Source organism: Mus pahari, chromosome 17, assembly GCF_900095145.1.
Source record: "Mus pahari chromosome 17, PAHARI_EIJ_v1.1, whole genome shotgun sequence".
NCBI classification, from domain to species: Eukaryota; Metazoa; Chordata; class Mammalia; order Rodentia; family Muridae; genus Mus; species Mus pahari.
Genome location: NC_034606.1, coordinates 50,653,276 through 50,724,482, shown reverse-complemented (window position 1 = coordinate 50,724,482; position 71,207 = coordinate 50,653,276). Strand labels below are relative to the sequence as shown.

The following is a 71,207-nucleotide window of genomic DNA, read 5'->3' as shown; positions in this document are numbered from 1 at the left end:
AAACCCCACTATTCCCAGAACAAAGGCGACCAGGACCAGGGACAGATGGGCCTCACCTGGGCCTCACACTCAGAAGCCAGACTTCTACATCCCCCAAAGTCCCAGGTATAGGGAGACAGGGCAACACTGATGATCAAGGGGGCTTGCCTGAAATGGGAAATGTCAAGTACTTCAGCTTCTGGAGTTCCTGCCTTGGTCTGCCTTGGGGCCTAACTTAGGGCACTGAGTGGCACCTGGCTCTGAGCCCAGGTGTGCATGCACCCAGGTGCCCTTCCTTCTGCTACTCGTGAGCCTCCTCCTGGAGGCTGGATCTCCACAGGACAGGCCACCACCCAGGGCTGGGCAGCTTGAGACTCTCCCTGGATGGCCACATACAGTGGAAGGGGTGGAGGCTGCAACTCCCCTGAGCAGCCACAGCTTCTCACTGGCGGGCTTCAGGGGGGTCCCCTTTGGTTTGAGGACAGGGCCTGCGACCTCTCAAGACTCTGTCCACTTGAGAGTTCTGCTGACATGGCTCCTGCTCTGTGGGAGCACAAGGGTACCAAATCTGCTTCCCCCTATACAGACTTTGTCAGAGCCTCCAGTTGCTCAGTACTACATGACTCCAAGAGAGGGCATGGAGGGCAGAACTGTAGACCTTAGAAAGGTCTTCCCGGGCTGGAGAGATGGCTCAGCGGTTAAGAGCACTGACTGCTCTTCTGTAGGTCCTGAGTTCAAATCCCAGCAACCACATGGTGGCTCACAGCCATCTGTAATGGGATTGGATGCCCTCTTCTGGTGTGTCTGAGGACAGCTACAGTGTACCCCTATACATAAAATAAATAATTTTCTAAAAGGAAGAAAGGAAGGAAGGAAGGAAGGAAGGAAGGAAGAATGCAGCCATCCCTTGCCTGTTCCAGGCTCCCAGCTGTTCTGCATTCTCCAATGGCTCGGAGCTCACTTCACCCATGACACAACCCCTTTAATTTACTTGCCCTTCTAGTTTGGTTTCTTGCCGTGATAAAGCACTGACTACAGATAACAGGATAAAGCTGGGGTTTGTCTTACAGGTTGGAGTCCATTATCAGGAAGAGCCAGGGCAGGAGCTCAAGGTGGGAATCTGGAAGCAGGAACTGAAGCAGACACCACGGGAGGATGTGCTAGCTTGCTCTTCCTGCAATCTTGTAGAATCCAGGCCCACCCACCCTGCCCAGGGAATGGCACCGCCCTCAGTGGGCTGGGCCTTCTCCCATCAATCATTAATCAAGGAAACGCCCCCACAAACTTGCCCACAGGCATTTTTCTCAAATGAGGTTCTCTCTTCCAAGATGACTCTATTTTATTATCACGTTGACAAAACAAAACAAACCAAACAAACAAACAAAAACCGAATAGGTTCTGAAAGCCAAGTGGTGGGACACGGTCCCTGGAGCTCTAGGGGATCATATACTAGGGACACAGGACAAATTGGAGTGGGCACGGGAGAGAGAGAGGAGGTGTTGCGGTAGCTGGATGTGGCTAGATAATAGCCTGGCCTGTGTGTCCCCTTAAAACCCTAGTAGCCTCAATAGATCAGGACAAGGTGATACCTACAAGCCCTGTGGGAACATACACAGACTACAGCATGGATAATATCCGTGCCTTGGAATGCCCCCTCCACCACCCCATTCCCGCCTGCCCCAGCTCCTGAGTAGCAAGCAGATTGCTTCACCAATCTCACCCCGGCCTCACCCTGGGCAGCAGGCCTCTTGTAGCCCACCTCCCAAAAGGCTTCTCGGAGTCGAACCCTCCTTCCTTCCTCCCCTTCTATGCCCTCTAGTTTGGAACCCCATCCCCCATGTGTCTCAAAAGCAGTGACCCCTGTTCCACCATGGGGCCATATGGGTTCCTAGGCTAGAGGGCTTTGCCAGTACCATTTGAAGAGTGAGCTCGGGGGCTGTTAGTCTGAGGGACTCAGCCATTGGTGGGCACCACCATTAGGGGAAACCTCCTACTGAGAATTCGCTTGCCTCTCTCATTGGCCCAGCTTCTGCGCAGGGGTGGCTAAGGCAGAGGGAGACAGGCCTCCTTTCCTTAGCAGAAACAAGCAGAGAGAGGATGGGAGGCCTGCCCTGGGAAGGATTTTGATGTCACTACACCTGGCCTACAATGGATGTTGGGTGTGGGGGGGTGCCTGGGGCTCTGAGCAGCTGTTGGCAGGCCTGCTGTGTCTGGGGCTCATAGGCATCGAGGGTAGAGCACTTGTCATGGCTCACCACAGCTTCCCTCAGCCCCCCCTAGAGGCCTGTAGACAAATCCCTCTCACCTGCTAAGGGCAGTGACACTGGCTGGGCCTTCAAGGCTACGGGGCTCCCCCAGGATTGCTTTCATCTCAGCATTGGTTTTGTTCATTTCCTGTACTTGGTTAACCCTCACCCACCCCCCTGCTCAGCACCCCCTACGCTCAGTGTTTCAGGACAGGGCCCCTGTCAACTCCACCCGACTTCACAACGGCTCCTCCTCATTCACTGGGCCTCCTCCCGACACCGGCCTGGCCTCCGTCCATTCCCATTTGCCATTCTCCTCCTGGAAGCTCGGTGGCTGTTCTCGTCACCATACCCACACAATCTCACCCCTTCCTCCTGGACCTAACACACTCCCCCGTCTCCCCCCTCCCCGACCTTCAACGCCATCATATCCACAGCCCTCCTCAATTTAGCTCAGCTGTAGGCCAGCCATTTGGGTCTAACACACACAGGGAAGAAAAGAGTGTTTCCCTTGAAGCTCTTGCCAAGACCCTGGACTCATGCCAAGCTGACCCAGGCAATGAACGGAAGTCAGAGCCAGGAGGGAGATGCTCAGGGTAGACTTGGTGAGTGAGGCCCAGCCGGGGAAGGAGAGAGGAGAGAAGGGATGGGTGGAAGGCAGGAGACACACCACTTTGGTTTCCAGAGACTGCGAGAGGGCAGTGCCTCCCCCGCATGCTGGCGGCAGTGTGGTCTTAGCTAGAGGCCTGACCAATGCCTAAAACCAGATGCTGGGGGGCCAGAAACTCAAAGGCAGGCCACTGCCTCATCCCAGTTCAAACCCAGGGCAGTCGCTTCTTTCCTGGGAAGCCAGACTAGTGAGCATTGGCCACTTTCCTCTTGCTAAAGAGGACAGCTGAGACAGACCAGATTCCTTAGTCCCTCCCTCAGTGCCTGTCCCCTTCACCGTCCCCAGTGGCTGGGAAGGCAAAGACAACGACAGATGTGGGTGGACAGACCTGGACTTCCGTACCCACTCTACCTAGCCTGGTGTGTAGCCTTGAGAAGGTTGCTCCAGCTCTGCTCCTCAGACTCCGTGACCAGGAAACCAGCTCAGGAAGGCGGCCTGTAGAGCTTATATTGACCGTGGGAAGCAGACCTAAAGGTATGTCACCTCCATTCCTGTGTTTACACCAATAGCCTGTGCCTCTGCTCCCACTCAACAGTGAGGCACCCTACAGAATAGAGCAACCTGGCTTTCCACCTAGGCTCACAGAAAGTGGGGGTTTTGGCTGGGTCCTGGCTGGGCAGGAAAAGGAGAGGCAGTCAGGGATGTGTATAATGAACTTGGGCATCTGGGAAGGTATATTGGGGGGGGGGGTGATTGGCAGTCCCTCCCTGCCCTTGTCCTGAGGTTTGGGCCTGAGTCAGAGACCCAACAGCGCTCTGCTCCCTGGGCTATCTCAGCTCTCTGGTTGTCCTGGGTTTGACCAGTGTGGGGTTTCTGCTGTCTCCACTTTGCCCCGTTCCAGAGAAGGACAGGGCTCAGAGAAATCGGCTGCATTCACCCAGCTGGCCCCAGGCATTTCTCCAGTGCCACAGCCCGTCTCAGCAGGTGATACCAGAGATACAGGCCTACCGAATGCCACAGGACAGGTGTGCAGGTGTGCATCGGGCAGAAGGTCATGTGCACAGCAATGCAAAGACCCACGGGTCAGCCATCACAGCTGCGGCCTCCCCTCAGCCACCTCCCTCCCTCGCCTCCGCCATCCTCATCTTCAGGTCTCCAAAGACGCAGGCACCTTCTCCGCATGTCGGTCGGTTCAGTCTGAGGATGGTCCGTTTCCTGCCAGGAGCCCCCTATAGGTTGGCTCCATGATGCCCGTTGGAGGGGTGGGTGTGCTACTACCTCACAAGGGGCAAGACATACCTGATGGGGGGGGCTGGTAAGCTGTGATCTGGGCTCCCTGCTCTCCCCTGGGATGCAGAAGGACTCTCAGGCAGCCTTTTACACAGCTGTGTCATACAAAGAACAGAGTGGAGACAGGTGGGGCAAGGCAGGCTCAGAGGCATACGGAAGTGCAGCTTGGGCTCCACGCAGGCCTTCCCTGACTTAGCCTTGAACCCAAGAATGGCAGAGGCCAGAAGATCCCTCCCTCCCTCCCTCCCTCCCTCCCTCCTTCCCTCCTTCCCGCCCCCCACCCCCATCACGACCTGAGTGGAGCGTGTGATCAGTTTGGTTGTTATAGTCTCCTGATGCCACATGGTGGCGCTGCTGGGAAGCACACCACCCAGTGGAGGTGGTGGGTGGATGGGTCAGGGGCTTGACTGGCGAGTCAGAAGGGCAGCTGTTTGTGAACACGCTGATGGCACTGAGGTTGCCTTCCCAGGGCTGCCTCCAGAAATATACCCCTGGGCTTAAGTGCTTGGCTTTCCTACAGCCTTCTGCGTGTGCACACACACACACATACCACACAAATCCCTCCTGGTACGTGTCTGGCGGGAGTGGTGTAGGCAGAGGTGTACAACCTCAGAGGGACTCCTGCTGGGTCACCCTGCACAGGATTGTGTGTCTTCCTTTTAGGAAACAGTGAACGTGGGCCTGTGTTCACTCTATGAAACATACTCTATATTAACACTGATTGTCATACTATATGTAGTATTCACTATATATTATATATCTGATATTTTTGTTCAATTTTCTATTTTATTTTTAAAGGAAGTAAGGTTGTTTAGGAACACTGACATCCTAGTGGGTCTCAGCTCCAAGCTGCTGGATGTAGTTCTGTGACTCCTGAGCGCCCCCCCCCCCAGCTACTGCTGGCTCTGCCCTACCCCCAGGAGACCCTCTATCTCTGGAAAATCATCTCAGGAGGAGTGAGGATGTGCAGATCTTGCTTCTGTAGGATTCGGTGAGGCTTCCGCATGCTGCCTGAGCTTCCAGCTGATGTGTGGAGCCCGGTTTCCACGTATTGGGGCCTCCCAAGGTCTAGCCTGCTCTCCTCACTGGTCTTGAACTAGCCTGTCCTCAAAGACACTTATGCACATCGTGATTACAGTCCCAGCCTGCCCAGAGGGGGTGTATCCTAGGACCTCCGGCCTGCACCATCTCCTTGGCTCCTGATTAACAACCCCAGGAGTCACTTCTTAGGTTAGCCAGCAGGTGGCAGCAGAGGGCCGGCCAGGGACCAGGACCTTCCCGGGTACTTTCCCTGAGGCACAATCTGGGGTGCCCTTGAATCCTGACGCCATCCTCTAAGTGGAACTGTTTTGCTTCCTCAATAGGTTGTGGAAGTGGGGAAGTGAGCACAGGGTCTCCCTGGGCTGAAACACCTCCCTGCCCCCAGAACTTCTACTCTACCGAATGCTGTGTAGTACCCACCCTGATTTCCCTACACCCCTATTTCTAGTGACAGTCAGTTGTCAGAGAAGAGCCAACAGAAGGTAGGGAGGGGCACAGGACAGGTCAGAGGTCATCTTCCAGGAAGCAACCCTGACTGCAGAGCACCTCAGAACTCTCGGAGGCCCCCACACTACCCCACTGGGTGGCTGCTGTGTGTCCTGTCCTGTGTTCCTAGTACTTGAACTCTGCAGAGCAGAGGCCATCTCGTAGGAGTGAGGAGGTGGGTGTGACTGGCCAGCATGTCAGCCTGCTTATACAGACACAGCTGGCTGTGGTAGCCAGAGGTCGGGCCTGTGTGAGGGTGAAGGGTGGGGGGCTGGGCTGTGCAGGAGAGTATGGAAGGGCTGTGTGATGGTTTGGTCCAGGGAGAGGCACTATTGGGAGGTGTGGCCTTGTAGGTGTCATTGTGGGTGTGGGTTTGAAGACCCTCACTCTAGCTCCTAGCCAGTCTTCTCCAGTTTGCCTTCGGAACAAGATGTAGAAATCTCAGCTCTCCCTACATCACGGCATTCTTTTGCCATGATGGTAATGGACTGAACCTCCGAACCTGTTAGCCAACCCCAATTAAATGTTGTCCTTACCTTGTAAGAGTTGCCTTGGTCATGGCATCTGCTCACAGCAGTAAAACCCTACCTAATTCAGCACAGGATGATGAGTGGGCAAAGCTCTGCACAGGGGAAGGGAAGGAAGGACCACTCCTCTAGGGCTGGAGGCATAGTAAGACAAGAGTCAACAGACTTAACCACCAACTAACCAACTACAGGTCAGAGAGAGGTGAAAAGGTGACAATTTATCATCCGCCATCGATGTCCAAAGGACAGCAGGGAGGAGACAATGGGGCAGGCCATGGAGTGTCTCTAGCTGCCAACTCCTATACAGCCATCAAGGCCCAGCTCAGATAGCCCCTACTTTGGGAAGCCAACCCTGTTGCTCAGATCCCTCTGGGCACTCTCAACCCTGGGGCTAGCACAGTATCAGATCTTTGAAAATGGCAGGCTAAGTTTGAGAGATCTGGTAGCTGAGGGTGGATATAGAGGGGGTTTAGGGGGGTTTGGTCTGCCTAGGTATGCCCATGGAGGTGTGTGGGTACACAGAGTTGAGGCAGATTGGGGTTCAGGATGGAAGCTGGGACTCAGGGGACTTATTATGAGAAGGCCAGGACACTGGGCCACGGTATCAACCCAGCTACGCCAATGCCCACAAGGGAGGCCTTTGGCATCTGGTCAGGTAAGGATGGGGCTTCATGTCCCTAAGCTAACACTAGCTGAGGACTGACCCTCACCCCACCACCACCACCTGAATGAAGGCTTGGGGCCCCCGGAAGAAGGGTAGATAACCATTTGGCCCAAGGTTAGAAAGCTATATTCACAGCCATCCCAATACTGTCCCAAGGGAGGCAGGCACGAAAGGACAAGAGGCCAGGCATTTCTCAGATCTGGTCAGGACCACAGGCTGAGGGACACTGAAGACTTGGAGTCACAGGGTCTGTTGCTCCACTGATGTGGAGGGGCTTGGGTGGCCAGGGCTTGGGCCACTAAGGGGCATATGGAAGATGAGGGGAGGGTACCGGTCACTACCTGGAGCAGCTCTTGCTGGCAATGTTTCAATGCATGCAAACATGCCAATGGCGTGGTTGGCATTCTCGTGACCTCTACGGCCAGTCTCCATATTTCCAGAATGACCAAAGACCAGTTGTAAATTCATGACAGAACATCCTTTATTTATACCCAGGTCCCACGTCACGGTCCCCACCCAATCTGTGGCTCCATGTAGCTTGCTGAGCGGGGGTGGGGGGCCTCCATGTGGCTGTGTCCCTGGGCGCCTCAGGGAAGGCAGTAGGTTGTATAGTTATCTTCGGAGGGGCAACATCACTGCCCTGAAACCACACAACCTACTACCTCACCCTGCGGTGTCCGTGTTCTGGAGGAGGCCCAGCCACTCCCCACCCACCCTGGCCACAGGCCACTAGAGCCATAGGGCACAGGGCGGGGTGGGGGAGGGGGAAGCAGAGACAGCAGCTCGGCGAGAAAGGCCTGTGCCCACCAGACAGATCGAGGAAGCCTCTGGTGTCTGAACCCACTGCCCCAGGGACAGGGGACAGTGGCCTACACGGTCCAGCGGCAGGCTGTGCTCACGGGTGTGCTAAGAATGGCTCCTTTTCAATTCCTTCTTGGAAGAGACGCTCTGCCTCTGTGTAGATGAAGAAGCTAACGCTTGCTCATCAGAGGTCTGACCCTGCGCTGGAAAGCTTGGGCAACTCTGGAACATAGTTGAAGGTCTAGTCCAGACCCTCTTTTCATGGAGACCTGTGAGCACAGGTCTGATATGGGGCCAGAGGCAGGAAGGCCCCTTCAGTGTGGGCCAGGGAGAGGAGGTGCCCTGGAAATGCTGTCTGTTTTCATCCCTATGCCCCAACCCCTATACAGATGAGTAATAGCCCAGAGAGGTCAAGGTCTGTCCAAGGTCTCCGTCAGTCTCTTTTTGCATGGCAGCTATCACCCCCTGTCCCTCCCTCAGTCTCCCCAGCCAGGACCGCCGTTGTATCCACTGCAGATATTGCGGCCAATTCAGGAAAGACAGTAGATTGTATAGTTACCGCAGAGCGGGGCAGAGCCCAAAACCATACAACCTACTACCTCACCCCAAAGGCCGTCAGTCAGTCTTGGCGTAGAGCTGGATGTCGCGGCTTCTTGAGGTCCCTCCTAGAGGAAGAAGGAGAGCTGGGGACATGGTGAGGCATCCCCCCCTCCCCCCCGGACACAGTCAGCTCGGTGTTAATAGAGGACTGGGATTCTCTCAAAGTGGGCTAGGGACATTTAAACAAAATCACGGAGAGAGTAAGGGGAGACGGGGAGAAGAGAGAGAAAAAGCACCGGGTGCTGAGCAGTTACTAAACAGGAGTGGCCACAATGGGGGATGGGTGTCATTTGTTAAAGGCCACCAAGGTCCAGGGAGCTTCCAGTGTCCACCTGGCTGAGGCCCAGCCTCTGTCCGCTCAACTCTAGCATAGTAGAACCATCAGAACTCCTGCCAAGCAATAGCCTTGGGCATGAACCCTCTTCCCCTTAGGCAGGAAGAGCCCTCCTGTGGGTTCTGGTCCTGTCCCTGCCTCTTCCCAGGGTGGCCTGAGCTGACCTTGCTGGGGGAGGCTCAAAGCAGTTTTTCCTTGTGGGATACACAGCCTAGCTCCCCATGGTGGCCAGCCGGGCGTAAGTGCAGACCCTGGCTGGACACTCGTGGCCAGTCTGTCCCTGCCGACTAGCACTTCCGGAGGCCAGCGGGGGCTCTGTGCTTGGCTCCGAGCTTGGGGCTCCCGGAGCCTTGGACTGAGCCCAGCCGTGGGGGACACCCGGGTAAGAACAGAAGGCCTGGCGTGGATCTTGCTGTGTGTTAGGTCAGATAAGGCCCACTCTGGGGTGGCAGTCGGCTATACATACCGTTCGCAGCCACGAGCTTGCTGGGGGGAGGCTTGGGCAAGTGTATTGTCAGCCCATCTTACAAATAAGGAAAGGCCCAGTAGCAGTGTGTGGGGGACATTCTTCTGCCTTGTAAGATGCTCCTGTGGTTATCAGCTCTCCAGTATCAACCGGAGACTCTACCGCAGGCCTCCGTCCACAGCCTTCCGAGGCAGGCACTGGGCTGGACTGAGCCATCACATCCTCCAGCTGTGAGACAGGGATCGCTAAAGAAACTGAGGCTCAGTCTCTGGTCTCTTAGAAGGGAAGGACCTGCTTCTTTCAGGCCTCAGACCGGTTTGCCCAGCATGCAGACGGAAGCCCTGTGCCCAGACCAAGGAAGCCAGGCAGCCTTTGCTCTCTGCATGAGCCCTAGCGTCTACTGCCACACCTCCCTTCCTCCCTGCCAAGGGGCAAGGGACAAGTCCAAAGCTCCTGGGTCAAAATGAAGCCATTAGGCCTAAGTCCACATTGTGGACCCAGATCTGGACTCTATGGGGCAGAGTAGCTTGGGAACAAGGTCCCAGAGCGCTGGTGTGGCCTGGCCCCAGAAGGAAATCTGAGCCACTGGGGTGCCATCCCCTGCCTTGAGCCTGGACCCTTTCACTAACAGGCAGGTCAAATATCCTCAAGGGTGGTCCCAGCAGAGCCAGCAAGGCAGGAAGAGGCGTGGGAAGAGAGTGGTGAAGGGCCCCTTTGGTGGTCCTATCTATGATGGGTGGACCAGGCGAGAAGACTGAGGGCTGTCCCACACTGCTTTGCCTCTCTGTAGACTTGTCTGGCCATGGTTAATCTTGTTAGTTCCCAGGCTGTGCCCGGATGTGGTGGAATAGCTAGAGACCACTTTGGCCATCTCCATCTGAGCTCCCCCCACCCACCCCCCAGGAGCACTTTGAAGGAGGAAAGAGGACAGACATCAACCCCAGATCTCTCAACACTTCGGGTTCTGCCCTTGGCTGTCAGGACACAGGTACATGAGCAGGACTGGCTGGAAGGTCGCGGCTGCCCCCTCTGACTCTGGGCACCATCATGCATTTCCGTGGGGTCCTTTTGGCTGACCCCTGGGCATTCTCAGCCACTCTACTTGGCAGCAGGAGGCCGGTGTATGCCCCTGCAGCAGCCCCAAAACGCCTGTTGTGCACTTGCTGAGCCTCCCTGAGTCTGGGCTTTATTTTAACAGAAGCCTTGCAGAGCCCAAGCTATGGTAGAAAAATGCCAGGACACAAGCATCCTAGTTCTAGCAAGGACAGTAGGGCCACTACCCCCTGTGCCTTAGCCCAACATGGGAACAGATGTGACTCTGTCTCCCTCATCTGGCCTTTCTCTAGGCAAGGCCTCCTGGCGGATCGGATCCTCCATTGATACCAGGCGGCCTGGGGGTAGCAGGATCACACTGAGGGACTGGGTGATGGCGCCCCGGGGTACAGAGAAAAGAGAGGGACTTCATGCTGAGGTCCCCAGAGGCCTCTCAGGGCTGGGTGACCTGTAGATAGTGTGTCCACTTGGAGCCGGTGATAAATGGAACTGCATCTCTGTTAAATCATGCCCAGCCTAAGTAGGCCGACACAGGCTCAAAGGTCACCATATCATACCATGGGAGATGTGTCATCTGAGGTAGATTGCTGGGGGGTGGGGCACAATACTGAGGGTAGGGGTTGGAGGGGGGGGAGCACAAGGCCTCCAGGTAAAGGCATCCAAGCTGAGGGTAGGTCCTGGAGCACTGACAGGGATGAGGTTCTGACCCTAGCCTTCCTCACTCTCAAGTCTCCCCGTGGCTCCCTCCTTTCCAGAGGAAGGACATTGGGGCCCTACTCACCACAGGGGAGCCGCTGGCATGCAGAACTTCCTGCTTGGTGCCACTTCCTGACCACCTTGGGGGTTGGAAACAAAAGCGACTGATCATCAGCTTCAGAAGGGAGAAAGTCTGGCCCCTGGTGGCCTCCCCTGGCCACTCCTTGATAGCCTATAGCACAATGACATTTTCATCCAGTCTGCCCTTTGCCTGGTGACACTTTGCATGCAAAGCCTTGGATGGAATGGCCTCTAAGCTCAGCCCTGTGCTGGGCATGCGGGTCAGAGACTATGCTCCAACTTCACCCATGGTGGGCAAGTATGTTTTTGTGGGTGGCCAATGGCCCGCCTGGCTGATGACTGGATGCTGTGGAGTCCAGAGAGGGGAGGAGGGAGGGAGAGAAGGCTGGCCGTGAGGGGTCAAGGCTCACATCTGCTGCATGCACACTGTTCTGTAGTAGTTAGGTTGCTCCCGGGAAGGAGAGTTAATCCCCTCTTGGAAGTCATCAGCGAGGTACAACTTCCCTAGGACATTAGGGCAAATGGGGCTTGAGCTCTCCCAAGAGCAGAGACCCGGAGAAAGGGCTTCCTGGACCACAGACTCGCACCATGAATCAAGTCACTATCCTACCTCCCTTGGGTCCAAAACATCATGGCAGAGCCAGCAGTAAGACGGAGGGAAGGCCAAGCAGGGCCATGGCAGCTGTGAGGGAGCAGCCTGGCCAGCTGAAGGGCTCTGGAGCTGAACCTCAGGGTACAGAATACAGAGACAAGGATCTGCCCACTTCTGCCCGTCAAGCCGGAGTGCTCTGTTGGAGGCCTTGTTAACCACCCCCCGCCCCCCAGCCTCAAGGATGGGAAGACGAGCCCATTGGCTACTGAGGGTCTGGTGAGGGGACACAAGGGTGGGAAAGACCCTTCCCTGACTACCAGCCTCGCCTGGGCTCCCAAGAGCTATCTGTCACGCTGACACCCTTTCTCAGATCCTTCCCACTGCGCCCACCAGCCCTGCCCCCAACCCACAAAGCCGCGAAATGCCCCGGGCAAGCCTCCTCTGTCCTCCTTGGCCATCTCCCAGGTCCTTCCCACCTCCTGGCTTTTGCCCTGGTCTGTCCCTCTGCCAGGAACCGCTGACCTGTTTTTCCTGTTTCTTTCCACAAGGCTCCTGCTCCTCAGGGGTGGGGGGGTTAGGGGGGTTCAGCCTGGCTCTGCTCTGGTGAGGCTGACCCACAGGTGCCTGCCTGTCTTAGGCCCGTTCCTCTCACAGTGCTTCTCCACACTCTGGTGGCAGGCATGGCTACCACGGTCTCTTCAGTTCCAGGGCGGCTCTACCCTACCTTGGGGGGGGGGGCTTACGCTGGTTCCACAAGACTTCAGGGAGGGTCACCCTTTCTGGATTTCTGGCCATCTCTAGAGCCATTTGTGAAGGAGAAAGAAAAGACCCAGTTTCGTATCTGGGGAGCATTCTGATGTGTCAAGCCCAACCTGCGAAACAGCCTGGCCTCGGGCCTGGGGCTTGGGACCCACAGAAATGACTCCTTTCTCAAGGGGTAACAAGGAAGGGGTCCTGAAACAGACCGCAGGGACCCAGTAGGGACCGGTTGGAGGAGGGCCAGTGGCGGGGCGGGGCGGGCAGGGAGTGAGCAGTTAGCAGACGCCCTGCCATCTGCCAGCCGTCACCTCTCAGTCCTGTCCCAGTCCTGCAGTGTCTGCCTGGGGGAGGAGCTGTCCAGGACAGGTGCGCCAAAGGCCTAGGCAGGCAGGTGGCCCTTTCAGGGCTGGGCGGATGTCTGGAGGGAGAGAGGCAGACAGACAGTGTCACCCTGAAGTCACCTCAGGCTTGGCTTGGGGCCACCAAGAGCCAGACCCCCCCCCACGGTAACCCCCCCCTCTCCTGATTAGGTTTCTCCCATAAAGCGGCCAGTGTCTCTGCTCAGTAGGCCGTGCCAACAGCAAGTCTGGGAACGGCGGGAGGGGGGTGGCATCCGGCTGGGCAGAAGGCGGATCTCCTTGTGAACACAGCCCATAAAGTTAAAAAGATGCATGCTCACTGGGTAGGCATGGGTCAGTGTGCCCGGGGGGCAGACCATGCCCACTGGGTACCATCTTGGATCGAGCTAGGACAGGCGTGTTAGGAGGTGAACAAGAATCCCACTCACTACACTCATCAAGACAAGTAATGCCTTTGTAAGAAGTTCAGAGAAATGATTAATGCAAAAGCCCCATAGACACTACAGAGATCGCATCTGAGTGATGATGACCTGGGCTTTGTGGGATCTCCCCTGACTTCAGACGAACGCTCTGGCAGGTGTGTGGCAGAGTGCCGGACAAGCTTGGGCACCCTCTTCCAAGCACGGACCAGTTACACAGGGTCACATCCAGAGCTGGGATCTAAATGCCTTGGACCTGGCTCTTCTTGCCTTACGCACCTCATGCTGGATCCGGACCTGCGCTCAGCTCTGTTTAGCTCAGGGTCTGTAGTGCTCTGGTGGCATGCCTACCCCTCGATCTAGGGCCCATAGCAAAACTCTGGAGAGCAAAAGGAAGATTCAAGGTCTCCCCTGGCTGAGGAGGCCCATAGCTGAGTCTAGTTCTCCCCATCTAGAAACGGGGTCTGAGGCAAAGTCAGTTGGCCATGGACCTTCTCTGGAGGGCTAGCGAGATAGACAGCTGTCTGATACGGACAGCAGCGGGAGCCATGAGGACATTGCTGGCTTATGCCTAGGACAAAACACAGTAGGGAAAGGCCACTGTGCAGGGTCCCCTGCCCCCTGGACTGAGCCTGAAGCTAGACATTTGGGCTATAGGTCACCAGCTCTGACCACGAAGCTATGTGTTCATCTGTAGATGTTCTCAGTCAAAGCCTTGTCTGGGCCATAGGAAGGTGAGTGGGAAATTGACTATACACATGACATCATGGGGACTCTGCCTGCTCTCTGACAGACCCCCACCCCCACCACCAATCGGCTCCCCCTAGGCCTCGCCCTTCCTTGGGAGCCATTTCCTATTCTAGGAAGCTTATATTCCAGGATCCCAGGAGGTTCCGTCCTAGCCCGGCACTTGGGAGGCATTGATCTGGGCCGGTCACTTGTGAACATTCTGCTGGGTTTCTGGAAGGGGGGCATGGCCTGAACAAGTGTCACTTCAGGGTGACAGAATTTTCTGCCTGGAAGCTGTGGGGGAAGAAGCCCGGGGCCAGCTTCCTAAATGAGACAGCTTGTCTCTCTACGTGGCTTCTTGCTACCCTGTTGGAGAGAGCACGGGGCCAGGCAGAAGTACAGTTATATAGCATCAAGTAACCCCCATGCTGCTCAAGAAGATTTTTACTTGGAACTATCTCCTCATTTTTTTAAAGGCCTCCCACGCCCCATCACAGGGGTAGCAGAGCCTTCCAGTCACTCCCGGCCTCCCAGGGCATGCCCCGAGTTGTCCTACCTCGAGAAGCTAGAATGTACTGTCAATATGGCAATGACCAAGGCAGCCGGCTGTTCTGTGGACCTGGACGGCATCCTTACAACAGCGCTCTGGGATGGACGCACGCTGCTTCTGATGTCTGGGAAGGCAGGGGAACAATGTGAGCTTGTGAACAGGCACAGGAAGCTCTTAGGGGCCTTACAGTGGATCCCTGCTGAGCTGAGATGCTGAACCAGGCAGGCACTACACAGCCAGTGGGGAGGTGGGGGTGGGGAGTGGGGGCCTGTGTTGGGGTAGTCAGAGCCTTGGTGGCCTGGTCCACGGCCCTGCGGTCTGGGAGTAAAGCAGCCTCGTCTAGCCAGCACCTGAACTGCTTCTTGGTATCACGGGCTACCCCGGCCGGGAGACTGGCATTCTATACCATGCTCAGCCAGGGAGGCCCAAAGTCCTTGGGCAGGCCAAGGGTCTGAGGGGCATTTGGGGGACCGAGGCTTTCCTCCCCAGGAAGACATTACTCAAATCTGTGCTTGTTGACGGCTCCACTCAGAAACCCAGTGCCACAATACAGACATTATTTCTAGGCCCATCCGTGCTGACCCCGCCCCTGCCAAAGACTCCCTCTCTAAAAGTACAGTGTAAGTGGCCGGCTTTCCAGATTGTGATGTTTGTTCTCTCTCTCTCTCTCTCTCTCTCTCTCTCTCTCTCTCTCTCTCTCTCTCTCTCTCTCTCTCTCTCTCTGTCTGTCTGTCTGTCTGTCTGCTTGGTGATAAAACCTCGAAGGGTAGCAAGGGATAAGTGGAGCTGGGTAAGGGGCCAGGGTTCCCAGGCTGCCTTGCCAAAAACTGGCTGTGCCAAGCCCAGGGCGGCCATGGCCGAAGCCAAACATTGTGGGGGCAGGTCCTGGGCTCTGGCCAGGCCACTCAGGGCAGGCGGGAAGCAGGGGTCTCCTTCTCCTCAAGGCCGGTTTCAGCTACAAAATGGCCGACACAGCCGGACGGCTATGTCGGCCATTTTGTGACGCCCTTGGCAGACAAAGGCCTATGGGAGTCAGAGGGTAGGGCCAGCGGATGCCTGGCAGGGAGGAAGAACCCAAATGGAAACAAGGCCCTGCCCTGTGCTGAGGCCTGAGATGGTCTGGTCAGAGAAAGTGTGTCAAACAGGCTCTTCCCAGCAGAGCCTTCCTCCTGTCCAAGCTCCAGGCACGCTCAGGGCTTCCAGCAACTTCCACACCTCCCTTCAAGGGGCTTCTGGCGGGCCCTGGTGGGCCTGTCAAAGAGTACTGAAGTTCTTACGCTTAAGGGTAACTAACGTGTGAAGCTGCCCGGGCCTACGCTCTTCGGGGTTACAATTCTCTGCCCTCGTTTCTCTGTAGGACATACCCTTATCTGCCTAGGGTGGGGAGGCCTCAAGCCAGGGGGCTCACGTACCAACCTGTGCTCCTAGAATGGATGGTCCAGGTAGAGCAGTCCTGTCTGGGGCCAATAGGTCAAGGGATCAGTTGCCAAGATGGCCACCAATAGGGATCCCAGGAGGACTCACTTTACCAGTGTGTGGCTGTGCCCGGTCCCCACTCTCGATGGCTCCAGCTAGGATGGCCCTAGAGACGTTCCTATCCTGCCTCAGCTGCTTTTGTAAACGAGCACCATCATCTATCTAGTTATAGCCCCTTTTCTGTCCGCTGGCCAGCCAGAGGTCCCACTGCCCACTTGCCATGGCTGGTCTCCAAGCCTCTCTAGGCAGAGGGCAGTAGGAACTCCGTGATCAGCCAGAGCCCCACGGATGGGTTGTTGGGGTCCTTCGTGTTCCTTCCCACCCTTATTCTCTCTCTTATTTAGAATCAAGTTGTAAACTAGAGCCAAAGAGGACAACTCTGGGGACAGAGTGGAGGTGGGGATATAGGACCCACCTCAGGCTGCCTCGTATTGATCTATGCAAAGCAAAAATCTATGTGGAGAATAATCCCATTTCACAGACAGGTAGTCTGAGGCCCGGGGGGGGGCAGTGACACTACAATCATAAAACCCATGTCGTAGGGTGGCTAGGTCCTAGGAGAGATGACAACTTACACGGCCAAGGTTTGGGTATCTGACAGGGACTATCCACGTGAGTCCAGGGCAGGGCTGTGACAGAGTGGAAACTGAGAGGAGTCCTCATCATGGAACTGCCACGGTCACGTGGCGAGAACACATGGTCACGTGGTAAGAGTGGGTGCCGCCAGTCATCACATGTGCAACTACAGCTGTCTGGATAACTCTAGGGTGTGAACAGTGCTGTGGCCTCTGTTAATCACTAGGGGCCCCTCCTCCATGAGAAGTCACGTGGTTCTGGGTTCAAGTCCCCACCCCATTTAACAGTACTGTGCAGAGAGAATCCCTTACAAGTAACATCTGTCAATAAAAAAGCCACTAGCCAATGAGCTCAGGCAGGAAACAGGGGGTGGGACACCGGCAGGAAGAGAGAGGATTCTGGGAAATAGTGAGAGAATAAAAGGAGATGCAGGGAGGAATGCCGAGGGAGATTTGAGCAAGGTGCTGATGAGGAAGTAGGCCTCTCCACGCCCTCCCCTGTAGTCAAGGATCAAGGTGTCACAGGGGCAAAGTGAACCCTAGAGGGAGAGATAACTGACCATGTGGAAGACACAAAATAGTTTGAACGGGTTAAATAAGTTACGAGCTAGGCAGGGACTGAGCCAAAGCTTATGGCCTAGCATTTTTAATAAATAATTAGTCTCAGAGCAGGGGCTGGGAGGAAAAACAGATTAATTTTTTTTAACTGTACTGTAAACTCATGAGTCTGTGCTGAGTACACACACCCCTAAGGACTTACACGTGTGAACACAGTTGGTTTGTTTTCTAGAGGGAGGGGGTTCTGGGGATTAAACCCAGGCCTCTATCACTGAATGATATCTCTAGCCCTTCGAAAAACATTCAGAGTCTTATTCAGTTTCCCAGGCTGACCGTGAAATCCACACTATAGTTCAGGCTGGCCTCAAACTAACTTAACTTTTCTTTTCTTTTCTTTCTTTTCTTTTCTTTTCTTTTCTTTTCTTTTCTTTTCTTCTTTTCTTTTTTCTTTTCTTTTCTTTTTTCTTTCCTTCCTTCCTCCCCTCCCCTCCTCCCCTCCCCTCCTCTCCTCTCCTCTCCCCTCCTCTCCTCTCCTCTCTTCAAGACAGGGTTTCTCTGTGTAGCCCTGGCTTTCCTGGAACTCCCTCTGTAGGCCAGTCTAGCCTTACAGAGATCTGCCTGCCTCTACCTCCCTAGTGCTGACCTCAAATTTTCAAGTCACAGGCCTTCACCGTGAGACCCAGCAAATGTGAACACTCTGTCCCTGGAAGGTGCCGGGCACCCGTAAGTCCCTCCAGGCTTCACTTTGCCGCCGTGACAACGGGCAGACGTGATCCTTGGCTCAAGGGGAGGGCACAGAGAGACTGTGGTTTGATTCTGCTCCCCATCCCCACTCCCAGCCACACAGCAGCATGGGAGTTTTCATGTTTTAGGGGTGAAGGAATGGAAGACTCAGTTGCATTGTGAGAAATCACAGCGTTGTTCAGAGGGCTCTAGGAAGCCTGACACTGTGGAGAGCCACTGGAACTTTCCTCTAATGACTAAATGCAAGGTATTAGTATGGCTAAACAAAGATCATGGGGCAGGAGCAATGGCTCAGCAGTTAAAAACACACTCGCCATTGCTTCAGAGGACCCTAGTTCCAGTCCCAGCAGCCCTATGGAAGTTTGTAACAATCTCTAGTTCCAAGAGATCCAATGCCCTCTCCTAGGCTCTGTGGGCACAGACGTGGCATACATACATGTGTGAGGGTAAAACACTGATACGCATAAATTTCTAAAATATCTTTCAAAAAATTTTAAGAAGATCTAGAGCTACATAGGTCAGATGGTGGGGTACCTGCCTAGAAAGCACTGAACCCTATGTTCAGTGCCCAGCACTGTATAAACTGGGTAGGCAGGAAGATCGAGAGTTCAAAGTCACCCTCAACTACATAGAGTTCAAGATCAGCCTAGGCTGGATACCTTGTCTGAAAACATATAAGAGTTTCTGGCTATCAGATGAATCTGTGTCCTTTCCCAGTCCAGAGAGTCCACTCGTCTGCGCTCTAGGCTGGGAGTGCCAGACCCTGGGAATCTGGAAACCCCGTATATAACTTCCAGTGGGCTTCGAGTCCACTGCCCACAAGCTTCCATTTCTCTTTCTAATGAGGTAACCTATGAGACAGGCAGGTCCCTTCAGAAAACCAGCCATCCTCGGAAACTAGGCAAACCCATGTGGCTATCACTTGCCGGGGCTGGGCTCCTGCAGCTGGCTTCTTGCTGGGAAAACATTGATCATGGCGGGCTTCATGGCCAGCTACAGAAGCATGGGTAGGATGCAAGGCCAAGGGCTTGCCTGTGCTCAGCCCTCCCAGGCCCAGATCCAGTCTGGCACATTCAAGGGGTGCAATTCCAATCTTGCCCTCTGAACCCTAGAGCCCTAAGGCTCTCCAGTCTAAGCCGGTGTCTCAAAGTCCTCATGGCCCAGTATCTTCAGGCCACAGGTGAGATGGGACTGACTCTCTCTACCCAGAAGCCCCTTGAAAGAAGGATTTTATTTATGGGGAAGGGGGGGGTTCCCTGAAACTAACACTAGCACCGAGTAAGCACCTACTGCATACATCCAGCTTCATCTTGGGTGCATGGTGCTAAGTAGGGGCTGGGTCATGGGCCCGGACTGACTACTTTGCCATCCTTTTCTTTTCTAGACTCTTCCTCGTATGTCTTGACCCAGGACCCCTCTGGGACTCCCACCGTTGCTCCTGGAGCCCAGCCTCCAACACACATTAGCACCCAGGACTCAAGAGACCCAGGGGAACATTCCCAGCCTGAGCCCTTGTAAAAGGTGCACCACTGGACTTTAGAGGTCCATCTGCATCCATGGGACACTGAAGGGATTATATAAACGGGAGGCTGGCTGCCTCTGGCTGAGGATGGAGGTACCACATGCAGGTGTGGTTTAGGGTAGGTACCCAAGAAAGGCCAGCATCTGTGAACCAGAGCTACTAGGTCTCTAGGGATCCCTGGGACAACTACACTCTTAGGGTGTGTCCAGATGCTCTGTCAGCCTCTCTTCCACCTCTGCCCATACTCTCTTCTCCTGTGCTGTCAGATCTGCCAAGTCCTGGAGCCTCCTCCCTAGCTGTCTAAGTTTGCCCTACTCTCAGGTACTAACAGCCTGACCCCAGGTGCAGACACAAAAACAAGGGAGCGTGTGCAGGTATGCGGCAGCCTATACACACCAATGCACGGGTAACAGAGGGGTCCCAGGACCGAATGCAGGTTGCTCTGGCTTGCATGAGACAGCATGGAGCCCTGACTGCAGTCTGGCAGGTGAGGCTGCCTTTGACCATGACCACATCGAATCCCTGGATTCATCTAGGTAGGTCCAAAGCTATACTTGGGGTCTGCCTCCAAGGGACAGGGACAAGTGTGAGCACAGTGCCCAGGCTGGCTGCCACCTCTGAGCACAAGAAATCCCAGGTACACAGGTCCCCTGTCATAAGTACAAGGTATCCACAGTGGTGGAAGCAGGACCTTTGCCACTGAGCCCTGAGTGACACTGCACATGATACAAATGTCCCGGGGCCATCTCAATCTTCCCCCATCTCCTTCTTGATGGCTGCGGCAGAGAGAGAGGGCCCTGTTTAGCCTTCTGGGTGCACCTGGATATGCTTGGACATCCTAGAGTCCCCTAAAGAGACAGGCAGGAGTTGAGACTGCCTAGCCAAGACCCAGCATATGCAGACTTCCAGGGCCACGTGGCTACATGGATCCATAGCAGTATCCAGGAGGGTTGGGGTAGGTGGCCCTGAGTTCTATAAACAACCAAAATGTTGCACTGACCTGAGCTGGACATGGCCGTTGGGTTCTAAGAGTCACCTGGGGAAGTTGTCAAGAAGAGGCCGGTGCCTAGAGAAGAAGCAACACTAGTTAGGTGTTGGGGTGCATCTATGAGCCCTTTTCTTGCATTTATATTGTTTCCTGTGAACCCTAACCCGAGAGCCCCTCAAAAGGCCCCGGGCACAGCTTAGGAGCCACCTGGAACTCATGGTAGCTCAAGGCCAGGAGACAAGTTCATCACCTGTGGCCTGGAGATACTGGGCCATGAGGTCTTTGAGTCACGAGCTTAGATTGGGGAGCCATGGAAAGTTTGGGGCTCTGAGGTTCAGTTAGAAAGGTTGGAACTGCATCCCCTGTATGTGCCAGACTGGAACTGGAACTGGGAGGCATCCTGCCAAGGGAAGAGTGGATGCCCTACCTTATCTAAGTGATGCATGGCAGGGCCAGGCCTCCAAGTGGCTAGGTCATCCCAGTTGAGGGGGCCTCTTGTGTGTTCTCCTTGAAACTATCTTGAAGCTTCAGAGCCCCATGGGTCTGGGCTCCTTGATACAGGGCCCTTCTTAGCCATAGCTTGAGAGAAGCCAGCACAGCCCCACCCACTGGACAGAGGCAGACACAATGCCTTAACCTACCACCTCTAGTAGTGCCAGCGTCCGTAGACTCCAATGGGATGACTCTGAGTGATGGACAGCTGGCTCTGAGCCTGTTGAAGCTGGCTGGGGGAAGGCTAGAGAAAGCGGTGACAGCACTGTCTGCCACCTCGGGGCACGTACAGTTTCCCAGCTCTCTGGGGCCTTCACTCCCAACTTACAGGTATTCTAGGGGGTCACTCTACAGCTCCCTGATCTCCATCAGCAGGTATCCCTGGCCATTTTGTGGACTGATGCTCAAACACTGATATAGCCCATCTGGATGAATGGCAAGTGCAAGGGGCTGGAGGATAGGGCCAGGGGGGTACCTACTGTGTGCTGGGGGTACCTACTATGTGCCTGGGCGGCAAGAGGTTGTCTCAGAGCTAATCTGTCCCCACCAGATTCCATCTACTTCAAGAGGACAACTAAGGCCACCTTAGCCTGCAGGGCAGAAGGTGGGCCTGGAGCAGGGACCCAGAATCCTTGGCCCTATCTCTTGTCCTATCCTGGGCAAGGATCTCTCTCCCTGGTTGGAGGCCAGGCTGAGCCCCTGAGGAGCTGAGGGTAGGGTAGGTCTGGCACCAGGTAGAATCTCTGAGGTCAGGGCTGGTCCTGGCCTCTCTGAAAGAGCAACTGTGGCCTCCTGTTTGCCAGCACACAATCATCTCCAGGACTGTTTCTGATGGAGTGAGCCCAAGTGGGGCAGACAGCTACCTGTGTGTGAGGCTGTAGGGGGTCTTCTGATACACATGGCAGGTGCTTACTTTCCTGGGGCGGGGGGGAGAGGTCCTTAGAAGCATCCAGGTTCTGGAAGACATAAGGAAATCAAAACAGAGGTGTCAGCTTGGCAGGTCATGTGACTCGGATGCAGAGAAGGGTAGTGTGGCCTTCCCTTCCTCAGTCACTCCCAGACTCATCTGTAGATAAGAAGACCCACACACTATCTACCGGGACCTTGGCACCAGAGGCCTGGAGTTTCAGGTCACAAGAGACAAGGAACAGCACTGAATGCCATGCCCGGCTTTAACCAGTTCTGGCCTGCCAGGACCCACATCCCAAACCAACTCCCTGCCACGGCTCCTAGGCAGCCCAGAGTCTTAGAGTTCCTCTGTGACAAGAGGGAGGAAGGGCTCACAGGACTTGGTTGCTGGTGCCTGGTAAGACCCTCCTTTCCCTCCAGCCCCATTATGGCAACCATAGTTCCCTGTGGCCAGAATGTCCTTCTATCACGATAGATCACCCCTGCCTGCACTGCATCAGACTAGGGGGTCCCTCCACCTCACCTCACAATGCCTGCACCGACCCTATAGACCTGGGAACTTTTGAGGCAAGGCTATCCTTTAACTAGCATACATCCTGGGCCTGGCAGGGCCTGACATCCATCAGCACCCCATCACTCTGAGGTTTATGAAGTACGCGGGCAGGACCTTGGGTCACTACCAAGGAGTAAGTTCAGTAGTCAGTAAGAGCCAAGAAGAGGGATAAGCCAAGACTGACAGCAGGAAACCAAGGCCAGGAGTCGGCCCTGGCCGGAATGGCCCCTAGACTCATCCTCCTCCCTATCTTCCTTGGGTGTTTTGGCCTTGGGCAGAATTACCTGCCCTCTTGAGCCCACTTCCATCCACATGCCCATGAACCCCCAGTTGTAAGAAAACTCGGGATATCCTCTTAGAATTATGGCCTTCTCCAGAACAAGTCGCTATAGGACGAGGGGCTACTCTCTCACAGACAAGCCAAAAGCAACAAGGTCTGTCACGTCGATGCTTATAGCATTATCTCTAGAGAGTGATTTTTTTTTTCCTTCAAACTCGAGACCTTGAGACCAGAGGGACTTGCTGAGGGCTCCATCTTTGGATATGCCGGGCCCTGAGACCCACCAGGGACAGCTTGCCTTTCTCCATCTCCAGAAACGGTAGTATCTGCAGGCAAAACTGGGACTTGGATGCTATTCTTCATCCACACAGGGCTATAAAGGCTCCAGAGAAGCTAGGGGACAGGAGGGAAGAGCCTGGAGCTGTGAGTCCAAGTTTCTGATCGTATTTCTTAAGGAGAGACTGTCCCATGGCCACACCTTTCCTTACCCGACAGCTAGGCCTCACCCATCTCTTCTTTCCACTTCTGGGCCCACAGTGCACAGAGTCCCCAGTTTAACAATCTCAGGACAGCTGCCTGCTGCTCACAGCTACCACAGCCTGGCTAACCTTGCCTCACCAGGAGAACATGGAACTGCCTCCCTAGAAGAGAACCCTCAGTGGCATTGAAACCCAATAAAGCCTACACCTGCTTGACTCCAAGAGAGGCACTTCCACAAACAAGGAACCCCCCCCCCCATCTTTTTTAAACAGCATAATTTCATGTCTCTAAACAAGGTCACTGTCCAAACTTAGAAATTCCAGGCTTCAGGTACAGGCACAAGTGATACAGAATGAAAAAAAAAAATCAGCCATGGGAAATAGGAATGTTGACTAGACCTTCTGGGGGGTGGGGAGGGGACAGGGGGCTGAGCACCATCTTACAGGGGCAGTGGGTGAGGCTGCACAAGATACCTTGGGCCTACTCTGGACTCGTGAAGGCATGTAGTTCCCACGCTGACAGTACAGAGCTTCTGCCTACAGCACAAGGGTGGCTCCAAGGGACCTGGTTCTACCCTGAATAACACGGAAATGCGCCTGGGTAGGCACAGTGGGAACATTCTTATGACTGTTCCAGGGGGACCCCAGCTTTGCCCAATTCCCTCCAGCTTCAGACATGTGCCCACAGACTTCCTCTCGTCATTCAATTGCTCCTGTGTCTTCTCACTCTTCCTGTGGCAGTGATGGGACTGCAAAGCCAAGGACAGGGGTTCCCCTACTGGGATCCTTGAGCTGACAAATGCTACACTATCTGCCAATAAGGACCTCTGAATAAACCACAGAGGTGCACTACTCCCTCTCAGGCTGATGACCCTCCCAAAGCTGTCCCTCTGTCCCTTAACAAACGTTTATGTTCTGTGTGGCAGGGCCACATTTGTTTATGGTCCATGGCCCATCAAAGTTAGTGCTGAATCTATCAGACCAAGCACCAGGCAGAAGGTCCTGGTGGTCTAGCCTGGTCCTACCTCAACCTCATTCCTACCTGGGCTCACAACCACAATTAGGTGTACACACAGGATTCAGTGGGGTCATGACATCCATCTAGGTTGGCAGAACAACTGCCCCTGGGAGAGAGCTTTGGCTCCATCCAAAGCCAAGCCGCTGAACAGACTCTTCCAGGCTGCATGGCCTTTGGGAAGCTGTTTACTCTGAGCCAGTATATAAAATATACTTTTGTATATTAAGAAGGTCATTTAAACCTGCTACACCCATGGACTTCATAGGCAAATTATAAAGCAACCCGATATGTGCTTCCTACCACCACCCCCTTCCAGCATCTCTCGGTGGAGTTTCCCACAGGCTACCGCCCACTCCCACTAATGTCCAGTGGATTCTACAGATCAAGCCACCACCAGACACAAGGCCATCTGCACACCCACCTGGGATGCTTAGGTAAGTTTCACAAAAGATGCCAGTGTCTGCCACATAACCGTCCTGGCTTCATTTTAGGTGTTGTTTTCAGATAAAGGACTCAGAATATCCCAGCACACGTGAGTCCTGCCCTAAACTGACACCGTTGCTGTGGTCATCAGTTATCTGGACAAGGGAGGGCCTGTCCTCAGATAGAGAGCCCCTATGGTGCCCGCAAATTGCCTCTGCTTCTGTTAAGAGCCTGGGTGCCTGCTGGTGGACGGTGCTACTTCACGCACGTTTTGGCAATGCCTCTGTTTTGAGGACAAACATGTAGTGGTAATTTAGGTGGGGTTAGTTTCTCTCTGGGCAGATGGTTAATTGTATCACTTCAATGTTTTCCTTCCAGTGCAAAAGGAACAACATTCATGAGTCAGAACTCGGAGGCCCAGAGGAAAAAAGCAAGCAGAGGCCAATAGCCCTCTGTCTGGCCCGGCATACAACCCAGCTCTGCGTGTGCCCATGTGTGTGTGTGTGTCCGTCTGCCCCCACCCCATAGTGGTTCCGATGTGCCAGAAGCCTGCTGGGCTGTGTTGGGCACTGCATGAGTTGGGCCACAGAGCTGAAGCATCAAGCCTGGGGAAGTGGGTGGTTGGCTCCTAGTTTCTCAGTAGACAACAGACACCCGCAGCGTTGTGCGTGAGTCCTCCTGGTCTCTAGGGAGACTTCAGAAGCAGGGTCCCAGGTTGAAGCCAAGGAATGCTTTCAGGACAGCTGCTTCAAACCTGGACTCCAGGGACCCACCGACATCAGAGTTAAAGTGAGGCTGACAGAGAAGGTGGGAGCCGAGGTTGATAAGGAATGGGCCCCTGGCTGTACAGCTCTTCCCCAATGGTCAACAGTGAGTTCAGGGGTACACCTGTTATATAGCTATGATCGAGCGACAGTACACACGCTTCACTGGACAAAGACATATTAGATATGTGGATCACCGATCGACAGAAGGTGAATGGCAAACACAAAGATGGCAGACAAGGTTGCCGCAGTGGGACTGTCCTCTATCGGGAACTCTCAGGCCTGTGGTACTGTGCTCATGATAGTGAAGCCAGTCTCTGGGAGAGGCCCATACACGGAGGCACAAGGGACCTTCCCTCCAATGCCTCTACTCTCAGAATGTTCCCCTAAAATACACCTGAGCCAGGCTGTGAGGAGCCATACGTGGTTATAGCCTTCCTCGCCAGGAGCTCTCAGTGTAGACACGGGTGAAAGGACCGTCAGGGTCGTAAGCCCACAGTGTGGGAGGTAAGCAGAAGGCTAGGGGGGCTTCTAGGTGGTGACAAGGAATCCTAATAAAATAAAAAATAAAAAAGAGTGTGGAGACATAAGGCTTGTCAGGAGTTCCACTAGCAGGGTGTGGTAGCACACACCTTTAATCCCAGGACTCCCGGGAGCAGAAGCGGGTGGGTCTCTGTGAGTTCAAGGCCTACCTGGTACTGTGAGACCCTGTTTCAAAACGAACAACAACCAATGTCTCACTAAGGAGCCTGGTCTTCAGCTCGGAACCCTCTTTTAGGTGGGAAGGTCAGGGTTTTTGGCTCTGTCCACTAAGGTCCCTGCAGCTGCGAACAGGGTACAGGCTAAGGGGTAATCTGTAAGTGCCTGATCTCACGGCCCCTTTTCCTTGGTCTATACAACAGAGCTGGGTAGGGTCAGAGTTCTCTGAGGCCACCCAGAGACCCAGATGTCTGAGCCCAGCACAGTAAAGCCTATAAGACTTTACTTCCCGGTGACTCCTGCCCAGAGCCTACTTGGAGCCCAACTCTAGGAGACAATGTAAAGGCTGGGCGTGGGGCCATGCCCACTGCTTCTATGCTTTCCCTATGGCTGGCCTCTAGGGCATATGCGAGGGGGGGGCAGAAGGACAGGTGGTGGGGGCAGTCGGAGGAGCCAGTCGGCCTGGCGGTAAGTCATCAGGCCAGGCTTTATAATTATCTGGGTACTTAAGCTCCTCTATCTTGTCTCTCCCTTCCCTGGGGAGATTTCCTTCATTTCCTATGCTTTCCCAGTCTCCTGGATGTCTAAATCAGCCCGGACCAGGCCCAGCCCTCTGCTCTACCCAGCTCCCTCGGCCTACAGCTACGGGGTTTGCGTGTTGCACGGTAGCTATCAGAAGAGGATCCGTCCTTATCCAAGTTTCCTCCCCGGTGGAAAGCTAAAAAAAAAAAAAAAATGCTACCACACCCAACCCTGGAGTCACAGAGACAGAATCTTCATGCCCTACTTTCCCTGACAGAGGGATGGGCAGTGAGCCTGGGAGACCTTGGGGTAGGAGACCGCTGCGGCACTTGAATCAGGAACGAAACAGAGGAAATGTGACGACAGGTACCTCTGTTCCTGGGCAGCAGCAACTGGGATGCGTGGCCTGTTTGGTTCATGAGGTCCCCATGCTGATCCTACTTAGATCCTGCCTGCTGCTGTGTATCCAGCTCTGGTCCCTCTTTTCCTCTAGCTTTCACACAGAGTCTGGATCACTGTTCCCATTTTGCAGATGCAAACAGTGAGGCATTGAAGGCAATGCAAGTGGCTTCCCATTTGGAGGCTACTCCAAAGGTGCTGCCCCTGCTCCCCCACCCCCAGAGCCAGAGCCAGTGCCAATGCATACATCCATACTCTCTTCCTGATTCCATGGAGGACGGTGGTGCGCTACCATGCCACCCGCGTAAAGGCCAGGCTGAAGCTGCCACAGACACATGACAGCCCTCGGGTGAACTTTGCAAAGCCACCATGTGCATATTCCCTTTCCCAGGCCTCCCCACCTCCCTAGGGATGAACACACGGGAGTTTGTTTTGTTGTTGTTGTTGTTGTTTTTTGTTTTTGTTTTTGTTTTTTTTTTAAAGCGGGATCTCATCCTGGCCTAAGTTTCTGACCTCTGGAAACCTCTTCAGGCGGTCGTTTGCAGAGCCCTCTGGCAGGCCTGAAGCTTCCCATCGCTGCATTCATAGCTAGGTCACTGGGTGCCAAACAGATGCTAAGGGCTCTGGCTGGCTTGTGCATGGCTTCTCCAACCACTGTCTCAGACACATTCCACGACCGAGATTCCTTCAAAATCTCCCTTCTCTGAAAGCAAACAAAGCCGCAGCCAGGAACCCAGAGGAGCTCACACTGCTGTGGCTCCGTTTTTCTTCTTCCTTTCTTCCTCTCTCTCTCTCTCTCCCTCCCTCCCTCCCTCCTTCCCTCCCTCCCTCCCTCCCTCCCTCCCTATTTAAGCACTACTAGAAGGGACATAGGAAACCTGCTAACACCCTCATGTTGAGGATAGATAAACCAAGGCCCAGAGACTTGAAAAAAGGGTCTAAGGTCCCATAGGTTTTATGATTGGGTGGGAGTTCTGGAATCCAGGCAAGACTGACTTGGGCACACAGCTTCTTTGGGACACAAAATCTGTGTGGTGGTGGTTTTTGGTCGGTCCCGACACAGTAAACGGCCCAAAGCATCCCTAGTAATGGGCAGGGCCCTGAACCCACCTGATACTTCCCTGCTGTAAGCTGGCTAGTGTGGGCAGGGCTGGGACCCTGGGGCTCCCTGGCACAGACTGAGTGGTGCTCAGCAAATGCAGGAGGAAGTCTCTGGGGAGGCCTGGAAGCTCAGGGGCAGGGCTCCAGAAAAGCAGCCTGCTCTAATGGAAACCAGTCAGTGGCTAACCCCCCCCTCTTTGGTTTCCATGGGGACAGGATAGGAGGTGGAGCTCTGGCGTGGCTGCTGCAGCAGATGTGGCCTGTTCAGGGCTGGTGTGGGGGGGGTGAGGGGGTGGGGGTGGCGCCTGGCAGGGAGCCCTGGGACGTGGCAGGAGTAAGGCTGGGCGCGGGGGCCCTGCAGTCATAGCTGTGGCGGTCAGCTTTAGGGAAGAGCCCAGGGCTGTCAGTCCACCACCTCCAGGAAGTCTCCTGGATTCCTCAGGTGCTCCAAACCCATGACCCGAGCCTCCTCAGAAGGGAGTAGGCCCATGGGCATCTCATTGGGAGCCTGGCCCTCCTGAAGATATCTACATTAGTCATGCCTGCCATGTGGATGTTCTGTGTGCCTCCGGCCTGCTGGTACTTGTAAAGTGGGGGGAGTTGGGGAGGGGGGAGACCTGGAGCACCACATGGTCCTCTACTGTTCTCTGGATGGTGCCGATGGCTCTCCTCCCACAGGCATACTTGGCCTGGTGGGCTACAGGGCCTACAACCTGAGTGACGGAGGCCTGAAGAATTGAAGGAGCTCCATAGCATTGTGATATGCAAGAGACTCTGCGGTCTTGGGGATACGAGCCCCCAGTGTGGCCCACACCAACTGATGCAGCTGGGTGGGGCTCTTAGAAGTCCCCCCCCCCACTTGCTCTGTGCTTTGACACACTTACCACGAAGAACTAGCCTTTTATGAGCCCATCGTGACCTGGGACACAGCACCCAGGCTCGCAGTTCCAGGTAGCTCCCCGCCTCAGGACCATGGGGAACAACGGGGACACCAGGCTCCCTCCTCATCTCTTGCTGCTACCCTGAGTGTGTCCATAGGTATGGAAACCCTGAGCCAGAGAAGTATCCTAGACCCGCAGAAAACTCAGAGCTGTAGACGCCAGCAGAGAGGTGATGGTAGTTCTGTCAGAGAGGTCTCTAGCAACCCCAAATCTCCACAGCGGAGACCCTCAGGACAATTCCTTTTCATTGCAGCAGAACTCCAGGCCAAAGGAAAGATCCTTACTGGTGTTGAGTGTCTGAGGAGAAACCGGCCAAGGTCAGCCTCCGACAGGCAGGAAACAAACGGGAGCCCAACGCCAGACTGTGGCTGTGGGAAAGCTCTCCAGCCTCTCTGTACCTTGACCTGCTTGTATAGAAAAGCTAGCATCCAGTGCTCACTAGACAGGGGGTTCTCTCTCGAGGGCAAGAACTGTGCTCCGTTTATTCTGCCTTCTAACGCGTTCAGTGTGGGCTCCGGTCAGACATCAAGACAAGACAGAATTGGAGACATTAAAATGAATGCGGCGGTTGTTTTTTTAAAACGCATGACCAAGTCCCAGCCTGGGCCTAGCAATTAGTAGGTACTCTGCAAAATCAGTTCTCCCCGTCACACAGAATAAGTCCTGTTTGTGGTGTCTAACCTGCCCTGGTGCTCTCTGGGAAGAGCCAATTCCATCCGAGCTCACGCCTGGGCTCACCAGATGGGCCTGCTCACCTGCTCTTATCCACTCTCTTGTCAGCTGGACACTGACCTCAGTGGCCATTCCTTTGCTATCCTGACACCTAGCTTAGGTCCTAGTCACATGCCTGGCCTTAGGAATGCTCACCTTCTTGTGCCTGGCATTGTCCTCTCAGCTTAGATGGCCTAGGGGGTCATCTGTTCAAAAGTGACCCTGTCTCAGGGGCAGAGCTTTCCCATGGTGCTAGAGTATGCTGGATACAGGCCTGAGACACCCCCCCACACACACACAACCCTAGCCCTCGGGTACCGAGTGTCCCAGTGGACTGGCATTGGGCAACTCAGTCTACGTTCACAGAAAAGGCCCGGGACGATTAGAGTGTGTCTTCCTGCCCCTAGGACATCTGACAGCAGCCATGTTAGACTCTGAAAGGGTCTATCAGAAGGGCCCATGTTCTAGCACCTGGCACGCGGAATAAGTGACTAACTGGGACTTTGAAAGCCCAGGCCCAGATGAGGTTCATCCCATGAGCCCTGGCAGGGCGAGAGCAGGCAAGATCCCAGGATCCCTCCGACCACGCCTGAGCACAAGCATAGGCACACCCACCCCAGGAATCCTGGGCAGGGCTGGGCACCCAGGAAACTGGGCCAGAGGTTCCAGCGCATACTGGTGTGGCCAGGCCACCTCTTGAGCACCCCTGCTCCAAGCCTGCATCCCTTACCCAAGCTCAGAAGCCTAGAGAGGCCCAGGGCTCAACGCTAATGACTCTTTTTTCCATGGTCCACCCACAACTGCTACCATTCAGCAACCCCACATCTAGCCAAACGCCCCCATGACATCACAGACACTTAATTTATGTGTCTGATGTCCTCCCTTTTAGAGAGGAGGGAATTGAGACTGATGTGAACAAGTACCTTGCTTAAAAACTCAGGTTTCCGAGGTCTTCCTACCGGTACACAAAAAGGTTAAGAAAGCTGACTACCCATGGGTTTCTCAGTTAAAAAAAGACAAAAACTCACATGAGCTTCTTCCAGGGTCTGAGGCTGATATTGCATCCCTCTCTTTAAAAAGTTCCAAGTCCTGTCAGGAGGTGGGTCATGATGCTTCTGTCCCACCTCATCCGACCCTTCAGTTGTATAGTGTTTCTGACAGGCAAGCCCTGCCCTGGGCCCAGCATGCATGCAACATAGGCACACACAGACCTGTCCGGAAAGGCCCAGCCCTTTTGGTGGCTCCTTATAAGAAGGCCCCAGCAGCCGACCAGCAGCAGAAGCAGGACTTCCGGGCAGCTCCCCGCCCTCAGCCCGCCTTCCCGGATTCCCGCTCTGGGCCGCCATTTCCTCTGCTGGGCCCCGAGGCTCACTCTCATTCTTCCAGGTCTGCAAATGGCCGGCGCCTGGAACTATCCATCTATGTAGAGGGAAGGCAGTCCAGGCCTTGCCTGGGCCTGGTGAGGACCTAAGACTACCTCTGTTCTGGGACCAACTGTATCCCACCCCCATCTGCCTCGGCTTCCTCCAGTCTAGGGAAAGAAGCTCATCTGTGGGCCCCAGGGATCCTGAAGGGCTGTCCACTGTAGTCAGGGTGTGTACAAAGGGCTTCACGGTCCACTTGAAGAAGAGAAAGGATAATATCTAAAAGACACTGCCCACCTTGGTAAAAGATGCCCGTCTACTACTGGTACCTGGGCCAAGCCAGAATGCTAGCCAGTGGGAAACACAGAAATGTCTGTATAGGTCACTCACACATGCATTTGTGCACGTACCTCTGCAAAGACCTCCTGGTACATCCACGTTCCAGCTGTATATGTATGGGGCACACACTAGCCCATAGGGACCTGGAGAAAGGTCAAGTGGGCCTGACTCTTGACCTAACTGCTTAGATGCCCGAATCTCTCTGATTCCCCACCTCTCCAGAGGGAGAAGGAAGGGAGCTCCCTGCTTTGGGAATGTTCCGAGGCTCCGAAGTACAGCAAGGAAGCAGTGGTTGATACACTCCATTCACTAAGCTTTCTAGTTTGGGGGTTAGACCTCTGTTTTCTGTTCCTACTCTACAGGCGAGGAAACTGAGGCTCAGAAAGGGAACAGATTCAACAGTCAGAATACAAAGCCGGCCCCCGACACCCCAGCACGTGCTCTTCCAAAAGTGAAAAGCCCCCGCACCCCTGGACCCCAAACGGTCCTGAAGCCATGTCCACACTTGACGCAACACTGTAGATAACCTCTCATTTTGCCTCCATTGCAGTGTTCGACCCAGCCACACATTCCCCTGTCTCTGAGGCTGTGGCTGACAGACCCACAGGGAAAGTATGAAGAGGTTAAAAACCCGGACTCACCACTCCCAGCCAGCTGTGGCAGACTTCATCAAGTTTTTATCTCCACTGTTCTCTAATATCTCCACCAACAGGTATGAACCTTCAAATAAACAAACCATAGAAAAGGACTTCTATTAACAATTGGTTGGGGGGGTTGGGGGGGGGCTGGAGTCCCCGGGGATGGGAATTGGGGGTTGTGTAGCTAGACACCCCTCCCCGCCTCTCTCCCAAAGCAGGAGTCTCAAATGCTCTCTACAGGCAGAGAACACAGCGTTTGACTCCAGAAGTACAGAGGTCAGTGCTGAACACATGCGTAAGGGGGAGAAAGTGCAGCTTAGAGCTGATTACATCATCACATGCACACAATTCCCAAAATAAGCAGTTATCATCGTCTGCAAATTATTGGGGCTGTAAAAGCTCTGGCCTCCAGTGTGTTGATACAGTCCAATAAATTCTGCATTTCCTTATCTTGCTGATATATATATATATATATATATATATATATATATATATATATATATATATATTTAAATTTATACCTACTCTGTGTAGTTGACCCACTACATTTTTTTTTCATGTGTGGACTTAAATGTACTTTTCAACCATTTGAAACATTTATTATTTGATTTTTTTCTCCACACAGGCGGGTCTCAAAAATAATTATGTGCATGTAGATCCAGAAGAGCAAGAGGCCCAACCTCCTTCTAGTGAATAAGATATTAATAATTCCATGTCCTACGAGTTGGAATTTAAGGGTAGTGTTAGGGTGCTCACACAGCAAAACAAGGTTAGAAATTGGTAATTCATTACAACTCGGAAGGACATTTGGAGTCTTGAAAGATGGAGACCAGGATGGGTGAGATGGCCCTGCAGGTCATCAGCTTGCCCCGCTAAGCCTGGTAACCTGATTTCAATTCTTGGGAAGCCACGTGATGGAAGGAGAAAACAGACTCCTGCAAGCTGTCCTCTGACCCTCGAGTGCTTGTCATCGTATGCAAATGCCTACACACACCAAGGGATGGCATCCACACGTGTATGCGGAGACTAAAACTTAAACAAAATTTAACAAAGTGACAGTCTTCAGCCAGCCCTTTCAAAAGATCGTGGGGGTAAGTTTGCTCCTCGACGCAAATGCATCGTGTTTGTTTTGACCCCAGTTCTTCGAAATTGTTGACTCCACAATTAAAATATGCCGTGTGTTCCAACAAGTACCAGGCAGTGGTAATGACAGGCCAGCCCATCTGTGCCTTGAGAATGTATAATTTCTGTCTATAGTGGAATTTATATAGAGGCAATGATGTGGAAAGTGCCTCGCGTGGTACTTTTTCTTTCTTTCTATTTTTTTAAAATATTATCAAAAAACATTGAGTGCCATGGAAAGTGTTGAAATTTTGCCCATTTTAACAAAAAACAAACAGTATGACATTTTCATTTGGGGGGCTGCGGGGAGGGGGTGTCTGATGCTAGTGGAATTCAAAACATAAGGGGGCAAGTGGGCATTTGCAACCTTCTTGGACTAGGAAGGACGGTGTGACAGACATATCCTAAAAGCAGTGAGGAAATTTACGCAGAGTAGGAGGTACTAATTTCATCATGAAGATATTTATATGAATTCCTTTTCTGCTGCTTTTCCCTGTCTTGTCCGAAAAGAAGGTGATTTTAACACTTAGGAAATTTTACCACACGTCCACCCAGAACTTAGAATTGGAGATTTATTCACCTACATTAATTATTAAAAAAAAAAAAAGCAAAAAAACCCACCACCAACAACAACAGGTGAAGACTGGGCAGTGATTAAAACGCAAATTCTTCCAAGCTGCTAACCTTCTTCCCTTTCTTGCCTAATTCTCTCTTTGCCAAGCTTTTTGCCTTTGAAATACATCATGCTGTGGTTCCCCCCCCCCATTACTTTTATTTTGCCACTAGTGTTTTATTCCGGTGCTTGCTAAATATTTGGGTAGAATGAATCCCCCCAGCTTGCAGCAGCAGAATGTGGCTGTCATAATCGTGAAAATGTTTTAATTATCTCAGCTATATATGCCTGTCTCCGCAGCCCCAAACCCTACAGTATCTACTGCTGCCTAGCGTAAGAACAAAAGCAGCTGGGCTGGGCTCCGTTTTCATATTTGCTGGAGTCTGCTCCGGGCGGGCGGCTGCTGCAGCCAAGCCCCCGGACACATAGAACCCATGTGCCTCTGGACTAAGGAAACAAAGATGTCTGTACTTGGGAATTTTCCTCTTCCCGCACAGTGGAACTTTCTGTGTTGGATTTCCCAGTTCCCATAAATCAAGACCCCAGTTACCCTCCAACCTAGGGAACCAGGCTGTGGTCGAGGGCGCTTTTTTGTCAGCCTGCCAGAGGGGTGGAGGTGAGCAGGCAGCTGGGCTCCGCAAATGTCACCTTTTTATAAAGGATGGGGGGCCTGGGATTAAACTCAGTCAGCCTCTAACTCAGCTCATGGGCAGCATAGGCAGGCAGGTTATACAAAGATCTTCGGGGGCTCTTGCTTCTATTAGCCATAGTTTAGGCTCTGTGTGCCCAGGCACAACTCTGCAGGTGAGGGGCTAAACAGGCCTGGGGACCGCTCGGTGCTCTCCAAATGTCTGCCTGGTGGCTGGTGCCCGCGGCACCTCTTGCCCATCCTGACCAGGTAGTTACTGGCTGGGCACACTACTGTAAAGGAGACCCTCTAAACAAACAAGAAAGAAAGAAAGAAAGAAAGAAAGAAAGAAAGAAAGAAAGAAAGAAAGAAAGAAAGAAAGAAAGAAAGAAAGAAACCTTAAAAACAAGTGCTTTAAAGGCAGAATGTAAAATAACCCCAGATATTACCCACACTGCACTGTTAAGCCAAGAAAAGCTTTCTTCTTTTTAAAATTAAAAAAAATAATAATAATAAAATAAATTTAAAAATTAAAATTAAAACGAAATGAAATGAAAGGCAGAAAGAGCCAAATCCCTAAACTGTGGGGACGGTGGCATTAGGGATTCGGGACAGAATAAAAGAACCCCTGTTTCTGAACATGAAGGTCCTCCCTCCTGTGTGTGGCTGGCCCTGCCTGCGTCCTTTGCTGGAGGACCCTATGATGGTTCTGGGTTTTCCCTCTCTGCTATTGCCAGTACTGCCAAAATTTAAAAAAAAAAAAAAAAAAGCAGTGAAATAACCAGATCCCCTTCAACAACAACAACAACAAAAACGACACAAGATGTGGAAGGGTGGTTTGCCGACGGATGCCTGCTCCAGCCCTCATTCAGCTCCTAACAGAACATGCAGCCACGGTGAAATACCGAACCGTGTGTTTTCATTATCATTTCGAAAGCCCTAGCTTTGGATCTTAAAAATAAATGGCTTGGCTTCTGCTCCTTTCCAGCAGTTTTTTTTTTTTTTTTTTTTTGGCAGTGCCTGCTTCAGTCAGGTTTGGGGGTGGGGTGGGGTGTCTCTGAAATAGAATTTGGGGTTTGGGTTAAGCCAATTAGAGGGAAGGAGACATAGCAGGCACACGGAGCACAAGATGGCAGGGCCCTCGACTCATCCCCAAGCAGGAGAAGGCAAGAAGGTCACTTACCAGGAACGGGAGGACAGGGTCATTTTCTCAAAAGCCAGCAAGTGAAAATGATGTCCCCTGCCCTGGCTAGGTAAGGGGGTTCCTGCCAGCCAGCAGGCCGTGCCCAGGTGCCGACCACTGTCAGACAGGCCCGTGGGCCTCCTGGGTTCTGGCGTCCATCAGTCCATAGGTCCTGGCCTGGGCCTTGGCTGCTCTGGCACCCGGGGTTAGGGCTGCCAGGAGCAAGTGGTGCTGGGGGAAAACCCTGCTGCCAGCCCAGGAGGATGAAGAAAATACTACTTTTGTCTCCTGCTCTCTCTCATCTGGCACTGGCTCCCAGGGAAGGGGGGGGGGCAGAGGCGGCCGCTACAGCTCTGCCCCGCCCACCGGGAATTTTCGAAAGATGCTCGTGGGTGCCTGGAGGATGGCAGACGTGGCAGAGGCGGGTGGGCCAGGCCCCCAAACCCACCACCAAAAAAAAAAAAAAAAAAAAAAAAAAAAAAAACAACAAATAAAAAAAAAAAAAAAAAAAAAAAAAAAAAAAAAAAGGCGGGGGTTGGACGGTGGGAGAGGAGGGAGGAGGATGCCACCGTGTCTGACCACTCAGCAGCTAGCCTGAGGATGCCTGGAGCACCAGCACAGCCTCAGCCCCCGGGCAACAGCCAGCTCTGTAGAAGGGCAGGGTGGCCCTGGCGCCATGTTGCGACTGCCTGGCTGGCCAAGCCTTTCTGAGGGGCCTGGAGTCCAGGCAGCCTGAACTGCTCCAGATAGAGGCCGCATTGTTCCTAAGCTGGGTTCTACAGAGTAGCAGGAGGTGGCCGGCCCTCCGCCGTTCTCCTGTGGGAGAACCAGAGCAGCTCCCACTCCACCAGCTCAGGGTGACCCATCCGGATCATGGAGACTAGAGCTGTCTCAGCCAGGAGTCCGGGCTATGGGTTTGAATTTAGCTAGTGTCCATCTCAGCCTGAATTTAGCTAGTGTCCTCTCAGCCTGTTTTCTCGTCTATGTCACGAAAAGGGATACGTCCTCCTACTTGTCGTAGCTGACGGGGATGCAGAAAGCAATCTGCCTGGTACTGAGCACTGTGCTCAGTACCAACGCCTGGGAGAGCCAAGAGCATCTCAGGGTGAGCGAGCAGCCAAGAACACGGAGAATGGGTGCCAGGGTAGAACTGAGCTACATCACCTCTGACCTCCCAGATCCTTCCACGTTACCAAAGCCACTCCTTGTCACTGCCTTGGGGACACATTCCTATGCTCCAGCCCTCTGAAACAGAGGGGTGAAGGGCCCGACTGGGGTGATTTTGCTGAAACTTATCTCCTACGGGTCTCCCGCCTGTGCTGCGTCAGCTTGGCTGTCCTCGCGGCTTTGTGTCACTCTGGGCCCTTTCTATGATATCAGAGGGCACTCCGTGAGTCTGGAGTATGGGACATGCCATCTCTCCTCAGACACCTGGGCACCACCGGGTCCAGCTCTGCCACAGAGGATGGTGCGGAGGGACCACTATGCAAGAGTCTAACTCCTCCTCGTCATGCAGGGCACACTAAGGGCCTCTCTGTATGTAACGATTACGGTAAAGGGTGGGCAGGCAAACCGCGATCTGCCCTGGGTAGCCTGCTTGTTTCATACTGCTTTCCGCCTGCTCAGACAGTCACGCCGAAGGCCGAGAAGAGGGTGGGCAGAGTGAGCAAAGAGGGGGTGGGGGACAGCCGGGAAGAGTCTCTGGTCTCTAGCTCTGGCCTCACGCATACGGCCACGTGACTGCTTGCCAGCTGACGCCAGAGACAAAGCAGGTAGCATTCCGATGCCATGCGCTCGACCAAGAACGCCGGGAATCCATGCCAGCAGTGGCTTGGCATGGCTGCCAAGAGCCTGGCCCTGGGAGAAGAGTCCCTATGCTTTGTGAAATGGAACCTGTTCTGCCAGTCTACAATACAGAGAAGTCACTGCAAACCTACCGGTGGCTAGTTGGGGGTCCTGCTGAGACAAGGGAGAAGGGGCAGAACCTGGATCACAGGGCCATAAGAGAAGGCATCCCCTCCCCCCCACACACACATACACATACACACCCAGTGTTACCACAGTCAGAAGTGACTACTGCTATGCTCAGCTTGCCATCCAGGAGACACAGCCTCACTACAGTTACAGCAGGCCACCGAAGCCTTGGGACACTTGAAGTACCACAGAGGGTAGTGGGTCCTCATCGGATGCAGCAGCAAGCCATAGCCTGGCTAGAATCCCCACCAACAGGCTTTTCTCTAAGTGGGAAGGCTTAGCAGTTGATAGGCGTGGACTATGATATACTCTTGAGTCCATTCAGCTCAGAGCCAGCCTTGTCAGGTCCAGGTGCTATACAGTCCAGGGACAGACTGGCCACAGCTTTTCTTACTGCCCAAAGGGATTGGGGAGGAGGCTGTGGCCCTAGTATGGTTTATAATCACTTAAGATGTAATTATAAAAGACTTATCTTTTTTTTTTTAATATATAGAAGGAGATTCTAAATTGAAGATATTTCTACTGAGAACCCCGCTAGCCAGAAATTCCAGTAGGAAGAGCGGTTCACGGAAAAACCCAGCCCAGTATCAGAAAGTCAAAACATCCAGGGTAGCATTTCTCTGTCATCTAAAGAGAAAACATACGCAGCCTCAAAAAAATATATCATTGGCCTCTTTACTCTGCCTGCCTCACATGACAAGGCCTAACCTTTAACCTTACCGAAGCCTGATGGCCACCGCGGCTTGCAACTCTTCACCGCTGTCTGAACACTGCATCCCAGATACCTGTGCACACATCTGCATCACAGGGAAAGAGGGACTCCAGATTCCAGACTCCAACTAGAAAGGGCCAAAATCTAATGGCAAGACCATACTGCATGTTATGCCTGCTTCCTCCAGCAAGTGAATATAACGCATGTTTTGGGGTTTGGTTGTTGTTGTTGTTGTTGTTGTTGTTGTTGTTGTTGTGTTGCTATTGTTGTTTTGTTTTTCCTGCTCAGAACACAAATTTTATTTTTTCCCATGATTTCAGCTTTTTCACACCTACACTCACAGTCTTAGAGGATGTCTGGACATCCCTAAGTCTCTCTGCTTGGCCTTTTGGAGGTGCGGGTTAATCTAGAAAGTGGAGTAATAAGAACTTCCCTCATTCAAAATAAATAAAAGGTGCAAAAGCAATTTTAAAAATAAAAGCTTACTCTGAAGACAGATATTATCACTGACCGAAATTATTTTGAGTGGCTGTTCCCTGATCAGGACCTGTCTCTTGTCTGTCTTCCTCCACTGGCGTGACGGGAGTGTTTTGACTAAGGGTCACCTGAAGTAGCAGGTGTCCTCCAAGGATTTCCCCCCTTGGAAGTCCCCAGAATTGCATGATGTTGGCCCTTTCCAGCAATCTCTATACAAACCCTGGCCACAGCAATGCCTCTCTGAGTCTCAGCTGATGCCCTGGCTTTTAAGGTGGCCCGCCACCAGGCACAGCGGAGGCTGGATCAGTCTTTGGAGGGTAGGCTGGGCAGACTCTCTTTGGTATAGAGGCCGAGGGGCTAAATCCAGTACATTCGATTAATTCAGAAGACAGTCTTCATGGTTCCACGTACGGGGTTAGTTTATCACGGGTTCCATAGTCGGAAGTATAAAGGAGGGCAAGTGTGGGCTTCTCCACACCAGTCAGACTCCCACAACCTACAGGCCACTCCCAAGTTCATCTGAGAACAGGATGTGAGGAGGAGGAGGAGGAGGAGGAGGAGGAGGAGACATTGGAAAACCACAAATATGGGCCCACATGGTGATGAATCCCCCCTGGAAAGTGATTGTCTCATCCAGTCCATTCTGTTCACTTGCATCCTGAAACCCAACTAGGCTGACCAAGCTTGGCCTAAGGGAAACTGCACGTGGCTCACAGTCCACAACCTGGCCACCTTTCCAAGGACTGCAGACACACCCCAGTGGCCTTTGAAAAGAAATCACAGGAGGAGAAAATCAATCAGTGAAAGTTTAACTGCACTCTGGAACGAAAGACAGACTTGCCGGTTGAAATTTCCCAAGAACCACAGCTCTGGGGACTTTCATTTTCCCTCCTGTAAACCTCTGGCCCCGACTGTGAGGCCAGGGCCCAACAATACTCAACCAACCCAGCCAAAGGAACACTGGTCAGTCCTCAAAATAAATAACCCACATAAAAGATTCTTTGTCTTTGTTTGAAGACAATTGTTGCTTTTTCTTGCTGATCAGCTCAGTAACATCAGAAAGTGTGGCTAGTTTCCTTCAGGTTCTGTGCATTCTGACAAGGTGCCTTGAGAAACTATCTTTCTGCCAACATCTGCTGGGTGGCAAAACTCTCTTAGCAGATTCCTCCCTGCATCTACCGCAAGGATGAATGGTAGCTCCCACCCTCCGGACCACCATCCGGTTCATCCTACCCTGGGAAAGGGTAGCACACTCTGAGTCCCCAATGGAACCTCTGTCTCATCTTCTGTACCTAATGCATATAATATTCACATTCACATCAAACTCCTGGGATGTGGAAAGTTCTGGCTTCGTGAATTCCCGCCAGCCAAACTCTAAGGCACTAGGGAGTCAACTTCTTGGTCTACCTTCTGGATAAACCAGAAGTAGAATCTGCCAGCTTGTATATAACATAATATATCATATGTAATACAATGCACAGGGTATTCAATTATATATATATATATATATATATATATATATATATATATACACACACACACACACACACACACACACACACATATATATATATATATATAATTATAGTGATCTGATTAACAATAATGGCTGTACTGCAGTCACTGGAGGTTCCCAGGCAAGGCAACCGAAATTGCGACTTAACGAAAATAATGTTGTCTGTGTCCTCTGAGACTGGCATTATCTATTCCTCTTTGGAATGCTCAGGGTGCAGGTTTTGGGGAGGCAACAGGATGTGCCTGGGTCACATGGTGAGCCGGAGACAAGGACAAATTCGAACCTGGAATGCTCCAACTTTACTCCCTGGTGTGAGTTTGGGCACTCGGGCCTCCTGAGCACTGAACCAGAGCTATTCCTTCACTCGCTCAAATATACCTCTGAAAATCGAACCACGGCAATACAAATGAGGCATGGCCGTTTTAAGACGTTTCTTTCCTGACCTGGAAGGCCTGTCCCTTCGCTATGCAATGTTCCTCTTTCAAGGCCCATAAGAAGTTTCCCTGTAGAGACGGGGGGGGGGNGGACAGGGGGGAGCACTCATCCGGATGGGCAAAGCCCTCCTCACCCGTCTCCTCCTGCCTCCTTGTAGGACTTTGTCTGTGCTGAGCTATTGAAGGCTATGTGCCCTGCTGGAGACTAGGCAGAAACAGACAAGTTTATACAGGTCGCCAGCCAGAGTGGCCACATTACTACAGAGCCTGAAGCACGATGCCATAGACGAAGATACTGGTGGGCCTCACTGCCACACATGCCCGTGCTTAGCCCAGCCAGCCTCTGCCAGGACCCTGGAGACCACTTGCCTAGGATAGTATGAGGCATGATGAGGCTCTGGTGTGGCCACCCTTGGCTTGGCCCTAATTTAACAGCAGAAAGACAGAGGTCCATGCCCCCAGGCAGCCCAGCACGGTAGTCCAGTTCACCAGGGCCCCGCTTACCTGTCCCTTACATTAAATTCAACAGGGAGGAAAATAGACAAATATTTGTTAACCTCTCCAGAGCGTCCTCTTTTGTGTATGTGTATACAAAAAAATAAATGTTGCCAAAACAAGCTATTTGAGCATGGGAAGATGTCCTGAATGGCCTCCCTGGAAACAAAACACACTTAATCCTGTGATTTCCTGGGTACTAGGGTCTGCTCTGGCAGAGCATAGGACCCTGATGTTTGGCAAAATCGTGGCCTTGGTTTAAGGCCCTGGAACAACACCCTCTGACACTCTGGCCTTTCCTAATTGCTTTGGGTTCCACGCAATGGCCTGGGGAGAAGTAGAGATGTCCACTTGTTTGGAGGGGTCTACTTTAGTCTTAAGCATGATGAAGAACTTCGACTAACCATGGCACAATCTCCACCCTCCTGGCCCTGTGCCGTGGCTCTTCTGTGGACAAGGGGAAAGAAACACTGGCAGCGTTTTCCCGGCAAGGCTACCATGGAGTATGAGCTTCTGTTAAAGACCCCATGTGCCCAACGCTAAGCCAACCAGCTCTGGGTGGGCACATGTCTTCCACGGATGCACTTCTCCATCTGAGATGGCTCTCAAATGTCTTACCCGGGGCTCTGCATTTGCTAAATGCCTCTGATTAAGTAATAAAGAATGTCTCTAAGCAGGGGCCATGAGCAGTGCAAAGCAGACTAACATTCTATATAAATTTGGTTACATATATATAGTTATATGTATTGTTAAATACATATATTTGGAGATATAGATAGATTGATACATACATACATACATACATACACACATACATATCTAACTATATAACCAAAACCAACCAAAGACATGGAAAAGATGGTCAAAGTTAGTCTTTGGTTGCTGTTCTGACTCTGTCAAAAGAAAGCCCCCTTACTCTGGAGTTCTTATCCTGGATAACTAGAGCAGGCAGCTCTGCATGGTAAGCAAAGAGCAGGCCTGGACTTCTCCGGCCTCGTCCATATTCCCAGAAACAGGGCCTCAAATGCCAGTTCATGGTTCTGAGGTGTAATGGAAATAGGTGTCCCTCGCTCTGTGCAATTTGAGGTGAATGCCCCCAACAAGGCAATCCAAACCACATCAAAAAAAAAAAAAAAAAAAAAAAAAAACTGGGGAGAAGAGCAGTGTTCTCACACACATATGAAAGCAGCCTTAATCCCCAAGGCTGGGGTATCGTTTTAACCCAGGCTTTATACACACATGTAGAGACACAGCTTTATTTCCCAGATAGCCAGACCCTATGTGCTCACATAAAATGAAGCTGTTTCTGGCCTAGAGAGATCAGTTAGGTTTTGAATATCCAACTTTGAAGAAATTAATTTCAGTGTTACCTGAAAAACCCTATAATTATGTCAAAGACAAATTCTTTCGCCCCCTTTTTTGATCCCCACAAACCCCTCAAGCCTGTTAGCTCTGCTGGGTGAGCCACCTATAAGAAGGTGCATTTATTAAAGAGGTTATGAACTGGGTTTTGTTGTGATTTGGTTTTCCTTTGCTTTATTTAACCGCCCCGTAAACGAGAACTTCCCACCCAAGGGTCTTCCACTGTACCCTGGATTTCGGCTGCTATGCTTAAGGTTCACCCTAAACCAGCTCTCTGAAAACGTCCACCTAGCATCAAATAATATTTTTAAAGTAAAAAGGGTTTAGTAAAACAGTTCAAATTTTTGAGAAAGGACTTAGGCTTCCAAATAACATTTCCAAACACCCCCCCCCACAACAGATGTTTTCTCTTTTCTATTGTTTAAAATGCGTGCTATAAGATTTTATACGCTCGATAAAATCTCTGCATGGCTAGCAGCCCCTACACCTGAGATCAGAAGCTGTGTTTCACAATCCCAAGTTCTGGATAGAGGATAGTGTGGCGTTCTCTGCAAGCTGCCTGGCTTTGGGTTCAAGAGCAACCTACCTGGAATGTGTCCCTGACTCTGAAAGATCCCTGCAGAAGGACCCCTCTTAGAAACCTGCCCATTAAATATTTAAATGCTAAGTAGCCAAAGTGAAAAAGCTCTTACCTCTCCAACCTTGATCATGCCCGCTGCGCACACGTCCACCGCCCTGCCAGACCATGTCTTGGCCGCCGCTAGCGCTGCGCTGGCATGCCCGCGGCCGCTGGCTGAAGTCCGGGGTGACTTGCGTTGGGCTCCTGGGCGCGCAGGAACAGCCCAGGGCAGTGCGGAGCAGCTCCCGCAACTCTTCGCAGGGTGGAACGGCCTCTGGCCAGCGCATGGCGAAACCCCAAACCCCGGACCCACCGCTCTCCGGGCTTCTGTAGTCTTACATCCAACGACCCACCAAGCAAGAGTGACCCGAAGGATCGAGTCACGCGTCCACGGCTGGCGCCACTGGAGACCTTTGTCCCGGACGCCAACGAGAGCGTGCGGGCCCGCGTGCGCCCACGCCCTGCCGCGGAGGACCCGGCCGGCGTGCTCCGTGACTTTCTCCAAGTTCACGTGCATCCCGGAGCGGCCAGGCGGGCGCAGCGGGCCCGGACGCTCAGAGCCTGGCCGTCGGGCGGGCTCGGGACCCAGCGGCCCAGGGCGCAAGCGTGGCCACCGTGAAAGCCACCGGGGGCGGCCGGAGGGCACCGGGACAGAGCGGGCCACTCGTCTGGCGCTGCCCGGGCTCCGAATGCAGCGGCGGCTTGGCACAGACGCGCCGCGCGCCCGGTGCATGCTAATGGCCGGCGGGCGCGCCATGAATTATTCAGCAGCGGCGCGGAAAGGACGAGCGCGGCTCGGAGGGCGGCCTGGGCCGCGCGTCCCCCGCCGCTGCAGAGCGGCCGCACCGACTTCCCAAACTTTCCCCGGCCCGCACCGTGGATGCGGCCCCCGCGGCGCCGCGGTCCCCGCCCGAGCGCGCTGGCCGCGCTTCCCCCGTTGCCGCCTATTTTATGTCTTTTGTCTCGGAGTTGGCACCTGTCCCAGAGAGCGCGTTTCCCTGCCCACCCCTTCGCCGCCGGATCGGGGCGGGGGAGGGGGCACGGAGGACCGGGGAGGAGGGGAAGAGGGAAGCGAGGCGCCCGCGCGCCCTGCGTCCTGGGGAGACCGCCCGGGGGCGGCGGCGGCGGCCGTGCCCGAGCACCCGGGCACCCCTGCTCCGCGGGGAGGTCAGGGCTGCAAACGCGCCCGGAATACCAACGAGGCCGCTGTGCCCGCTGCGGGCCGGTGCGTCCGGGCGCCGCCCCTCCCGGGCGGCCCCCACCCAGACGGGCGCGCTCGGGCTGGGCGGGCGGCGGGAGCTGCGGATTCGCTGCCCCGGCCCCGCGCCTGGCCCCGCAGCTCCGCGTGCGCGCCCCCGCGGGCACGCCGCCCCAGGCGCTCCCCGCTTGCTCGCGCCCGCCCCGCGGCCCCGCCCGTCGCCTTCGCGCGCTCACCCCACTGGGCACCGCACCGCGGAGACCCACCGGTAGAGCTCTGGGGCCAACGCAGCGGGGAGGACTGAGCAGGAGCGCGTCCCCTGCCCGCGCTGCCCGCGCCGCCCGCGCGGACTTGGCACGGAGGCGGCTGCCGGGGCGCGCTCCGCGGCTGCGCTCCAAGGCTCTGGCTGCCATGATTGCGGGCAGTACCGGGACGCGCGTGCACGCTTGGGCCGATTGGGACCCTCGGTCGACAGCGATCCCCCTCTGCCCGCCGCCCGCAGCCCCGTATGCGCTGAGGACAGCCGCCAGGGTCACGGAGCTCTAGATAGAGAACTGAGACAGCGTTGTGGGCCTGATAGTGGCAGTGGCTTCCCGCAGGAAGGGCGCGCGCGCATGGGCGACCTGGTCAGTTCAACGGAGCAAGGGGCGCGGTGCCCAGCGGGGTACGGCAGGGAGGGCACACAACCTCTCAAATGGGTATGGGAAGTAATGCACAGAACTGAGCATGCAAAGGGGCAGTGCAAGGTGTCTGGGAAGGCATGGGATTCGCGGAGGCATGTTGCCCAGAGCTGGTGCCCACCTCCAGGCTTGCTCCTTTCCCACTGGAAACAACTTCCTGCTATTAGGACTGGGGCACGGGAGCTGCGGGGGTAGTTCAAGGCCATGGCTTTGCTCTCAGTCCTTCAGCGACACTGCTGGCTCCAGGCCACCCCGGGCCCCTAAAAGGGGGAATGGGACGGCTGGGCTCCAGGACCTGGTTACTGGTTAGAATGCCAAGGAGGCCGCAGCATCTTTCAGATCGCTTCACTGGCGCGCACAAGCGTTTTCCAAACAGAGGCCAGCCTGGGCCTCAGGCTCTCAGAGACACATGTGAACACAGGGTCCCTAGACTTGGATTCCCTCCTCCTGTCCAGACATGCTCTGGATCACTGCCACTTGGACCTGGCTGGTTCTGGAGGTGTATGATAGCCCGTTGACGACCAGGGCCAGGGAGAACAAGGCCTCCAGGGCCCATCCCACAATCTCTGTGCCTGTCTCCCCCCTCCTCCTCCCCACTGGCCTTGGCATTCTAACCAGTGTCCTTTGACGTCATATCTCGCCATTTCTGTCAACCAATTGAAACTTGCCCGTTGTAATAAAAAATATAATTTTTTTAATGCCATTGGTAAATTCAAAAGTTCCTCGTGTGTCCCGCTTCCCAGGAAACTTCATTCCACGTTGTATCGGACTGCCACGAGGGAGGACCTGAACACACTGGGTAAAGGTAGCCTGGGCTTGCTGGCTCCGTCAGGGCCTTTAACTACTAGTGACCAGTTAAAGTCTAAGTTCTGTAGACCACCATGACCCTGGCCTGTACGACAGCCACACCACATCAGTGCAGGCAACCCCAGTACATGCAGTTTAGGGGAAGGGGGAAGAAAAATCCAGGACACATCCTGTCCTGATCAACTTTCATTTTCTACAACTGCCAGTAACTGAAGACAGTCACATCCAGTGAGCTTCATTCTTTCTGCGGAAGAGTGTATTGTGGACCCAGGTCCCAAGGCTAGAGTCTTAGGGGCAGAAGGGCAGGGGCTCTTCAGTGTTAATACCGGAGTGGCTCTGCCGAGTCTCCGCCACAGGGCTGGTGAAACCTATCATTTCTGGTACTGTATGGTCCTTTACAATTCTCCTTACTGTCTGAGTTCCCAGCCTCGATCAGGAAGTGTGGCAAAGGGTGATTCTGGGCTAGACAGTCTCCTGATACCACACAGATCCCTAGGGAACCTCTTCTGCTGTAGCCACAGTAGGGGCTGGGGTGTGTGTGTGTGGGGGGGGGTAACCTCAACCGTGAGGCCAGAAAACACTAAAGATGTCTTGTGGTCTAGTGAGGCCCTAGAAGAACAGAAGCTCCAGGACTGAGCTTAACTGTAGAGACCCTGGTATTCCGAGCACCAGGCCCTTCTAAACACCGAATCTGGTTTCCCCAAAATAATGAACAAGCTCAGGAACGACCAAATGGGGATTCTGAACACAAATATATGCTGCTTATTCTCCCACAAAACTGCTCTCAAGTGCAAATTCTGAAACGGTTGCATACCTTTGAGATATTCTCATGAGTGGGGGAAAAATAAAAGTTGCATCCAGACACTGCACTATAATAATCTATTTCTAATTGCCCTTCCAAAACACCATAAATATTATAGGTAATGCGATATATGTTTTGTGATTAGATGATGGATTAAAACATTAAATTTTTTTAAAAGCCACAAAGAAAAAGAGATTTGTCTTCCTTTATGCCGCTTACAAGTTTTGTCCCCCACTGATACAAATACAGATTTGACAAGTGTATCATTACTGAGCTCCATGACTAAATGCCAGGATATTAGCTTTGTAATTTTCACCTGAAATCATTGTGTAATCATGCAGGGGTGCTAACCTTTTTATTAGTTGACTCCCCCCCTTACTTTCACATGGTAATAAATTAATTTAATGTCTTCTCCCCCCTACCCTACCCCACTCCCCTCCCCAATTTTTATTTGGTAACACAAGAAATTGGGTGAGTCAGAGCAATATTCAGGAACACATACTTTTTAAAATTCTCCCTGTACTTGGCAAGGGTTTGTATGTAATTTGGTTGCAAATTCAGAAATCAAATTCTGCCTAATTTAGGGGAAAATAAGGCCTTCAGGTAATTCGATTGGAGCTTTATACAATTTGGTTGGCTAGTTTTTTTTTTTTTTAATCTACTTGCTATCATAGTAGTCAAAGGAAAAAAATCAAACTGCACTCAATTGATCTAAAGGAAATTTTTGATCTGACACCTGGAAATTTTAAACTGTTGATGAGCATTCTGCCAGGCAAGTCTGTGGTAAGAATCCGTTGGCTATACCCCTGGGCCACAGCCATGCCTGGGGAAAGATGTCTGAAAATGAGTCCCAAGAAGTCTGTCCCTGGACCAGGATGTTTATAATATTGGCCTTATATAGTTAATTTTTTTCTTGATTTCTCCCAAGATCTGCCTGATGGGAATTTAGCCAGCAACTTCCTTCCATGTCCTTCCTTGAGCTGTGGCGTTCTCTGTTCGGCCCCTGGCCCACAGTCCAGCGTCAGAAAGCCTCGGGGATCCACTTTCGATTTGCCTCTCTCCACAAAGACACGTTTAATGGTGTTAAATCTTCAGTATCTAGGGCATTATGAGGACTTAGTAAACAGATGCACTTAATCTAGTTAAAACAAGCAGGGTGATGGGGGGGGCGGAATTCAGGTTTTTCACTCGTTCGACTTGCATGTCCAAGAATAATGGTGTTTAGAAAGCTGGCCGGGAACCCTGGCAGTGCAAGCCTGCAGCCGCTCCTGGGTAAGATGCCACTTCAATCATTGCTGACAATGTGCCCTTCAGAGGAGCTGCGAGCCAGCTTTGAGTGTTCTGTGAAAAGGCAAACCAGGCTTAGAATTTCTTTCTTTCTCTTTCTTTCTTTCTTTCTTTCTTTCTTTCTTTCTTTCTTTCTTTCTTTCTTTCTTTCTTTCTTTCTTTCTTTTTCTTTTTTTTCTTCTGTCTTTGTCTGGAAGTAGAGTGCAGGTTTGGGAGTCCATTTTACTACGCCTGTATCATACGAACTTGTGCTTCTATCTTGGGAAGGCAGCCTTCTTACTTGATTATTTACACACAAAACCTATCAGAACCCGTGTCCCTTGACTATGTACATATACATGTCTCTCTCTCTCTCTCTCTCTGTGTATATATATATATATATATATATATATATATATATATATATTGATATGTACTGGTTATGAAGGAAATTGAGAAAGAAAAGAAGCTCACTGACTCGAATAGAGATAAAGCAATGAAAGAAAATCCTGAGCTTGTTACACCAACTGCAAGCAAGCACGCAGCCATGGAAAGGATTCTTTCCTCCCAGGCATAATGAAGCCATTTTCCAAATCTTTTGCTTTGGTTCCCTCCGTTTTTGTGTCAAACTTGGCTTTTGTTTGTTACCAAAAGTAATGACACTCCGGCTGTATCATAAGCTTTTTTTGAGGGCAGAAGCAGACTCAGGACAGTGGCAGACAGTCACCAGCATCTGCCCACCAAGGCAGCTGATCTCACTATACCCTCTTTCCAATCCTCTTTCTTCTTGATATAAAGACCACACTTAAGTGTGCCTGCAGCTGACCGAGGCAAGGCTCTCTGCTCCCATTGCTGGTGGGTGCTTAACTCTACATCCTTGCACTCATTTGTGCTTGGAGAGCCTCTCCCAGCTACTATGTAGCATCTTTAATGCACTTCAGGAGCTTGCCTGGTCTCTTTTTCAGTTACCCTGTACTGACATCAAAGAGTCTAACCACCCCGGAAAACATCCTGAAGGGGTTATTATCTCTCAAATAGAAGGGGAGCTTAACAACTGGGAATCTGTGATAAATGTATTTGGTCATGAATAGATGTATTTTTTACATGTAACATGTATAAGAGAATGAGGATTTCACCTTGATTCAGATGATGAATTATAATTAATATTTTTTAATCCAAAGTAGTAACAGCAAAATTTTAATAGTATGTACTGGAGATAAAGAAAACATTATTCCTGATTTTAAAAGAAAAAAAGCCATGGCTTGATTCTTGGCTTTATATGTGGAATAAGAAAAGCATGGCACAAGCTAAAAAAAATTTTTTTTAAAATAAAAATTACCTTTCAAAGGGAAGAGGGTGCTGAATTAATTTTAGTTGCTCAATTCTACAATTTCTAAAATGGTACCATCACAAACTGGGAAGCTAATATCCTTCTAAAGAACGTATTGTGTGCTTGATAGCATTTTATCAGCAATTTAGGGTGTATTAGAATTGGTAATTTTACAGATTCTGGTAGGAGGTACAAATTTCCAAGAAAATGAAAATATATTCAAAAGTTCCCAAAGCATTTTCCTCCCCCAGAAGGCCCAAAGGGCTGCCTTCCTTCTACACTGAGACTCCTTGATTTCCTAGGAGCACTTATTCATCCTTTACTGAGGTCCTTAAAGGCCGTTATCCTAAGATCACAGACTCCCTTCGCAGAACATGGGAGCAAAGCTTAGCTGTGTGGTTCTAAACTTCCGAAACTGTGCAGCATTTACGTGTGTGCTCCACATTTTAAAATAATGGCTGACATGCTAAGCAAGCCTGTTGAAAATCTGTCTCCCCCACATCTGAAAGGAGGACACCAGAAGCTCTTCTGTGTTGTACAATTGAGGTGAGTTGGAAGCCTGCTAGAGTAAAGATTTTAAAGCAAGAGGGGGCACAGAGCGAAGGTAGAACTTCAGTGACTCATTGTTACATTGCAAGTGATTGCAGGAACTGCTCTAAAACTCAAGACTTTACAGGTGACTTTCTTTTTAAAGGTTGGGACAGGACTCAGCTGTCTGTAGATCATGTACACACTGGACATGGAAATTTTCAGGGAGGAGATTAATTACAAGGTGCTTGGCTTTTCGCACTTTTGCCCGGTGTTCTTATTTATTGAAATACTCTTATTATTTCAAAACATCAAATATGATTTTGCACAGTGAAATTTCCTCTACAGCTTCATTTCCCTAATTATATCTAATGTCAACTTCAGACTTAAAAGTCCAATTCTTCGTGGATGCCCTTTATGCCAGAGAGGAAATAACTTAACTAGGGATTTACTCAAGGAAAGGGAATATTTAACTGCTGCAAAAGAAAGATTCAGAAAAAAAAAAAAAAACAAAACCCAATGCTTTCATTTTACTTCTGGCTATTACAGTGATTCCTGATTTCAAAAGAATATGAAGTTTATTTTCCTTAAGCAAAAGAAAGTGGTCATGAAGGCCACTGGACATGAAAAGGTATTGATCTTAGGAGATACATATATATATATATATATATATATGTGTGATATATTATATATGTAATATATAATATATGTGTAACATATTATATATGCAATATGTAATCTATGTGTAACATATATAATATATGTAATATATAATATACTGTAGTGTATTATATATGTAATACACACTCATATAAAAGTTTATGACAAATGCAGATTTTGAAAATGTACTTTGAGATAACCAGAAACATGAGCAGACATTTCACTGCTACACCTAGCTCTCCATGTTATGCAGAGTGGAGGATTTGAGTTCACACTGAAAGACTTCGCCGTTGTGAATGCCTAACCCATTAACCAGTTTTTCAGCTCGGTACTGGAAGTTCTCAGCCTGATCTGCCTCCCCGCCGAGCTCTGCCCAGAAGACTTCCTCTCTAGGGGAGGCGGTGGACATGGGTACTGCCAGCTCCTTTCCTCCCTCTCAAAATTTTAAACTTGGAGACCTGTCCTGGGTTGAACACTGAATTTACAGCAGGACCCCAAGGCTCACAAGGAAATGTCACGAGCTGGGAAAAAGCCTGTTGGCGCACACCTGGAGCCACAGATTCAGAAAACCTAACCGGCTGTAGCCAAAAACCAAAACACTCGGTCTGCAAACAGCCTACATGAAACACAGAGTTCTTTGATGTGACGAGAAGAATTATAAATACTACCAACCGCTCCGAGGCAGACAGGTTGAGAGAGATTTTAAGGCAGCCTGTTGGTGCCTCAAACTTTAATACTGAGAACATGAAGTGTTAGATTCATATGCGTGTGTCTGTGTCTCTGTGTGTGTGTGTGCACTCACGTGTGTGCATATGTGCATATGTGTGTGTGCACATGTGTGCAAATATGTGTGTGTGCGTGTGCATGTGTGTGTGTGTGTGTGTGTGGTGTGTGGTGTGTGTGTGTGTAGCAATAACACTTTGGTTTCCTCTGTGACCCAACGGCGATCTGAAGTCCTTATTGGATAGCCCTCAGCCAGGTGCAGGGCAGGCCCTATCTGTACCGTCTCCTGAGTTACACCATTTCTCATTACACCTGTGCCAACACCCCCTCCCCCCCCCAAAAAAAAAGCGACCTAGATCACAGACAGAGGCCGGATACAGCCGAGCTTTCCTTGCAATAAAAGCGGTGCTTTGTGAATGAGAGCCCAGCTCCTGGCTCAGCCACTCTGAGAGCTTCAAGGGCCCCAAGGCCACACTGGTAGAGCCAAAGGGTATTGCCTAGGCTCAGGCTCAGACGGAAGACAATTCCCTCTGCCGGGGTGGGCACAACCGTGAAGGCCGTGGACAGACAAAACGGCTATCTGGTACCCCAGAGGACCATCGACTCCAGTCTCCCAAATCAGGGCCATCTTATTATCACGTTTAAAGGGAGAAGTTGAGAGTCTTCCTCTCCCATGATCAGGCCTCCTTTATTAGATCTAGCATGGAGGTGTTTGACATGGTTCAAGTCAACAACGGCATTGCTGTCCCATAAGCACTGGACACTGTAGGAGCTGCTAGGTATTTTAATCACAAATGATTCCCTCATTGGGGGGCTTGGGGGGGGGAAGGGGGGTCTCGGAAGGTAGAAGTGACCGAGTTGCTGGTATATACAGCAAGCCCCTCACAATGTACGTAGCATGACAGGGATCCCTGTGTATACAGCAAGCACTTATAACTTACACAGCATGCTTCCACTTCATCTCATCTGACCCTCTCAACTCAAGAGGAACAATAAAAAAGACCAGACCTCTTGAAAGACTGAGGCAGAGCGGACTGAGAATACTGACTGGGCTGGGTATCACACAGACCTGGGACCCTAACCCCACTACACAAATGTGCTTAAATAAATAAATAAAGGAAAACATCACCATTCACTTCTTCCCATATAGACTTATTTCACAGATAAAAAGAGTTTCCCGAAAGAAAAACAAAACAAAACAAAACAACAGCAGCAACAGCAACAACAACAACAACAACAAACAGAATCCCTTTGAAACCTCAGGCCAGAACTGCCTTAAGCTGGTTCAGCTTGGGCAAACCTCCCCAAACTGAGCCCTGAAGCCAGCTTTGGTCATCTGAGGCTCATCCACTGAAAGGTTCATCCTGACCACCTCTTCAAAACCAGCCTTGAGATATAAAAACCACAGACACGTGCTCCCCACCGTGCCTTTGAGCCTCCTCATAAGAAAGCCACCTGGCCTGAAATGAGGGATCGAATCTCCAGGGCTCTGCCTTCATTCCCCCCTGAAACTAGAGCCTTCTTAACCAGTGAGCCAGAGAGGTTCCCAGCCCCATGCCTGCTTACAGCCTACTCTGGGGGCCTGGCAAGTACTTGTCCCATGGTCTCAGCGTCAAAAGAAGAGCCATTGGTGCAAATGGGTGGGAAACCTGAAGGTCTCCTCTGAGCAGCAAGGTCACAGAGCACTTTTTCCTGGGGGTCCTCAGCATCCCACCAAGGCAACCATCGATGGTGGATTGCTAACTGTCTCAGAAAAGAGGAAGGCTAGGTTAATGCCATGGTCACTGGGTGGAGCGAAGTCTTGGGGAACGCCTGAAGAAGGAGGATAATTTGGTAAGCCAACTGATGGGAGATCCAAAAGCAAGAGCCGTCTTCATACTTTCCAAGCCGCAGCACATTGAGCACAGGCAAAGTTACCATGCAGTTCCCTCTTCTACTCCTGGTCGTGGCAGGACCCCATCCTAGAGCCTTTCCTACAATACTAAGGCATGTCCTGGCAACTCCAGAGTGCTTGGCCTTCCCGGAGGCAGTTTCTACCCTGCAAACAACACGTTCAGAACGGAAACCCACATCTTGAAAGTCTTCCTGGCAAAGCCTGGCAATAGTTAAAGTTGGGAACAAAACTTTGAAATAGCTGAGAAATCAGGCCAGAAGACCTCGCCCAGAGGAGCCAGTGGCTGCAGGACTGACTCTCTACCATCTTCAAAAGCATCGTCTTCTAAGAGTCCTTTGCTTGTTTTCTTTCTGCACCTAATTACAAGAAAGTGCCTTTTATAAAAATAGATAAAGCCCATTTTCAAAACACGAGGAGTTAAGTCTTAAAAGCTTCTCGGGATAAAAATTATAGCCTTGTCCAATATGGGTGGAAGAACAAAGGAGACGGGGTACGGAACAATCGGGCCTGAATTCAGTGCCTGCTGTGTGCGTGGCGTGAGATGCTAGCATCACCTGGCATTACCCTCCACTGGAGATGTAATTTGGAGGGGAAAGAAGTGTTGTGTGGAGAAGGGTGAGGAGTTCAGCTTTCTGGACAGAGGATTCTGTCTTTTCCTACTGTATAAATAGACTTCCAAGCATTGGTAAAGAAAGGGGCTAGCAAAAGACTAATTAATACTCTCTCATATCTGCATCCAACCATCTGAGATCCTTAATGACTCCGGGACAAGTAACAAACTAAGAGGACCAACATCTCACCTAGCCACAGGCCTGCTTGGGACCTTTAAGCAGGATATAGGAGCACCAGTTCATTGGATGAAGAGGATTGGCCTGATGAGCCTCCTGCAGGCAGCCCCAGAGTTGAGCTATGAGCTAAGACCCTAGGTACCAGGTCCTAGGGCGAGGGTTCAAGGTGCAGCACTGAATCCCAAGGCAGCGCAGTGTGCAACCTACAGTCAGGCTGGGGACCGCTTGGATGCTGGGGCTGCTGCGTCACAGTCGGACATGTATGTGTTTGTCAGGCAGAGACTAGGTCCAAGTCTGTAGCCCTGGTTCTGATCTAGGTTTGAATCCAGTGTCTGCGTGGGTGTTGGGGATGGAATCTGTGGTCCCTGGCAATATCCAGGTCTGATTTTTGCCCTGGATGGGGTCCAGGATCCAAATCGGGGTCCCAGTCAGTGTTCAGAAGTGTCCGGAGCTGAGTCCTCGTCTGAGCCCAGGGTCAACGTCCAGGGTCCTGGTCTAATCGCTTTGCTCAGGCTCCAGGGTCCGTGCGTAGATGTCCGGGGCTGGGCACCTGACTGTGCCCAGGGTGGGTGTCCAAATTGGGGTCTGCGTCCGTGTCCAGGTCCAGGCCAGCCGCGCACAGGCACTGGCGGCGAAGGCTACACGCGCCCCAATTAGCCGGCGGGCCAGGCGGCGAGCAGCCCTATTGAGGGCGAACAAAGGGCGCGACCCCAGGGTCAGGAGTCGCGGGCTGCCGGCCGCTGCTTTGTCCCCGTGTTTGCTCGGTCGAGCAGAGCACACACTATATTGACTAAAGCGGATTAGAGGGTCGCGCCCTGACGGTCGCGCAGACCCGCTGCCTGGACCTCCCAGGGGCACGGGCCCTTCCCAGGCCTTTGCTCGCTCACTGTGCGCCCCTGGGGAAACTGAGGCTCAGGATGCACCCAGAGGGCTCAGAGTCGTGCGCCCGCAGCCCTGGTGTCCCCAGCAGCGCAGGGGTCACTCCAGGGAGTCTCACCCAGCCTTTCACGCCAAAGGAACACTGACACTTCTCTGGTTCAACGTGTGACAGAATTTTTCCATTTTTTTTTTCATCCAGTAGGACCCAGGAATTCGTTTTTCTTCTTTCTTTCTTTCTTTCTTTCTTTCTTTCTTTCTTTCTTTCTTTCTTTCTTTCTTTCTTTCTTTCTTTCTTTCTTTCTTTCTTTAAAAAAAAGGAAGACCTTGCCTGAAGGCTAAGAAATTCTTTAGTTAGACACATGAGCAGATTTCCCCCATATTACAAAATCAATTCTGCAACATTATTGACAAAAACAAAAACAAATCAAACTCAGACCCCCAGTCTTGACACCAGCCGCTTGACCCAGATGTGAATCGAAAGGGGCTTGTGTGTGAAAGAAAACTTTTGAGATATAGAAATTCGTAAACATAAACCTTAAAAATGATACATTTTAAAAGACGATGACGACTATAAATAGACTGCTAAGATTATCATTTGACATCATGAATTCAAGATTCATTTACTTCTCCATTACCCAGAAATCCTTACGCCTTTAAATTGACTTTAAACACAAAACAGCCACCGTGAAGCACACAGGACCCAAGAAGAAATGCCCCTTCCTCGTCACGCTAAACTTTAGGGGACACCAATCCCTTTCTCCCTAAGTCCACATACAATCTTAATTGAGATTTTTACAGTCTGGTTATGTAAGCACTTGTGTTTGACTAGGGACCCCATGAAGTATTTGATTGATAACCTATCAATGGAAACATCTTCTCCAGAGGAACAGATAATATTTACTCACTGTAGGGTATATGTTGGCCTAACGAATATTTCTGCTGCCTGCCATCTATTCCCAACAAGTAAGGGAAAACATGTCATCTGTCTGTATTTCTATTCCGAAGCCTTTAAAAATAATCATCCCGACTATGAAAATACCACGTGTTTAAGGAATGCAGGGAAAAGCTTAAACTCTAAACAGTGAGAATAAAATATAAACATGTTAAGATATAGGTAATTTAAGTAGAAAGTATACATACACACACATGCATATATGTGTAGGTTAAATACAAAATACATAGAAAAAGAAAATCTTGGCATAGGTAGATCCTAATATTCTACATATTTCCTTCTCCACTAGTATTCAATGAATATACACACACAATAACATAATTTACATATGTACTTACTGTTACGGAACTGTCACATTCTGTACTTCCCCAAGCCACCACAAACTCGTTGACGCCATTTTTAGGGTGACACACTACGGACACTACTTCGTTCTGTGATAATTTACTGGGTTGCCCTTTCTATTACAAACCTCATCTTTTTTGCTGTTTCCCCCCATGCTCCCCACCCCCCCATAATTAGTACTGGGACCCACGAACCTGACTGTAAAAATCTGTGTGCAGTGTTAGCTACTGAGAAATCTCTAAGGGCTTGAGAGGTGGTTCTGTGATTTAGAGCATGAGTCGTTCTTGCAGAAGACCCAGGTTCGATTCCCATCACCCACCTGGTGGCTCACACAAAGCATCTTAACTTCAGTTCTGGAGCATCTGGTGCCTTCTCCTGGCCTCCAAGGGCACCAGGGGTGCCAGTGTGCACAGCCATGCACATAAAATAGAATAAATAAATCTTTTTTTAAAGTTTTTTTTTTAAAAAAAAGAAAAAAAATAGGGAAAGAAAGAGACAAAAAGAAACCTCTAGTTCTCAGCAAGGAACTTAGCATTTAACAATTATGAAATTTCTTTTGAATTTAGCTGACTTCGTATATACATTGTACATACACTCATATATCATTGTACATACATTCATATATACATTGTACATGCATTTGTTGGCTCCCTTTCTAGAGGCCTGGTTCTGTGGAATTTTTTTTTTTTTCTAATTTGTAGGGCCAGCCGAGGTACATGCCTAACTCTGATACGGCATCTGGGATCCTTACATTAGCCTTTCTGGTGTATCCCTGGTTGCAAGCCCCTTGTCCCCATTGGCAATCCTCTTGGTAGATTTAGGTCAAGGCCATAAAGTGGACGCCTTAGAGACAACTATCTCAACAGCGCTGACGGCCACTTCACAGCTAACGAGAGGCCCGCTTTATTTGGCCCAACTGTTTTACTCTGCCCAGGATCCAAACACCAATACTGCTGTTTATCATATCACCACACTGCAGGTCCCTGTGCTGACGGCCATGTTCCCTGCCTGCCCCTATCCCCCACCCCAAGGAAAGCCTCAGTTTCCCTTCTCCACCTTCATAGCAGGGTTCTGGGCCGCTCTACTCCCGTGTACCCGGAGCTTTTGTACATCCTTGGCTTTGCCGTGTGGCTGTCTGCTGCTGGACTGATTAAGGTCCGGCTGCCGGATCTGGGCTCACAAAACCTCAGGGAAAAAAATCTGGTGCCGGGGAGCCTGAGGTCTTCTCCTTGAATACCCAAGGGCCTGAGCTGGCCACTTGGAGGAGACAGATCGGGTTCACCTGGGAGGAAGAAGTGCCTCTGGAACTGAAGGGCAAAGAAACGGGGACAACGGAGCAAACAGGCATCGTGGCATTATCTGCAAACAGATACTGCAAAAGTCAACAGGGTGGAAACCCAGGAAAACGTGAGGAGAGCTCCTCTGGTCTCTTCGAGGAAACCACAAACCACCTTTCCTTGCATTCATTTCTGTAACCTCTAAATTGTTTACAATGTATCCACGATGTGTTCAGAATCACAGGACTGTGTTATATCACAAAGATATAATTCACATGGCGAATGAAATGTGTGAATGGCTACTGTTTATGAATTTAATGCAAATACTGGTTATCTTATCACGCATTGCCTCTTTTAAAGAAAAAGTTAGTTTACAGCGATTCAATTATCTCCAGTCCTCAACCCTGTAGGGAAAGCTTCTGTTTCTCAAAGAGAAACTGAAACCAAGAGATCCGCCAACACTGGCTGCTGGTGTCACTGGCCTGCAGTAGCCCCAAGAACTGGAGTGAGCAGGCTCCTGTTTACATCAGGAGTGAAGCACCTTCAAACTTCAATACCCCTCTATACCCCTCTAACAGCTTCCAGGCCATTTTCCTTGGAGAGTCATTGTATTTCCTATAGAGTTTGGTTTGTCTGTCTGCTGTTTTCCCAGTGTCAGTAGTAGCACCTGGAACCAGGGCAGAACTACAGGGAACAAAGACCGTCTAGGTTTGCATGGGTCCCTTTATCACTCAAAGGGCATGATGCAGCTTGTGGGTCTGACTAGTGACCCTGTGGAGTGTGACAGTGTCTCAGCTGGGTTGGTAGTCTCCCTCCTGATAACATGACAGACTTAGAAGGAAGAACTGTGCACAGACCAGGGCTCAGTGTATGTCTAAGGACACTCCAGTCCCGGGACCCTGACCACTGTGAGAGCGTATCTTGTTTCTCACTTGTTTACAGTGGGCTGTTTCTAGACTCCAGCTGCAGGGATGGGTCTCTAGATCCAATGAGGATGGCTTAAATATCTTTCTTTAAAAGTGGGTTAAAAGGAGTGCCCGTGTGCTGCTTTCTACTCTAAAAGGCAATTCCTAAATTTGGATTAAAAAAAAAAAAAAGTACTTGAGCTTGAAACTCCAATGGTTCTCAGAATGTGAGTGAGATCCGCCACTCTTCGTGCTAAAAGCATCTTAAATGGCCTAAAATAAATCAGAACAAAATGCTGTGTGTACAGCATATGTCTTCCATCACTCCTGGCTTTCTGAAGACAGTTTGAGCTGCCGCACACAGACATGTGTTGACCCACGAACTGATGGCCCGGACTCTTGCTGGGCCCAGGAGCTGTGAGGCACCAACCTCTCACAGACCGTACAGACCCAGCCTTGCTAGACGCCTCAGTGCTCAATGGGGATTAGACTACAAAACAAATAACAACAACAAAAAAAAATTACAATCAACAGGTGAGTTGCATGAATACACACTTTTATTTCCTCCAACTCAACGAGAGAGAGAGAAGAACGTCGGGGACTTGGAATTTTTAAGCCATAAATGGATGGGCACACTTTCAAAAGATTTACTTTATTTACTTCCTCTCCTTAACACTGGGCATAGCAAAAAAAAAAAAAAAAAAAAAAAAAATCCCTGCTTTCTAAAACAAAAACACATGCCATTTTAATTTAGCAAACAAAAGCCAGGATGCAAAAAAAAAAAAAAAAAAAAAAAAAAAAAAAAAAAAAAAAAAAAAAAAAAAAAAAAAAAAAAAAAAAAAAAAAAAAAAAAAAAAAAAAAAAAAAAAATCTCTGTTGAGACAATTTTTAAATTAAAAGGCAGGAAGGGGCTGCTTTTTTACCTTTCAGGGAGGATTACCTTATGCAACCATCAATAATTTAACACTCAAATAATCAAATCACAGCAAAATGCCAATTCCATCTGAGGCTTTGGGACCAAGGCCTGGGGGAGATTTCACTTGTAACTGCCAACTAGCCAATGCTGGGGTTAACTGCGAGTCTCCAGACAGGGCGGGGTCATAATTAATTTATTTTATCTTATCCATCTATCTACACACAGGATTAAAATATTCACATAAGTCCGCTCACTTTGAAACATACGCCCACTGCAGGGTGACTCCTACAGCCTTCACAGCTCTGACTGCCTTCCTTCCCCATCTTTGGAGGACACCTTCTTTCCATTTCGTGTGGGATCTTTTAAGACTGGAGCCTGGCACGCTAGGTTCTCTAACATGAAAATCCGGGCGGCAGTGAGGTCACAGTGACAGAGACCCTGCCAATTGTCCCCCCCCCCCCAGAGAGGCCAACGAAAACTTACAGGTCTGAACCCGGCTTCTAGAAGGAGTGTGACTTGGCCAAGGTAGCTTGATGGCAACCAAAGCCTGGCAAGAGTGCACTATCAAAGGCTGCCAGGTAGGTGTTGGGTAACAGAGGGTTAACTTGGGGAGCTGGGTGGGGTGCAGACAAAGACACACAGGCAGGGGATCGAGAGCTATAGGGCCCAGCCTGACAGGCACAGACACAGGGGGCTCTGTCTGCCTGTCTGCTGCCCTGGCACAGTGACTAACCGCCCCACCATTGTGAGCCTGAAGCCAGCCCTTTGTGTGGTCCCCTGGCGTCTGGGAGCACAGTGGAAGAGCCCTTTCCAGCAGTTCGTCTTTGCCCTGGAAACCTGCAGCCCAGAGTCCCCCTTTATCCGTTTTCAGGGTTGCTGGGGGCCTGACAATCCAATAGAGGAGTCCCCTGCCCTAGCCAGGAAGGGACACCCAGCAGGGGTAGGGGTGGGGGGGTAGGGAGGGGCAAAAGAAAGCTTCCAGCTTTGAGAAACCAGCTCAACTTGCTTTGCCCCACTACAGCAAGCTGCCCACCTTCTGGGGCCCCGACCCCTTGAGAAAGATCAAAGTCTGGATGCTTGCATAAAATATGTTTAGAGTATTGAGGACTTGGTAGGGGGAAAAGATGTCTCTCATTAGTAATTGTGGCAGGTTGAGATTACTATTTGGGATCTATGTTAGAGCAAATGGATTCTATTAGCTAAGTGGCTTCTCTTGCTTCTGCCGCTCCTTTTTAAAACCATGACTGTGAGGAACTGTACGGTTCCTGTTAGGCCTGTGACTGGGACTCACACTATGTTTCTACTGGCTAGGGCTGGGCCAGGAGAGGGCCTGAGATCCAGGAAGAAGATTTGACAACTGTTTTCTCTTAGGGAGACAGACCAGGACTCCCCCAGCCCAGAACGACTCCTCTCTTAGGATTCAGAGAAACCAGGCATTCACAGCCACACTGCCTCTTGCCTCAACTTGGCCTTTTCCTGTATTGAGGATTGTGACTTATACCTTCAAATATTGGGGAACATGGGTGAACAGGAGCATGCGCACACGCATGTGCACATGTGCGCGTACGTACACACACACACACACACACACACAGCCACCAGGCCATGGCTCCTCTCCATGACAGAGTCACCCCTCCTGCCAACCACCAGAGAAACCAGATTCATAGAGGCCCCAGATGGCCCCCCAAAGTACCCCCTAGAACCAGACATCAGACCATCAGACCCAGGAAAGACAAGACTTGATCATGACCAGCTCTTTTTTTTTCTTATCCAATCACTGTTGCCCTCCTGGGGCCCTTCATGCATAACTATTTAAAAAAAAAATCTGTTTTATGGATGCACCAGAGATGAACGTAACACAGGCTGGGCTCAATATTACATGTTCATTATTTCATATCCATTTTTTTCTTTTAATTTTAGAAGGAGTTGAAATTAAAAAAAAAAAAAAAAAGAGGGACCCAAGCCACCCTGGGAGCTCCCGACACCTGCAGCTAGAACCCCTATAGCTTGCCAGTCAGGTACCACTTCCCCCTGACCACCATTCCCTAGGATTTATTCCCTTTCTCCCTAGATAGACAATGGGGGGGGGGCATCAGCTAGCATTCCAGAGCATTTTTAATGCACACAAATCAGCCAGGAGAAACTCCCAGTATGCCAGCAAGGGCCCAAGTCAGTAGGAGCTGAGACCACCGACTTTCCATCCTGCTTCCAAGAGGAGCTGGTCAACACCTTCAACCCCAAGAGCAAAGCCCAGGCCTGGTAATAACAGGGCCAATGACTGGCACCCTGCCACCACCCATGATGCACCAGGCCTGTGCAGGAACCAGACAGTATGCCCCCCAAATCCACACCCTCAGCGGGTGCTCCAGACCCTGGCTCAGGAAGGAATACTGAAGAAGCCTTTGGCTTCTCAGTATCTCACAGAAAAGGCATGTAGGTTCCCCACAACCCCCTTCCCATAGTGCCTCTGCCTAGTTCCCGGCAAACTTTGCTTGGGGAAGGCCTGGTTGATGCAGGAGATGGTTAAAATTCTGCATCCGTTTGCATCCGCCTCTAGAGGAAGCACTGCTTTTTTTTTTTTTTCACCCCCAGTAGGAGAGGGGGGGCGCTGAGAGCAGCAATTTGCAGGCCTTGGGATGTTATTCTCCTTGACAGCCCTGGGCCCCGCCTGCCTAGCTTGGCCTTCTTGGGCTGGGCTAAGGCAGGCTGGCCCTGCAGCGGAGGCTCCACTCCGTGGCTGCTGCTCCTGAAGAGGCCCCATGCACACGCATTCACGCCCCCCCCCCCACAGACTGCAACCTCCGGCTTGGGGAGGGCAAGACACGCTGCATGCTAGAGGCCTGGTACTGCCATGGTTCTTCCGCCAGCCAGCGTCTTCCCATGAGGCCTGCTCCCAGCCAGGCTGCACTGCCTGCCCACCCCCATGGCTCACCCTGCTCCCACCCGGAGTGCCCTCACCTTCTGGGTCCCTGGCCCCTGGCCTCGGGTCCTGCTCGTGCCCGGGGCGCCCAGCCACGTCCTCCGTGCCTCTGCCGCTCGCCCCACCCTGCTGCCCGCGCTCTGCGGCGAGCCTGGCACTGTGCCAGGCTGCCTGGGAGCCCAGCCCGGGCAGGGCGAACTTTCCAGTGGAGTGTGTGTAGGGGGATGCTGGAGTGAAGCTGGTGCCAAGGGAGGGAGCGAGCCCCAGGTGCCCGGCGGCCAACCCCCCTCCAGCCCTCGCCACCCCCACCTCCCCCCAACATCCCACTCCCTGTCTCCTGAGTCCCATAAAGGCGCAGACAACACGAGTGATTTAGTCAAAACAGTCATGTGCAGGAGCCCGCAAACAAACAAAAGCCCTTATTTATTTATTTAGTTCACACACCCAGATAAGGAGCTGCCTTTGTGCACATAATTTCACAGAAAGACGGTGAAGCCATGATGCTCCCCGCAGCCCAAGAGCCTGGACAGCAGGCCTGGCTTCATGAATAATTGCAGAGCCTCAGCCTGGGTATTTCCATATTTAAATTGGGCAGCAGCGTATGATTAATTAAGAAGGAAAAAGGCAAAAAGGGAGAAAAGCTGTGGGGGTGGGGAGCCGGACATTCTGGTCAGAGCGCCGGTGCCAAGGTGCCCACGGCGGCTTAACTCCTCCCATGCCAGGCCCAGAGGGGGCACTGCTGCAGATGGTTTGAAGGGACCCTGCTGGTGCCCACACTGGCCACCTTCCTGTGTCCAGGGCCACCTGACTCCAGACGCTGCCCAGGAAGTTTCTCCTATGTTCCAATATAGATCACTCACACACACAATCTGCTATGTCCAAGACACCCAGTGGGACACTTCAGGCTGAGACAGCCTTCTCCGTGCACACCTCCACTCTCACATACAAGCTGCAATGGGGCTCCATTCACCGACCCCCAAAACACACACAGGTCCCTTCCAAACCCAGAAGCTGCTCCAGAGTCTGGCCATGAGAGCGGGCAGCTCGGTCTGCCAATGAGACAGGAGGCCTGTGGCCCTTCTGGATGGAGTCTAGGGCTGTGGGCTAAGTGAGAGAAGGAAGACTATATACCCATAGGTCACAGCCCTGGGGTTGGGCCCAGCCATTATTGAGAGTCAGTCCTGACCCTGCCAGCTGTGCTTGACTTGAGGCAAGTTATCTGGCCTTCCTTAACCTCAGTTTGCCCCCTTAGGGTTGAGACAATATAGTATAGTTTCTGGCTGACCAGAAGGCCTTCTTGAAGTCTATGGGCTTTAATTTTGAGATGAGTGACAGTGGGGTCAGGGAAACCTCCAGCAGGAAGCTTGCCCCCCCCCAAAAAAAAAAAACCAAGTCTGGAGGACCCAAACAGCAGTCAGTTTGCTATGAAGTTGACCTGAATGCTATGGCCATGGACACCCACTGTCCTTGAGTATGTACAGATTGTCCTTGGGCAAGGGCCTCCTGGAAGGGTGGGAAGCTCTGGGGCGGTCTATCTATTACATCCAGTTGCAGATAGGCAAATCTAGATATAGAACAATTAGTTGCCCCCAAATAGGGTCACTAGATTTGAACTTGTGCCCCACCCCTACGCTGGCTTCTAATCACGAACTGGTACAGTGGGACTGGTGCTTGTCCAGGAGGTAGAAAGGCAACCAGACACCCTCAAAGATGGGCTGCCCTGCCCCTAATAGACTGCCCCTCAGAGTCAGTGGCCAGAAACTGTGCATGTGCAGTGTGCCTGTAAAGAAGGGGGAGAAGGCGGACTAGGCAGGTGACAGGTCACCTGGGCAGAAGAGCACCTCAGTGATTGTGTCTTTGAGAAAAATAAATATTCCTCTCCAAGTCTGTTTCTAGGGTGTCACCATGAGAGGTGACTCTGGGTCCTTCCTAGCCTTCAGTGAGCAGACAGGCTCTGCTGGGATGTGGGGACACTGTCCTACTGATCATGGGACAGTCCCAGCCAGATCTGCTACTCTGCCAACTCCAGCCCTGTGGGGTAGGGGTTGGCAGTTCTCTGCAGGAGATGAGGCTCCTCTGAGGACAAGTTGCTGCATTCTGAGAGCCCTGTTGTCCTTGTCTGTGAGTTGCAGGGGGCCGTTCCTTTCCATCTCACAGAGCCTGGGAAGATGAGGTGGGACCTGATACACATAAAACACTCCATAGTGTCCCCCCAGGTACTTTTGAAGGTACTGAGAAAGTTTTGAAGCTGGTGTCTCTGAAGCCAGGGCATCAAGAATAGGGAGGGATATATGCTCTGGGGGCAGGTTTCTGTATCCCTGGCTTCCCTGACCTTAAGTTTGTACTCAAAGCATGGAAGAAGAGAAAGAAAAGGAGCAGAAGGGGTGGCAAGGAGGGGGAGAAGAGGGAGGGAATGAGGGTGGCATCCCTTAGTGCTTTAGGACACATCAGGTTACTCCTGACCCCACCTGTGCTGGACAGGATAATGGCCCTGGGATACTCAGAGCTCAGTCTCTCGAAACCACGTATGTGTCACCTTTCAAGACAAAGGGGACTGAAGGCATGATGAAGCTAAGGACCTGGAATTAGAAGGTTGGCCCGGAATATCCACAAGCCCTTTAGTCAGAGAAAATCAGCAGCATTGGAAGCAGAAGCAAAGGTATGCAGGCAGCCATCAGAGGGTGGAGAAAATGAACAGCAACAACAAAAACGAAAAACAAACATGGGGCTTCATCAAAGGGTCCACTCTTTCCATCCCTCAAGGTTGGGGTCATGAAGAACCTGACACTTAGTAGTCACTCTGTAAACATTCCTCCAATCCCTCAGAGTGGGGGCAACGGCTCTCCCCTGCAAAACAGCCACCCAACACCTTGCTTTCAGCCCAGTGAGACCTCTACCCGATTTCTAACTCCCCTGGCTGTTCTGGCTATAACCTCAGTGGCCCTGAGGACCCTGGTAGACACCCCACAGACACAGCTCATTTACCGAGCACTGTCCATGAGTGGCCACCAGGCTATTCATTCCAACCCTATCCAATGAGTCCTGGGGTCCAGGCCGCCTATTTCTCCATTTGTGGTCTCTCATATCTCCTCCATAGTTTGATGTTACAGGGCAGGGGAGCGGGGACACTGTCAGCTCTGTGAGAATTACTGTGTTCTCCTACTATAAGAGCAGCAGCCAGCATGGGATTCCTAAGACACTGGATAAAAGGACCACTGTAGGTGCCAGGGCTAGGGACACCAGTCTGTTACCCACAAAAGTCAGGGGATTAAAGCACTTGAGCCAGATGAAACTCCAGATACCCTCAAGAAGCTTCCAAAACTAAAAACTCTCCCTTACCAGACTGACAGGGGCTCTTGAATGGGTTCACAGCCTTGGGAAACAGGGCATGTGTGCTTTCTGTGCTGTGATTAACAGCAAAGGAGTCTGGGAAGAATCTTCATGTCCAGTGATGAGGGGACTGACCAGGGAAATTCACCCAGGGATCTCCCCTTAGTCAAGAGCTGAGATCAGTTACTTAGCGGGGTACACATGAGGTGAGGTACGAAACAGACACTGATGTGTTTAGTTCTCGTGGATGATGTGTGAGCTGTTTCCAGTGGGTACAATCTGTGAATTCAAAGGTAATAAAGAGATGGTTTTTCTTCTTTTGGGAGGATCCAAAATAATCTAAGTTTACTGTAGAATGCGCACACACACGCACATACACGCACATGCACACACACACATGCACATGTCCACCCATGCACACACATATGCACACATGCACCATGCACATGGCCACACACACCTAGGAAGAGGAATGGTGAGCCTTCAGTGTGACTGCCTACGCTCTCCCCAAGCCTCAGCATGAACGGGTACAAGCCACCAGTCTGTGCCTGGGGATCATCTGCCACCACACAGGCCCAGTATTCAGCAAGCACCTGAGTTTGGAAGGGCACTACATTCCGTGAAATTCGTCATTGTCACCATCTTGAAATTCTTAATCCACTTCTGAACACACTTCCTTGCTCCACTGCAGTGTCACAGTATACAGAGACTGAGACAAAGCACACAGGGCTCCACACATCTGGACCCTGATGCCCCCTCTCTGCGTGAGGTTTCCAGATTTGCCACTCTGCCACTTGACAACTCCTTTTTTTTTTCCATATGTTTCATCCATATTTTTCCAAAATTGGGAATCTAACCCCAGAAGACTAGAGTAGACAAATATCCCCAGGGGAGGAGACTTCCTTGTTAGCAGATAAGTGGAGGTCACCAACACAGACCTGGGGTGTTACTAAGTGGGGTGTTGGCAAAAATGAGAAACGAGGCTCAGGTTTGTAAATAATAAATAATAGAGATGGAAATGAGTCTGTGTTCTCAGGACCTTCTTAGGAGTGCTTTCCCCGGTGAGGCATAAAGCTGTTGCCTGCCCTTTATCTTTGTACCCCCTCAAGTAATGTTGAAGGGTACCTGGACAGTTTCCTTCAATAGCAATGCAACAGCATCCACGGGGAAGTAGAGAGCTGCTGCCTGTCTCTGCAGGCATTGAAGAGACCATAGGGCCAGCAGCCTGTGCGTGGTCCAGAAAAGAGATACACTGATTGGGATGTAGGTGTAGAGAACCTGGTCTTGAGACTGGCACTACCAGGGCAGCTCCTCCCCTGCCTCTCAGTCCCCTTGGGGATGGGCTCAGTGGAAGGAGGGGAGAGAAGCAAAAAGTCCACCAAGAGAGAACTTTCTGGGCAGCCTCAAAGACAGACGACCCAAGAGAGGAGGCAGGAGCCTGGGCTCTTGACCACCAATCTGGTATCGGGGCCTCTGGTTTCCGAATGATGGGTGGGTATTTTCAGGGGACTTAGCAAGGAGATGCAAGTATCATCTTGGCCCTCCCAGAGAGCATGAGTCAGAACTCTGTAGCCAGTGAGGGCTCGGAAGCTCGTGCAAATGCTATTCTGCTCAGATGGGGTAGTTCTGGGATGCAGAGAGGCAGGCTCTGTGTGCCCAGAGATGATCCTGTCAGGGTAACAGTACACAAATGCCCAGGCATTCAACACCATGTCTCTGACTACCTGGGATAGGAACAAAGTTCAAGTTCAGACCCGCTTTCTGCATCCTGTCTCCCTTGTGGCATCTGACCATCATGGACACTGACTGAACAGAGCTCTGACTATCAGAGCTTCAAGATAGGTCTGGAATCTTTTCTATAAATAAATAAATAAATAAATAAATAAATAAATAAATAAATAAATAAATAAATAAATGTTTTAAAGGTGTGTGTGTGTGTGTGTGTGTGTGTGTAGGCCAGAAGAGGTACATCAGATCCCCTGGAGCTGGAATTACAGGTGGTTGTATTTCCAAAAGTGCATGCTAAGAACCAAACGCTGGAAGTCTTCCTGTGGAAGAGCAGCAAGTCCAGTAACCGCTCTAACCCATCCAACCATCCCTGCAGTGCTGGGAATCTTGTTGGAGGTCAGGGGAGGCGGATTTTAACTTTGGAATCATCTCACACCATCAAATCTAGCCTGAGAGGGCAGCTCAACTTCTCCATGAAGTATAGTGAATGAGCACACATCTGCCTCCCGGACTAGGTGGCTTCCTCCTCCAGGCTCTGACTAAGTTGCCAAGGCACCAGGAAACCTGCTTTTTAACATGAGCATATTCATATGAATGTTCAAGAACCCGGGCTGGAAGATGATGTCTCCTTGCCCTGTACTCCTTTCTTTTGTCCTTTCCCTCTTTCATAATTTCTTTCTTTCATTTGGTTCTCAAGACAGGGTTTCTCGGTGTAGCCCTGACTCCTGAAGCTCACAGAGATCCACCTGTCTCTGCTTTCTGAGTGCTGGGGTTAAAGATACATGCCATCACCACCTGGCCATGTAATACATTCAGTTTTATGGCATTCTTCTCTCCAGGTCCTTGTATGATAACCTACTAGGGGGTATGGGTATTTAGGACAGGTAGCCTGATGGGACCAAGGGTGCCAGACCTCTAGTTCATACCTGGGTTTCCCCCACCCCTCAAAGTCCCTAGAGCTTCTGTGGTCCCTGGTGCCCAAGGGTTAGGCCAACCTCTAGACAGCTGGGGACTTGGCCAACATCGGGGCCGGGATGCCTTGCTGGCCCAGGGCAGATCTCTGGGAGCTCGCCACTGTCCGTGGATTGGGGAGCAGAGTTCAACCTCATGGAGACTCCTCACATACATATAGTGGGTCGTTCTTTAGACAAGTACTTATTTCAGGTAAAGGGGGATGGCGCTGAGAAGTGGAGTCCACAAGTGGTCTCAGAGGCTGAACCTAGAGACCAGGCTCTCCAGGGTCCCGATGTGTCTCTCCCCCTTAGGCCCTCTGTCCACAGCTGCCTGTGTTGCTAGCACTGGCCATGCCCACTCACACCCTGGCTGACCTCGGGTAGCATAACGGTGACCACTGTTCTACCTTTCAGGCTACAGAGAAGTAGCTCAGGTCTTTTCGCAGGGCGTGGGGGGGGGGGTTAAGGGGGGGGCATCCAAAACAATGCCAGCCACTCTGGCAGTGAAGCCCCAATTGACTCTACTGCCTCTGGCCAGCCCAGTCTAGAACTCCTCCCCCTCCCCACTGTATCCCAAAAGGGGCCATGTGCAACAAAAACACCCAGCAGAGAGCCTAAGTGCATGATCTTTCCCCCTCCCCTTTAAGAGCCCTAGCTGCAGGAAGGAAACTGTTTCAGCGGAGCAATCCCGGCCTAACTCTGCAGCCTTCCTTTGTGCGAGGCTGGGCTGCACAGACTAGGACCCAGATTGCACCCCAGGGCGGCCCCAACGCGTGCCCCTGGCTGCTCCCTCCAACTTCAGCCGCTAAACCCACCCCAGACCCTCGGCTTGGGGCGAGCAGAGGGCGGAGCGCTTTACCAGGTCAACCGGAGCCCCGGGGGCGATGCAGGCGGGAGTAGCACGGGGTCAAGTTCATGGCCACCGCCAGGACTGTCTGGAGGTCCCCAGAAGTAGGCTCTGCCGTAGTCCGGGTCACGAAACTCGGGCAGCTCCGGGTATTAAAGCCCCTCTCTCTGGCCTCGCCGCTGCAACTTCGTGCACAGTCGCTGAACTCGAAGTTTCCGGGCTTCGCGGAGGCTGGGCTGGGTTTCAGGAGCGACGTCTGAGCTTGGCAACAAAGACAGAAAGCAGCCCGGCCGGCGGGGAGACAGGAGAAAGAACGACAGCAGCATGGACACGCGCTGCTCAGAAAGCCTTAGAACTTGAAATGATACCCGAGAGGCCTTTTTTGTTTTGTCTTTTTCCTAAGGGGAAAATAAGAAGTGCCCAGACCCCAATCTGGACGTGGGTGAGGGTGGGGTTAGGAAGGATGCCTCCTTTTCTTCCACAAAAGTGAGTGGTGGTGGCCGGTCCGCACCTCTCTGCTAAGTGGTTCTCTTCATTTCAGTTCTTTGGGAAAGAGTCTGTCACAGAGAAGAGCTTAGCGTCGTCGGAGCCTGTGGTGATACTGGCTACCTACCTGGCATGGGACTAGGGACACAGTGGGTGGAGCCAGGGGCTAGCTAAGAAAGGGAGGCACCCATTCTGAGAGCTCAGGGACACTTTGGCCTTCACAGGTTTACAGTGTGTTCCCAGCGTTCCCACGGGCTTCAGTGTGTGAAGGTGGGGGTTGGGGGGGGGTGTTGTTGCCTACCAGTGAAGCTGGAAATCCTGTCCTAAGAGTGCAGGATGGCACGTCCCACTGTTTTCAAAGTAACCAGTGTATCCACAAATCCCGAGCCAGTCGCCCGCAATGACTCCACTGCAGAGCATGGGAAATTCCATGGAAGCAGGGTGATCATTTCAAGAGAATTCAGTCTAAGTCACACTCCATTTTAAGGGGGAAGCCTGCCTGCTTTCTCTGCTGGTGGCCTTTCGGGAACCCCATTTGATATTTTCATTTCCTTTCCCCCCCCCTTTTTTAGTTTTTATCCATAGTCATAAACTTAACTTTGCAGGGGACTGTTAAGACTCGGAGGCAAATGAGGAAAATATGGGACCGTGTGGGAGCAGAGACTGTGGGGCAGGCGTGGTGGGGACACCCTCCTGAGCTACAGAAGAGAATGGTCTGGTGGGTTAGATGCCTGAAAGTCAGAGGAATCAGTTGTCCACAGTCAGCAATGGTGGCCTTCTTGCTGGTCTTGCCGTTCCTAAACCGCTCTAATGGCTTCCGTGACCTTCATGTCTTCTTTCAGCTTCCCAAAGCCCATATGTTTGCCATCCAGCCACTCGGGCCTTGCAGTACAGATAAGGAACTGGGCACTGTTTGTGTATTGCTCAGTGCTCACCACAGACAAGATGCCAAGACCCGAATGCTTCAGGACAAAGTTCTCACCCTCAAATCTCTCCCCATAGATGGACCCGCTGCCGGCGCCATTATGGCACTCGAAGTCGCCACGCTGGCACGGGAATCCTGAAATAACACCATGAAAGGGAGCTCTTATGGCCCAAGTTTTCTCTCTGGTGCTCAGATCATGAACGGTTTTGTTTTGTTTTGTTTTGTTTTTGGCTGTCTTTGGAACTTTGTCAGCAAAGGCTCACACCATCAGCCCCGATGTGGGACTGACCATGGCCGTGGCAAGCAACAACAGGGACAGCAGTGTCTGCGAGCCCACAGTGTATTTTCAATGCATCCAAAATGTCGTCTTCCTGGAGCATGGCTTTCTTTGCCTCTTGTACTCCTTGGAGCTCAGTTTGTCCCAAAGAACCTATAACCCAGTGCTTCAGAATCAAAAGTAGACAAGCTGTGACTTCGAGGCACTCTGGGCTGCGTAGTGAGAAACTGTATCAAAACCAAAGTGGGCTGAAGGAATAAATGGGTAAAAACTGGCTCTGCTCACAGGACCTGTGTTTTCCCATCAGGCAGCTCACAACTGCCTACAACTCCAGCTCCGGGGTATGTGACATCCTCATCTGGGCTCATCAGGTGCCTGAGTGCCTACACACACACACATACACACACTTAAAAATTCATCTCTAAGCCGGGCAGTGGTGGCACAGGCCTTTAATCCCAGCACTTGGGAGGCAGAGGCAGGCAGATTTCTGAGTTCGAGGTCACGCATGTGAGTAGACTGTAGTTGTACAGATGGTTGTAAACCTTCATGTGGTTGTTGGGAATTGAATTTTTAGGACCTCTGCTCACTCCGGTCAACCCCGCTCTTTCTGGTCGGCCCCACTTGCTTTGGTCAACTCTGTTCACTCAGTCCCTGCTTGTTCCGGCCCAAAGATTTATTTATTATTATACATAACTACACTGTAGCTGACTTCAGATGCACCAGAAGAAGGCATCAGATCTCATTACGGGTGGTTGTGAGCCACCATGTGGTTGCTGGGATTTGAACTCAGGACCTTCGGAAGAGCAGTCAGTACTCTTACCCGCTGAGCCATCTCGCCAGCCCAATCTTTTTTATTTTTAACATATGGTCTCACTATGCAAC

General features: G+C 51.6%; 1 protein-coding gene across 1 annotated transcript; it reads right to left on the bottom strand.

Moving 5' to 3' along the window:
- Positions 1-17,461: 17,461 nt before the first annotated feature.
- On the bottom strand, positions 17,462-43,669 carry LOC115065687. The gene is made up of 3 exons (XM_029547869.1): positions 42,986-43,669; positions 21,501-21,593; positions 17,462-20,223 (listed from the first exon to the last, which is right to left on the bottom strand). Exons 1-3 carry the CDS (start codon positions 43,667-43,669, stop codon positions 20,206-20,208), a joined length of 795 nt encoding a protein of 264 aa, XP_029403729.1. The 3' UTR covers positions 17,462-20,205.
- Positions 43,670-71,207: the final 27,538 nt, after the last annotated feature.

Excerpts from the sequence above, each read along its gene's own strand:
- LOC115065687 (XM_029547869.1), bottom strand. The coding sequence starts at position 43,669 with ATGGCGCGCCCGCCGGCCATTAGCATGCACCGGGCGCGCGGCGCGTCT. Across the intron at positions 21,594-42,985 it reads GCATGATCAAGGTTGGAGAG|AACCTGGATGCTTCTAAGGA; the intron begins GTAAGAGCTTTT and ends TATGTCTTCCAG.